Below are 72,089 nucleotides of genomic sequence, written 5' to 3'. Positions count from 1 at the left end.
TCCCACGCGAGGAAGAACACGATATGTCGACCCGCGATAAAAGGACTAGACTCTTCATCAAATTTGATCCACGCGTTGCCTGCGTCCGCGTCTGATCGGGAACTCGCGTATAATTTGAATAGGCGTGCAATATATGAAAGTTAAAGGTAATTTGGGAGGGCTTGGGCTTTTCTTGTTGCTTCAGTGGTGTTCCTTGTTCGATGCACTCCTGGCTGTCCCTGCCGGTGTTGACGTCCTTCTGGAGGTGGAGGCAGAGGCGTGTGGCTGAGTTCCAACCCGCGGCTATCAGGCGGAAGCTCCAACCGAACGCGGCGTACAGCTCGACGCCATTCAGTACCATTTTGATCGTTAAATTTATTGTGCGAAACAGGATGTATACTCCGAGAATGCCCGTGGATATTGATCCGAATTGCAGGAAACCGCTCCACAAGCGTTTACTGGTGGAAAGTGCGATTTTCTCGAGCGTTTGCTCGTCTAAGAGATTACTAATTTGGACTGTATCGCGAATGAATGAGCGGCCTGAGGCTCCTTGAGCCAAGGAATCGATAATTGAGGACCTTTCTATTGGGAACATGATGTGTTCTTTTAACTGATTTAAATCCTCCTGGGAATATATTCTCTCGTTCGCGAGGTTTGAAGGGCTCACGTACTTCCATGTGACTTGTGTAATGGGTTTTAGTGGTGGAATGCTGCGGACTTCTGTGGGTCGTGGGTTTATTTGGTACCATGACCCTTGCAGCTTGAAGAGTGCAGGGATGAGTTCACTACAGTCTCTTTGGGTACTGGTTTTAATTAAGACGTGCGTGCGTGGAGATAAGAAGTAAGATTGATTATTGTATGTTACGGGGAGGTCGTTAAAGCAATCCTCCGTCTTGCGGATGCACTTCACGATGTGAATGGCTTCTCCGGCCTGGGTGGCGATATAGCCGGCCTCTTGCGTGATCGCGTAAGCCACATCGGCTGGCGCAACTCGCGCGAGCGTTAGTGCGTTCCGAAGAACCTGTTGGTCGAGCCTGCAGCGTTGTGTAACGATATTTCGATAGAGTGATACTATCTGTGACTTTAGGTGTTTCTCTACGTACACGAACTTTGCGTTAACGTAGGTAAAAATGTCTAAGTTGCTGGTGGGAGTGGGAGATTTTGATTTGAATTTTCCTTCCTTATTTGTATCCAAAATGAACAATTTCGGGTGTTCCGTACGGATAAGTGTATACCCGCAAATATTTGTTTTGGCCGTGCTAGTGAGTGCAAACGCTATGTCTTGCGTGGCAACGGTGTACATGACGGGGGAGGAACCTGGGTTAAAGGTTCGGGTGGCTTTTCCTTCGTAAAGTACATCGTATTGATTTACTCCGCACTGATCCGAGGGAAGGCTTCGCCAGTACGTGTGGCCGTCCTCTGTACCTAAACAAAACTCTTTGTTTAAAGGACACCTTTGGCCAGATGGAAGGAGGATTTCCTGAGTGTTAATTTTGACAGGTGCACTAAAGGTTTTCAGTGTGATCTTAGCTATTGCTTGCACTACCACCTGAGACCAGGTGCCGAAAGGGTCGCTATACGTGGAACCCTGGCACGAACCATCAGGCCCCACGGTGCCAGCGAGGGTCAGGCTGCGGGTTGAGGTGGAATTTGGATGAAGGCCGGAAATTTGAATCGTAGGTGGAATTGACATAATTCCGGTGGTGAGAAGAACTTCGCACGCATTGCGGAATATATATTCCAAATATTGTTGGCGACCGTTCTTAACTATTGATACGTGTGAACTCATGCCGCAGTAAAACACTGTTCGATCAATCTCGATCCGGCACTGAACGACGGGCGCCGCGTAAAAGTCCGCTAGCTGCAGAAGCTGGATATGTGCCTCCTCGTTGGACGGGTTGACGCTCTCCATAGCACAGGCTGGTGGGTCGACGGTGGAAAATGTGGTTACATTGGCACAGCTGCCCCCGCAATCGTAGCCGATAATGGCGGACGCAACACGTATAACCGCGACTAACGCGAAAGCTTGCGCAGCGTACATTTCTCTGGGGTTGTCTGAGCTTGACTGATCTCTAGCCTCGGCTACGGATATAAATCTCTTTGGCGGGGAGGGTCGATTGGAGGGGATTGCGGATGTGAGCGCGATATGAGCTGACGGTGGTGCGTGTTTTAATTTGTTGATATGGACGGTTTTTAACCTACCCTTTATCTTAAGTTGAACTTTGGTTTCTGATAACACCCCGACCACCTCGTATGGACCATGGTATTCGGAGTCGAATTTCCCTTTCCGGGGCTCCTTGAGAATGGATACTCGATCCCCGGTGGCGAATGTCTGCGCGTTTATCTTACGGTCGTAATACTTCTTAGAACGCGCCTTCGCTCCGTCGAGATTCTGGCGCGCCTGATAAATTGTACTCGATAACTTTTCCTGGAGGTTCTGCAGATAGTCGGAATATGATTCGTCGGAAGTCATGAAACGCGAATCGGCCGAGGGGAGCCTGGCTAATTTACCGAAAACCAGCTCGTGGGGTGTAAATAACGTGCCCTCGTGAACGCTCGTGTTATAGCTGAGCATGGCGCAAGCGAGCCACTCATCCCAATTATTTTTGCTGATGAATTGCTTTAGATACTCGGTTAACACGTGATGCGATCTCTCCAAGGAGCCGTTACTCTGCGGTCGGAACGCATTCGTGTGAAATTTTGATATTTTAAATCTTTTGGCAATTGCTTTCATTAGCTTACTCATGAAGTTAGAGCCTTGGTCGGTGAGAATGGCCTTAGGGGCCCCGAAACGGTAAATAAGATGTTCTATAAGAGCATTGGTTGTATCGATTGCTGTGGCGTTTTTTAGTGGGACGGCGATGGAATATTTTGTTAAGAGGTCCTGTCCCGTAAGGATATATGTATGACCGGAGGGTGTGGTAGGAAGAGGACCGACGATGTCGAGGGACACTTTATCGAAAGCCTGTCCAGGTGTGTCTGTCAGCGTCATTGGCTGTCTAGTTTTTACGCGTATTAGTTTCTTAGTTTGGCATTCCAGACAATTCCTTACGTATTCTTCGACTTCGCGTTTCAAGGTAGGCCAAAAATATTTTTCCCTAATTCGGCGATATGTTTTGGTGACTCCTTTGTGTCCGGCAAAAGCCGACCTGTGATTTTCTATTATTAAGTCCTGTCGCGAAGCGTTGTCTGGTGTTATAATTTCGTTTGAACAAATGAAGATTTGAGTTTGCGTTTGACTGAATAATTCTAGAATGGTCCTTTGTATCGCGCTCCACTGAACGTGGTCAAGATCTGTCTTGGAAATGCTGAATGTGTCGAGTTGGAGTTCTGTCGTTATGTCGAGTAATGAACGTAGACATTCTATTAGATCGTCGCTGGTTGTCGCGTGGTTAAGAGTTGGTTTGAGAGGGAGTAGAATTAGTCGTTTCTGACCCAGATATGAAATTCGTTCGCGTCCTATTGTTCCGTCGTTTATTGTCGGTAGTTTGTCGGCCGCTTTTAATTCTGCGGTTCCTATGTCGAGTGGCTGTCCGTCGAGCGTAACGAAACCAACTAAATTGTCGTTTCGCATCGTTAGTCGATCTCGAGTATGTATAAGTGTCCGACGTTGCGATGAAAAGGGTGTGTTCGGATTTTCGACGATCTCCTCTTCGTCGGACGAGGTAGTTTCGGGAGGATGGGTGGTTTCCAAAGGTAACCGTGCGTCTTCGTCGGAGAAGGATATGTGTTGGTTGGGCGAAAGTGGCGATGGTATCGAAGGGGGGAGGGAGGAGGTGGATGGTTGCGTACTGTGATTTTTGATTTGGTTGGTGTCTGTTCCGTCAGTCAGGGGTTTTCGGCGTACGGCGTCGAATAGAGTGGAATCCGATGAATCGGAAGAGAGGGGATGGAGCGGGACGGGGTTGCGTGAAAGAGCGTCTGCGTTCGAATTCGATTTTCCCGTCTTGTAGATGATTTGATACTCGTACTCCGCGAGCTTGAGTCGCCACCGCGGGAGTCTGGAGGTAGGGTCTTTTACTGAATTGACCCAGACGAGAGGACGGTGGTCTGTAATTAGTTTGAAACGCCGGCCGTAGATGTAAGGACGGAAATGCTGAACACAGTAGACAATAGCCAAACACTGTTTCTCAATTGTTGAATAATTAAGCTCTGCTCCTTGAAGCAGACGCGACGCGTACGCGATCGGTTTGTCTTTACCGGGCTCACCCTGGCTCAAAACGCCCCCAATCGCGAATCCGGAAGCGTCCGTTGTGACATTGAATTCCCGGTCGAAATCCGGGTATTGTAGAAGGGGTTCGGTTGTCAAAATCTCCTTTAGGGTCGTGAATGCGAGATCTTGTGACGCGCCCAATTCGAATCTAGAGTCTCTTTTTAGCAGTGAGGTTAGCGGTTTGGAGATTTTTTAAAACTTGTCTATGAATCGTCGGTAATAGCCCGCGAGACCGAGGAATTCACGGACGTTCTTCGCGGTTTTAGAACGTGGAAAATCCGCTACCGCCCGGGTTTTGTCCGGAGATGGTTTTACACCATCCTTGGTTATTACGTGGCCAAGGTAGGCCACTTCTTTGTGTAGGAATCCGCTTTTTTCGGGTTGTAATTTTAGATTCGCGGCCCGTAATCGCTCAGCTAGTTTCCGGAATGTCGCCCGGTGTTCAGAGAGGCTTCTAGAATATATTACGATATCGTCAAGATAAACGAAGAGCTCGGAGCCCTGCAGACCCGAGAGGATCGAGTCCATTAACCGTTGGAAGGTGGCCGGTGCATTTCGGAGCCCAAACGGCATTCGATTGAACTGATAGTGTCCGTAAGGCGTCGAGAACGCGGTTTTTGCTGCATCGGCTGGGTTCATGGCGATTTGGTGAAACAGGCAGGATCGCCAAATTATGTCACGGGACGCGACACGTAAAAATAAGCTAACGCGGAACTCTAAGCTTTCACTGACTGCTTATTACTATACTGAAGAGTACACGATCGCGTGATATTCTGATAATTAGTCCTTGCGCCGAACTTTAAGTAAAGTATGCATACGCTACGGAAAGGTTTCGGGAGAATGAAGTTGGCACGATATCTGCTTATCTCGGCGCGGATGTTGGTCTGGCGTCGCGTTGAGTTTCGCCTCGGTTATCGGTTATCGGAGAACCGAACCTCGCAGATGTTATGTTTCTCATATCTTACTTTATCGAGCTCTAATTCTTTGAAGACGCTTATCGCCTCGTCATACACACGGTGAAGAGGTTTATCTCTAAGGGGCCTGAGCTGCGACCGGATTGTGGGAACGGACCCTCGGATGAGGCAGTCCCTTGTGAAATCGTCTATTTTGAGTATATCGGTGCGGCTTCTATTGCAATCGATTATTGCATCGCGCAAGTCTTTGACGCGGAGGCACGTGCGAGTGAATTGAAGGATCGGCGGTTGAGATCCGTCGAACGTGGGTATGGATTCGGCCGCGGCTTTCAAGGTTAAGCCGGAATTTTCTGATTCGAGCATATTGCCGGTATTCTGATTTGTTATTTCTGCGGTGCCCGAAGAAAGGGGGTTTGGTACACGCGTTGCTTCGATCTTTAGAATTTCGAGCTGTTCGCGTAGTTGGGCGTTCTCGTTGTGGATAGCTTCGCGGTCTAAATCTATTTCCGATTGAGCCCGGGATACCTGAGACTGAAAATTTTCCTTTTCCCTCTCTAAGCTATTGGCTTGTTCTAGATGGCGGGATTCCTTATTAGCAAGGTTCTTCTGGATCGATTAATTCGTCTTGTATTAACTGTTTGGATTTGAGGTCGAATGTTTGCGAGCGCGTAGTAACCGCCGGAGGATTCGCGGGCATCATGAGCGGTTTAGCGATCCTACCGCTGCAACCAAATTGTTACGTCCCGCGACGCTGTTTCCCGAAAAATATATACAGGGTGTTCCACAATTACTTTAACAGCCGAAAATGAGGGGTAGCTTAGGTCATTTCAAGTAACTTTTTCCTTTGCGAAAATTCAATCCGCGGCTGTGTTTACGAGTTATTAACGAAAAACAGAGGCCAATGAGAGGTGACGGTGCGAGGGTGAGAGTCCGCGAGAGAGTACGCAGCACGAGGCTTTGACAGATGGTCGGGACGGACTCGAGCCGCGTTCGAAGTATTGAACAAATCACGAAGCGAGAACTTTCCGGATTTTTTTTTACTACGTAACAGTGATATTTAAAAAAAAAACGCTGTTCACCTTTACTTTAGAACGTCTGAAGAATATTTACTAATTTTTCGGACCCGAAATAATAAGTAATTTAACCGTGACGGCCGTTTTAATTTTCTAGTGTGAATGACACCTCGTTAATGATATTTTATTTAAATAATTCCGTGTCCGAACACAGTTCAAAAAATGATTCGCAAAGCTAATTTAACAAATAATAATCGTGTTCTATCGATTTCTATCTTACACTGGAATGCTGGGACGACTTTGAATTCAACTAGTTGGAGTAGTCAGCTTTGAATGAGCGTATTCACATTTTGGTGTATCTATAGTCGAAATTGTGGTCGTGTTTAACGTAGGGCTATTGCAATCGTACCCTATTAGCGCGTTAGTTGATTGGAAAAGAGAAAATATTGCGAATACTGTCGCGGTCTTCATTGTGGCTGTGTTGGTCGTCGACTGGTGGTTGCTGCGAAGCTCTCCGGCGGTTTTATACACGGGAGTTTGTTTGTCATTTCTCGCGATAAGGGTTGGTGGGGGTGTACGAGTCACTGTGTTTACACATTGACGTGGAGCGTGTTTGAGCTTATCTGTATGTACGATATTTGTGCCTTTCTTTGTTCTTATTTTAACGTTCTTATCCCCCATGCATTCGATTACAGTAAATTGTTACGTCGGTCGACTCCCGACGTATTGCGTAGGCTAAGTACTATAATCGCGTAGAATAAGGAAACACCATATCTATAACCCATTCACACACTTAAATCCATACACACTTGCTTAACTCAACTACACTATACATGTTACCGACAGCCGCATTATCGCCGATATGTTACTGACAGCCGCATTATCGCCGATATGTTACTGACAGCCGCATTATCGCCGATATGTTACCGACAGCCGGCAGGAACTGTGCTCTCGATTGTACCAAACCCCCTTTCTTCGGGCACCGCAGAAATAACAAATCAGAATACCGGCAATATGCTCGAATCAGAAAACTCCGGCTTAACCTTGAAAGCCGCGGCCGAATCCATACCCACGTTCGACGGATCTCAACCGCCGATCCTTCAATTCACTCGCACGTGCCTCCGGGCCCGAACCTTGATTCCTCCACACGCAGAAGGTACTCTCGCGAAGCTAGTAGTCAGCAAATTACACGGACGCGCATATATTGCAATAGAAGATTGGCCTATAGGAACAGTTTCGGGAGTTTGCGACAGATTAAAAAACATTTTCGGATCATGCCACACTGTCGACCACTATCGTGGAGAATTGAATATCATCATGCGTCCGAACGAACATATATTAGACTACATTAGCCGTGTCAAAGACTTGCGCGATGCAATAATCGATTGCAATAGAAGCCGCACCGATATACTCAAAATAGACGATTTCACAAGGGACTGCCTCATCCGAGGGTCCGTTCCCACAATCCGGTCGCAGCTCAGGCCCCTTAGAGATAAACCTCTTCACCGTGTGTATGACGAGGCGATAAGCGTCTTCAAAGAATTAGAGCTCGATAAAGTAAGATATGAGAAACATAACATCTGCGAGGTTCGGTTCTCCGATAACCGATAACCGAGGCGAAACTCAACGCGACGCCAGACCAACATCCGCGCCGAGATAAGCAGATATCGTGCCAACTTCATTCTCCCGAAACCTTTCCGTAGCGTATGCATACTTTACTTAAAGTTCGGCGCAAGGACTAATTATCAGAATATCACGCGATCGTGTACTCTTCAGTATAGTAATAAGCAGTCAGTGAAAGCTTAGAGTTCCGCGTTAGCTTATTTTTACGTGTCGCGTCCCGTGACATAATTTGGCGATCCTGCCTGTTTCACCAAATCGCCATGAACCCAGCCGATGCAGCAAAAACCGCGTTCTCGACGCCTTACGGACACTATCAGTTCAATCGAATGCCGTTTGGGCTCCGAAATGCACCGGCCACCTTCCAACGGTTAATGGACTCGATCCTCTCGGGTCTGCAGGGCTCCGAGCTCTTCGTTTATCTTGACGATATCGTAATATATTCTAGAAGCCTCTCTGAACACCGGGCGACATTCCGGAAACTAGCTGAGCGATTACGGGCCGCGAATCTAAAATTACAACCCGAAAAAAGCGGATTCCTACACAAAGAAGTGGCCTACCTTGGCCACGTAATAACCAAGGATGGTGTAAAACCATCTCCGGACAAAACCCGGGCGGTAGCGGATTTTCCACGTTCTAAAACCGCGAAGAACGTCCGTGAATTCCTCGGTCTCGCGGGCTATTACCGACGATTCATAGACAAGTTTTAAAAAATCTCCAAACCGCTAACCTCACTGCTAAAAAGAGACTCTAGATTCGAATTGGGCGCGTCACAAGATCTCGCATTCACGACCCTAAAGGAGATTTTGACAACCGAACCCCTTCTACAATACCCGGATTTCGACCGGGAATTCAATGTCACAACGGACGCTTCCGGATTCGCGATTGGGGGCGTTTTGAGCCAGGGTGAGCCCGGTAAAGACAAACCGATCGCGTACGCGTCGCGTCTGCTTCAAGGAGCAGAGCTTAATTATTCAACAATTGAGAAACAGTGTTTGGCTATTGTCTACTGTGTTCAGCATTTCCGTCCTTACATCTACGGCCGGCGTTTCAAACTAATTACAGACCACCGTCCTCTCGTCTGGGTCAATTCAGTAAAAGACCCTACCTCCAGACTCCCGCGGTGGCGACTCAAGCTCGCGGAGTACGAGTATCAAATCATCTACAAGACGGGAAAATCGAATTCGAACGCAGACGCTCTTTCACGCAACCCCGTCCCGCTCCATCCCCTCTCTTCCGATTCATCGGATTCCACTCTATTCGACGCCGTACGCCGAAAACCCCTGACTGACGGAACAGACACCAACCAAATCAAAAATCACAGTACGCAACCATCCACCTCCTCCCTCCCCCCTTCGATACCATCGCCACTTTCGCCCAACCAACACATATCCTTCTCCGACGAAGACGCACGGTTACCTTTGGAAACCACCCATCCTCCCGAAACTACCTCGTCCGACGAAGAGGAGATCGTCGAAAATCCGAACACACCCTTTTCATCGCAACGTCGGACACTTATACATACTCGAGATCGACTAACGATGCGAAACGACAATTTAGTTGGTTTCGTTACGCTCGACGGACAGCCACTCGACATAGGAACCGCAGAATTAAAAGCGGCCGACAAACTACCGACAATAAACGACGGAACAATAGGACGCGAACGAATTTCATATCTGGGTCAGAAACGACTAATTCTACTCCCTCTCAAACCAACTCTTAACCACGCGACAACCAGCGACGATCTAATAGAATGTCTACGTTCATTACTCGACATAACGACAGAACTCCAACTCGACACATTCAGCATTTCCAAGACAGATCTTGACCACGTTCAGTGGAGCGCGATACAAAGGACCATTCTAGAATTATTCAGTCAAACGCAAACTCAAATCTTCATTTGTTCAAACGAAATTATAACACCAGACAACGCTTCGCGACAGGACTTAATAATAGAAAATCACAGGTCGGCTTTTGCCGGACACAAAGGAGTCACCAAAACATATCGCCGAATTAGGGAAAAATATTTTTGGCCTACCTTGAAACGCGAAGTCGAAGAATACGTAAGGAATTGTCTGGAATGCCAAACTAAGAAACTAATACGCGTAAAAACTAGACAGCCAATGACGCTGACAGACACACCTGGACAGGCTTTCGATAAAGTGTCCCTCGACATCGTCGGTCCTCTTCCTACCACACCCTCCGGTCATACATATATCCTTACGGGACAGGACCTCTTAACAAAATATTCCATCGCCGTCCCACTAAAAAACGCCACAGAAATCGATACAACCAATGCTCTTATAGAACATCTTATTTACCGTTTCGGGGCCCCTAAGGCCATTCTCACCGACCAAGGCTCTAACTTCATGAGTAAGCTAATGAAAGCAATTGCCAAAAGATTTAAAATATCAAAATTTCACACGAATGCGTTCCGACCGCAGAGTAACGGCTCCTTGGAGAGATCGCATCACGTGTTAACCGAGTATCTAAAGCAATTCATCAGCAAAAATAATTGGGATGAGTGGCTCGCTTGCGCCATGCTCAGCTATAACACGAGCGTTCACGAGGGCACGTTATTTACACCCCACGAGCTGGTTTTCGGTAAATTAGCCAGGCTCCCCTCGGCCGATTCGCGTTTCATGACTTCCGACGAATCATATTCCGACTATCTGCAGAACCTCCAGGAAAAGTTATCGAGTACAATTTATCAGGCGCGCCAGAATCTCGACGGAGCGAAGGCGCGTTCTAAGAAGTATTACGACCGTAAGATAAACGCGCAGACATTCGCCACCGGGGATCGAGTATCCATTCTCAAGGAGCCCCGGAAAGGGAAATTCGACTCCGAATACCATGGTCCATACGAGGTGGTCGGGGTGTTATCAGAAACCAAAGTTCAACTTAAGATAAAGGGTAGGTTAAAAACCGTCCATATCAACAAATTAAAACACGCACCACCGTCAGCTCATATCGCGCTCACATCCGCAATCCCCTCCAATCGACCCTCCCCGCCAAAGAGATTTATATCCGTAGCCGAGGCTAGAGATCAGTCAAGCTCAGACAACCCCAGAGAAATGTACGCTGCGCAAGCTTTCGCGTTAGTCGCGGTTATACGTGTTGCGTCCGCCATTATCGGCTACGATTGCGGGGGCAGCTGTGCCAATGTAACCACATTTTCCACCGTCGACCCACCAGCCTGTGCTATGGAGAGCGTCAACCCGTCCAACGAGGAGGCACATATCCAGCTTCTGCAGCTAGCGGACTTTTACGCGGCGCCCGTCGTTCAGTGCCGGATCGAGATTGATCGAACAGTGTTTTACTGCGGCATGAGTTCACACGTATCAATAGTTAAGAACGGTCGCCAACAATATTTGGAATATATATTCCGCAATGCGTGCGAAGTTCTTCTCACCACCGGAATTATGTCAATTCCACCTACGATTCAAATTTCCGGCCTTCATCCAAATTCCACCTCAACCCGCAGCCTGACCCTCGCTGGCACCGTGGGGCCTGATGGTTCGTGCCAGGGTTCCACGTATAGCGACCCTTTCGGCACCTGGTCTCAGGTGGTAGTGCAAGCAATAGCTAAGATCACACTGAAAACCTTTAGTGCACCTGTCAAAATTAACACTCAGGAAATCCTCCTTCCATCTGGCCAAAGGTGTCCTTTAAACAAAGAGTTTTGTTTAGGTACAGAGGACGGCCACACGTACTGGCGAAGCCTTCCCTCGGATCAGTGCGGAGTAAATCAATACGATGTACTTTACGAAGGAAAAGCCACCCGAACCTTTAACCCAGGTTCCTCCCCCGTCATGTACACCGTTGCCACGCAAGACATAGCGTTTGCACTCACTAGCACGGCCAAAACAAATATTTGCGGGTATACACTTATCCGTACGGAACACCCGAAATTGTTCATTTTGGATACAAATAAGGAAGGAAAATTCAAATCAAAATCTCCCACTCCCACCAGCAACTTAGACATTTTTACCTACGTTAACGCAAAGTTCGTGTACGTAGAGAAACACCTAAAGTCACAGATAGTATCACTCTATCGAAATATCGTTACACAACGCTGCAGGCTCGACCAACAGGTTCTTCGGAACGCACTAACGCTCGCGCGAGTTGCGCCAGCCGATGTGGTTTACGCGATCACGCAAGAGGCCGGCTATATCGCCACCCAGGCCGGAGAAGCCATTCACATCGTGAAGTGCATCCGCAAGACGGAGGATTGCTTTAACGACCTCCCCGTAACATACAATAATCAATCTTACTTCTTATCTCCACGCACGCACGTCTTAATTAAAACCAGTACCCAAAGAGACTGTAGTGAACTCATCCCTGCACTCTTCAAGCTGCAAGGGTCATGGTACCAAATAAACCCACGACCCACAGAAGTCCGCAGCATTCCACCACTAAAACCCATTACACAAGTCACATGGAAGTACGTGAGCCCTTCAAACCTCGCGAACGAGAGAATATATTCCCAGGAGGATTTAAATCAGTTAAAAGAACACATCATGTTCCCAATAGAAAGGTCCTCAATTATCGATTCCTTGGCTCAAGGAGCCTCAGGCCGCTCATTCATTCGCGATACAGTCCAAATTAGTAATCTCTTAGACGAGCAAACGCTCGAGAAAATCGCACTTTCCACCAGTAAACGCTTGTGGAGCGGTTTCCTGCAATTCGGATCAATATCCACGGGCATTCTCGGAGTATACATCCTGTTTCGCACAATAAATTTAACGATCAAAATGGTACTGAATGGCGTCGAGCTGTACGCCGCGTTCGGTTGGAGCTTCCGCCTGATAGCCGCGGGTTGGAACTCAGCCACACGCCTCTGCCTCCACCTCCAGAAGGACGTCAACACCGGCAGGGACAGCCAGGAGTGCATCGAACAAGGAACACCACTGAAGCAACAAGAAAAGCCCAAGCCCTCCCAAATTACCTTTAACTTTCATATATTGCACGCCTATTCAAATTGTACGCGAGTTCCCGATCAGACGCGGACGCAGGCAACGCGTGGATCAAATTTGATGAAGAGTCTAGTCCTTTTATCGCGGGTCGACATATCGTGTTCTTCCTCGCGTGGGACGTGACAAAATGGTCCGACGTTTGGTCATTGGGGGTGTTCGGATAAATAATTGTTGCGTGCGGTGTAACTACTAACTTCATTAGACAAATCGCGCAGAGTCACTTCGGGCAGCGTATCGTCGTAGTAAGAGTAACGGCGTTGCGTGTACCACAAGCTTACAAGTTTTTTTCCGTCCGAGATATATCAGGGCGAGCGTCTAACTACCGCTCTTTTTATACTAGTATGTTTGCCCCAGGCAAGGGCTCTGGACACCTCCTGATTGGTTGACCCGCGAATGGGTTTTCCCAACCAGCGTTGTCCATTTCCTTCTCACCGCCTTGTCCCTTACGCCCTGAACGCGTCTTGTTTTGGGACCGCGTGGTGATCGGAGTGGGTGCGTTTTTTGTGATATAACGGCCGGGGTTTTCCTCAGGGCTGTTGCGCTCGGACGTCCGGCGTTCGGGTCCGTTTTGCGTGCCCTTCGGAATTTCCGGTTATTTATGACGGTCTCGTTGACTATCGAGAATTAGGTAAAAAACTCTACTGACTTATTGCCATCTGGACAGAAAACAGCTCACTCAAAAATAGCCTTTTCGAAGGAGAGTTATAAATACGCTAGTCGTTTGCACGAGAAATAAATCTTTTTTATGTGCGCCGACTGGTCGCTACAATTATAATGAAGATAGTTTGTTATATCTAAGTCTAAAATATACGTCAACATAGAGTTTAAAGTTTAATGAGTTAAATCGATATCATAAAAGGTTGATAAGATAATACTATAAATTAACCCATGCGATATGATGTATTGAGACTGTAAAACCAAAAAATATTTATATAACTATCCCTATAAATATAGTTTATGTAATCAATTTCGAATTCTAAAAATTTTACTCAAAAAAAAATGTTCCATTTTTAAAAAATATTAAACACTCATAGGTCAATTAAAAATTGTATTATAAGGAGGAATGTTGATTAAAATATGGCACTAAACGTGTCTTTATTACGAAGATGGACTCTGCATATAATACTCAATATACAAGCTCCTATACCTCTTTGGATTTTTTAAAAATTGCTTGATAAAATAAATTACACACGAATTACACAGTCTCTATTTATAAAATCAACATAGTATCTCAATGGAATTTTTATTTTTTAAAAAAGAAGATGATATTGTATTGAGTTATTTAACTTGAAAATAAAAACAATTTTATTTTAAAATACAGCGGTATAAAATTGAGGCTCTGAATGATGGCCAAATTGAGGAAAGCAAAAAAATAAAGAATTCTTATAAAGTTTCTCATTAGAAAGATTATAAACTGTCACAAGACGCATACAATTGAAAGTAAGATCCTGTACAAGATGTTAATGTTGAAAAAGCCAATTATAATAAATCTGCATCTATTTAAAGATCTTTGAGCCTTTAATCAGAGTACTAAATTTGTAAATCATTTTTATCTATACTGAAAAAAACGTATCTTAACCTGTCTGTTTTTATGTTTTATCATGGCATTAAACTGTTAAACAATCTGTTTTGAAATATATCGACTAAAGTATTCAAAATTTTAACAATAAATTTTTTTTACATGAAAAAGTATACATGTAAGACGATGCTTTTTTTCCGAATTGTAGATATAATTCTAATCCAAATAATTTTTTAAAAATTGCTTCTATATTATATCACACTATAAATATTAAAAAATGAAGCACTTAATTTATTTTTCTTGGATTGTTTTTGCTTTAAGATTACTTCTATGAACTTTTGTTTCCATTAATTAAAAGAGAATGTATATGTCGAGTTGGATATTGATTTTAACGATATAAAACATATTCATGTTAGATGCTACTCATTTTTTTATGTTTTAAATAATTCATACAATATTAAATGCTATTTTGTTTAAAATTGTAAATAAAAGTCTCTAAAAGCGCAGTATAATTAATTATACAGTGGTTTTTAAAGCTTATAAACCATATATAATCATGGTTTATTTATATTTCATATATAAATCCTCATTAAACTACTCAACTGCTAAATATTGTTTAAATAAAGAGTACTTCATTAATAATAAATAATTATTTATTATTATTGATTATAATTGCACTTGAGTACAAGAGTTAAGGTAGTATTGAGACAAAAAGATGATATTTTTCCTCCCTTTTTACTACTAAAATAATCTCTTATAATTCTTTGTAACAAATAAATCAAATTTTTTTCTATTATATAAATTAATATAGTATATTCATAAAACAGCACATTCTCTGATATTTAATTTTTTTAAATTTATGCCAAATATTTTGTAATAAAATTTTATAAACAAAAACAATCAAAATATTTCAAAACTATCAATACATTCATTATTTTCTACTTATTTCATCAAAATTCAAGATCAAACCATCTATCAAGTAATATATTTCTTATAAACAATTCTCTGCGACGATTATAAATCCTTCTTTTCTTAACATCATTTCTACCCATTTTTTTTTTTATCGTGGGGGAAATCTGCTGGCCAGACACCCCCGCCCCGCCCGGGGGGGGGGGGGTAGTGCGAGGTTTGACCCGCTAAAACCCCCACGGCGGCCTAGGGCGCTGGCGATTACTGGGGGAGCCACGGGAACTCTTAACGAACACAACCGCGGCTCCCCCTCGCCTGGCCGGCCACCAGGATGGAATGGCGGTGACCGGCCGCGTCCCGGGGGGAGATGTATCCTCCCCCATGAATAATCTTGGTTCGGTGGTGCGGGGGACCGCTCCCCGCACCGCCTCATCACGACGGCCGCTTTTCAATGAGGGTGCCCAGGGCCCCCGCCCTGGGCACGGCGGCCGTCGAGGGCGACGATGTTCGTCGCCCCACTCCCGGAATAGGGAGGACATCTTCGGTTGGCGGGCGGCGGGCAATTAAACCAGCATAATCTGGTACACCCGCCGCCCGCCTATTCTCAGCTGCTCGGGGGGGGGGGGCTCTAGGCGTGGGCGCACACGCCGCACCCCCCGCTCACGACGACCCCGCACGACAGCCTCCTTCTGCAACATTACCTGTTCGCAGAAGGCAACGGCTGCCGCCCATTTTCTCGGGCTCTCCAGCATGGCCCCAACTAAGCTGGAGAGAGCGAGGTTGCGACCAACTTCCCTTCTTAGGACTCGGCGCAACACTGAAAAGGCGGGACATACCTCCAGTGTATGCTGCGCCGAGTCCTCCTCCGCGCCACAGTGTTGGCACACCGTCGTCGCTTCCCGACCGATGCGACACAGGTAGACACCGAAGCAGCCATGCCCGGTGAATACCTTCGTCGCACGGTAGGAGAGCCTGCCAAACCGCCTCTCCCGCCACGAGGTGAAGTGTGGCAGGAGAGCCCCAGGGACGCGCTCGCTGGCATGGGAGCGAAGCTCCACATGCCATCTGGCGAGCGCAAGTCCCCGGGCCTGGAGCTCGAAGCACTGGACCGCCTCCCGCTCCGGCGGATCCCCGCGAGCCCGGCCAGCGATACATGTGCGCCTATAAATATAGGCGCGCATCGCCGCCTGCAGCTCGAAGGGAATTTCTCCCGCCAGAGCAAGCGCCGCCACGGTAGACGTGGTGCGGTAACCTCTTATGAGGCGAAGGGCCATCTGCCTCTGAAGCCGGCGCAATAACAGTGTGTTGCGCCGGTTTGCCCTCACGGACGGCGCCCAAATCGGGGCGCCGTATAAGGTCATGGACCGCACCACGCCCGGGTATAGGCGGCGCACCATATCGCCCAGCCCCCCGAGATTGGGCAACAGGCGGCCTAGCGCAGCCGCCGCCCTCTCAAATCGGGGGACGAGGCGGCCGAAATGCGCTCCGAACCTCCAGTGGCTGTCGAGGATCAGTCCGAGATACTTGATCTCAGACTTCACCTCGACGCAGGCTTCTCCAACCCGGATCCACGATCCGGACGGTGGCCGCGACCGAGGCCGTCCAAACCAGACGGCCTCGGCCTTCTCCGGGGCCATCTTCAGCTCCAGATCGTGAATCCTCGCGACGACTGCTGCCACCGCAACCTCCGCTCGTCGGATGGTCCTCTCGAAGGTGTCCCCGACGGTGACCACCAACGTGTCGTCTGCATAGCAGACAAGGGTGGCACCGTCGGGCAGGGAGGCCTTCTCCAGGACCGCGTTATACCCCAGGTCCCACAGGAGTGATCCTAGCACGGACCCCTGTGGGACCCCGCAGTCCACCTCCCTCCGAATCATCCCGTACCGGCCGGGGTATTCTACCCACCTGTCCCGCAGGTAGGCCCCGATCACCCGCCTCAGATAGTTAGTGTCGTCGTTGTGAGTCTTAAGATGGGCTATGCCTGGGTCCTATGTGGACTATACTAGCCGCTCTCTCGACGCGTGCCGATGGTCTGGCTCTACCCTCGTTCGTTGTCGTGACAGGGGAAGACAACGTGCTACTCCCGCTGCCACCTCGAGTCCAACCCAATCCAGGCGCTCTTGACGGAGTAGTGTTAAAGTCAATTTATCTCCGCAAGAGGGGCTTCAGCCTGGCCCGAGGGGACGAACCCCGAGGGGTCCGCCCAGCATGCCGTTCGAATGGCGGAGTGGACAAGTCCACGTCTGCCCGTCACTCAAGTCGGACACGGGACGACTCCAAAGCTAGCGCCGCCTGATAGGAAGCGCAAGCTGGGTCCCGCGACTTGTGTGCACTAGCCCACCCTCTGTCCTTGCAATTAGAGCAGACCGGAGGTTCACTCTTCTTGCTACAGAGCGTGAAGGTATGCCCCTTTTGGGAGCAGTGACCGCACACGTCCTCCTTGAATTTACAACGCTTCGAGGTATGCCCGAAGCGTTGGCAACGGTAGCACCGAAGCACCTGGACGAAATCCCGTACACGACAGGAGTTTCATCCAAGGTAAACTCGGCTACTCCTCTGCTTCAGCCGCTGAAGATTCTGCGGACTGACGGCAACGACCCAGTTGGCTGTCTCCGGGGTCTTGCCAGCCATGCGGCTGACCCGAATTCCCGAAGGCACATCCTTCTGGTTCGCATCGCAGAGATTTTGCCTCCAAATACTGGAGGCAATTTCGTCCTTACCCATCCGACGCGGGACGTCGTAAACTAAAACCTCGGGGTCCCGCTTGGTAGGTAAGGAGACGGACAGACCCGCGCTCCGGAGCTTCTTATTGCCAACGAAGGCTTGCAGGTCCTCCTTTCGGTCGGTCTCGACGACGATGCCACCGGAGTGGATGCGTCGGACCGACTTTACTCGGATCGCCTCCTTCGCTGGATAATGAGGGACAGAAGAGTAACCTTCGTAACTTCGCTGCTCTGTCCTTTTTCCTTCGGCGGGAAGATTTTTACCACATGCTGCGATTGTGGCCGTCTCCCCGCTTCCGGAGAAGCTCCTTTGCAGTCGACTTTGTTCACATGGGCGTAAGCCGGCTGCGCGGCATTGCAGGCCGTCTTCGGGAGAGTTCCCTTGGACGGCCCAGGTCGCATCGCACTTATTACGGCAGGACGCGCTTTTAGGTCCGCCCTGACCGCGGCGAGTTGCCCTTCGACGAAGCTATTTCGTTGAATAAGCTCCTGAACCAATTCGTTGAGTGCCTCAACCTCGGCGAGTATCTTTGACCCGGACTCCTTATTGACTTTCGACTCAGGTCGAAAGCAAAAGGTCCGTATTTCGGACACTCGCCTAAAGGCTTCGTCTCTTACGAGATCGAGAAGCCGTACCTTCTGCCCGGAGAACGTCCCCTTCGGTCTCCTGGCCCGGTTTACTGCGGCCTTGCCGGTGGGTGCGCCCGGCTTGGCTCGCTTCGACTTTTTGGTGACGGTTTGCCAACCGTCTCCAGTAGGGTCCTCGACACGCTCGGGTGCCGACTGCACCTTCACGAGTGACATGTCTCCGACTCGTTCGATTACTTCCACGTTACCGGTGTCCGGCGTACCTTCTACCGTGGGCTCGGTTTTCACCGAGACCGCTCGCGTGGGAGTCACACATCTTTGCAAGATCACACGAGGATTGGCGATATTAATCACCTTCCCGGATCTTGTCTTTCTCACAGACGCGGGGGGACTGACAGCTGCATTTGCAGTTCCCGCGTCTGCGGCGACGGCTTCACTCCGAGTAGGAGCTGGACCCGTCGTCTTTTGACGCTTAGTTTTGTTTGTTTTTCATTTTTCAGACCCATAATGTGTCTTGGTCTTTCATCCAGTGCGCTCCCCGGCCACCACCGACCCGCACAATTTGGAACCCGCCAAAGGCTGAGTTAGGGCTGCGCACCGAATATAGTCTGCTGGCTGGGTCGGTTTCCTTACCCAGCCCGCGTCCTCGCCCAGCAGAACCCACTTGCCCGAAGCGTGTGGTCGTTCCAAGCTGATTGACTGGACCAGGGCTGCTTTTCTCGTCCAGCCGCCCATCTAGCCGAAGCAGAGGCCAAAGGTACGTGTTGGGGACGTCTCACCCGCAGGAGAGGGCCCCCTCAGATCCCAGGATCCTCTTTTCCGACGACAAGGGTCGCCACGCACGGCAAACACGTGGGAGACAGCAGTCGGAGAGGCTGCCTCTTCCTCTCCACCACACTTCGTTCAGTTCGCTGCGTATTTAAGAACACGAGCTATCCAGCGGTACCTTTTTCGTGGAGGCTCAAGTGTGGCTAGGGCACGTTTGCCCCTTGCGGCCTGGGTTGCCCAGGGGATTGATTGCATCCCATGTATTCCTGAGCCCAGCGGAGTGTTGTCTAGTGGCGTGTTCCGCCCACGAAAAACGGTCTGAAAAACCGTTTAACGTAAACTGGGGAACTGATGCCACGAGTGACAACAGTTCCCCAGCCGGAAGTCATACAGCACATACAGTGCTGTACAAAGAACACGCCACAGCCCGTATGCTAAATCAGGGCCTCGCCATTATGCGAAGTACTACATGTACGACGCACTGACGGTCTAAAATGCCTTCATCGCCGATACACCCATCGACTCGGCCGATCAACCCTCCTACGCGAGGGCTAGTTCGGGGGTTATCTCCCGCCCTGGGTGGTCACAGACCGCCACCGCCCCCCGCCTCAGATAGGGAGGCACCTGGTGTTCGATGAGGGCTCCCTAATGGCGGACCAGGGCAGGGTGTTAAACGCGTTGACGATGTCAATGGACACCGCCAAGCATACCCCGCCCCTTGCCACGGCATTGTCCGAGAGGGACTTAAGACGGTCGATAGCCGACACGCCCGGTTGCCATACAGCTTGCCCGCGCCCGATCAAAACGGGCAATTGGGCGTGGCCGTACAGCCCGCCACCTTATGGTCCCGACTGCCGCATCCATAGCAGCAGTCGGACCTGTCCTCGGCAGCAGTGGCACCAAGGCAGCGGTAGCACTGCAGAGGCCGGGAATTCAGGACCTCTACTGCCGCCTGCGCCCAACCGACAGTTATCCGGCCCGCGACCGCAACCCTGCGAGCGACCGCGGCAGGATACCGGACCGAGAGGGTACCCAGTCCCGAGGGGGAAGACCGTATGTGGCCGGTAAGAACGTCCCCCTCGCTGCACCCGTCCACGTGGGCAACAGCCGCAGCGACCTCTGCCGGCGTGGTCGAATCGACCAAGCCACGCACCCTTAGGATGGCCTTTCGACCGGGCGCGCGACCTTTACGCCGGTTTCCGTCAGCACTTCCGACACTTTTGTTGCGAGGGCGGTAGCCTTGGCGGCCCCGTCAGTGCCAGGGAACTCCTACATTATCCCCCCGGTCACCGCCCTTCGCGGCCTCAGCGAGGCGATGCCAATTTCGGTCAGGTCCACGTTGGACCTGGCAGTGGCTATCGCGTGCGTGTACGTCATGTCCACGCCAGCCGGAACCGTAATGGTAACCGCGGCTGTGCGTGGAGGACGTGGAGGCAGAGGAGCCATCTTGGGGGCCGCCGGGGACACTCGTCTCTTTTTATTCCCGGCCGGAGTGGCCTTGGCAGCCGCCACCGGTTTGACAGTGACAGCCGCCCTTTTGGCGAAGTCCGAAGACTGAGCGGGAACAGACGGCCCAGCTGCCAACGATCGCGAGGCCGAATGCATCTGCGGCGCAAACTCCCTTCTGAATGATGCCAATTTAGCATCAATTAGGGAGCCTATTTACGTCAGCAGATCTGGCGGCGCAGCCGCATGTGGGAGCGAGGACCTTTCTCATCCGGGGTGATGGCGCTCCCGGGCGCCGAAGATCGGCGCCTGAATTGAGCAATTCTCCGGCCCCGGCGGTGGAGGCATTGCAACAACAGCCGGTCTCGCCTCCACTACCTGACGGAGCTAGGCAACCTCCGCCCGCAGCTCCGTCATTTCCCCCCCCCCCCCGAGGAGGGCATTTTCGGCCTCCAAGACCCGGGTGGCGTCGGTAGCTGACCTCACTGCCAGCTCCGACACTCCCACCCTGCCGTTTAAGGCGGCCACCCTCAGGGCGCGGGCCAAGTTGCCCTTTAGCCCCTTCGACATGCCGGAGATCCTGACCACCTCAGACAGGCTCTGCAATATGGCGGCCACGACATCCCGAGTTGGACGGTTGCGGAAATCTTCAGCAATTTTGGTTTCGTCCGGGAGTGGGATGCTCGACCGCGATGGTCTCGGCACGGGGGCAGATTGCCGCAGCCTCTCTCGCCTCAGCCTCCAGTTGGGAGGCTTCGGCCAACCTAAGTTTGGCCTCAGCGAGGCCAACATAGTCGCCGGTCGTCGGCGACCGGCCCCACTTTTTTGCGCCGCTGGTGCCCGGGGCGCTCTGCGACGAGAGGTTGGAGGAAATCGAGGAATCCGACTCCTCCCCATCGCCGCAGTCGCCCAGGCCTGCCGCGGGCCTTTTTATGCCGCGTATTGCGGAACGCGTCCGCAACACCGGCACGGCAACCCGCTCGAGGCGAACACACAACTCGCGGATGCCTCGCTCCTCATGTTGACGTCCTACGTCAACGTTAACAAGTCTCCCTATAATAGTATTCATCGGGGGAGATAGGGATTCTACCCCACCCGAAGGGCAGGCGTCGGATAACCCTCGCCCGGGGCCTGCTCGCCCACACCCGGACACGACGGGCTCTGGAGGCTCCGAAGCCCCCTGAGCAGTAAACTCCATACTATTTTCGAACATACTCCATGAAAATCTTCCTTGAACGCTCTTAGTTTTCACCGCTCAGACTGGACCTTACCGGCATGGGAGGCCCTGCCAGGAACCGAAGTTCCTGCCGGCATCGCTCCAGTCTTCATCGCGGGTACTTAAGCCCCTATACTACCACAAGGTGGCGACCGCATAGGAGTGGCTTCTATTCCTGCCGAAACATACCACTAAGCTTCAAATTTAGCAGATACATCTGATTTAGCTTTAGATTCTGACGGTATATATGATATAGCTTGAAATTCAGCCGAAACATATGAATCAGCTTCTAATTTGGATTAAACTTACGATCGGCTTCAAATTCTGCAAAAACATATGGTTTAGCTACAAATTTAGACTAAACGTACGATTTGGCTTCAATTTCTGCCAAAACAAACGATAGCAGACACATCTGATTCTGCTTCGGATACACCCGATACTTATGACGTAGCTTCAAATTCAGCAGAAGCATTTAATTCAGCTTTAAATTCGGCCTAAACATACATTTTGGCTTCGAATTCTTCCGAAACATGCGATTAAGCTTCGAATTTAGCTGATACAGCTGATTTAGCTTCAGATACTGCCGATACTTGTCATATAGTCTCAAGGTCACCCGAAACATGTGATTTATTTTCGAATTTAGACTAAACGTACGATTTGGCTTCTATTCCTGCCGAAACATACGATTAAGCTTCAAATTTAACAGATACATCTGATTTAGTTTCAGATTCTCCCGATTCTTTTGATATAGCTTCAAATTCAGCCGAAATATATGATATGGCTTCAAGTGCTGCCAAAACATACGATTTATCTTTAAATTTAGCAGATACACCCGACATAGTTATTGATTCTGGCGATACTTCTGATTTAGTTTCAAAATCAGCCGAAATATATGATATAGCATCAAAATCGGTCCAGACGTACGATTTGGCTTCAAATTCTGCCGAAACATGCGTTTTATCTTCAAATTTACACTAGTCGTACGATTTGGATTCAAATTCTGCAAAAACATATGGTTGTACTACAAATTTAGACTAAATGTACGATTTGGCTTCAATTTCTGTCGAAATATACTATTTAACTTCAAATTTAGCATATACACCTTGTTTTTCACGTTTTCCCGGTGAGATTGAACAGTGAAACTGTTAGATCTACGGAAGTCGTAGGTCTCCAATTCAATCGTGTATGACACCGAGTCTGCGCGATTCCCTATGACTCTTTCGAGTGATACGGATAATAGGTTGATAAAGAATGGTTTTAACACTGGCTGATATCAATAACACTATTCTTTATTATAACATAACAACTTTCAATACTAGGGTGACTAACTGTACTTGGCTTAGAATGACTTGAGTTGATGGTGAGACTATCGACGAAGTCTTGACCGATCGTCTTTACGCGTTCGTGTCTGGTTAGTATCTGTCTGTTCGTTGTCTGTTTTGCCTTTTGAGAAGATTCGTTAGGGGTGTGAAGTTTTTACTGAGACACTCGGATTGGATGTTTTTCAAGTTTTCCTGATTTAGAAAGGGAAGCGGTCGTTTTGAGTGATTAGTCAGAAAATTGTGAGCAAGGAGAAAGGTGACCGCCCCGAACTAACAGTCACTTGCACGTATGAATTGTACCTGCGAGTGAATCTCGCGAAGAATCCGCGTGTCTCAAAGGTTGACCGTTGCAGGTAATAAGAGTGGGGAAAAAGATAAATTTGAAGCCAAATCTTACGTTTAGTATAAATTTGTATTATAACTATATGTTTTTGCAGAATTTGAATCCAAGTCGTAGGATTAGTCTAAATTTGAAGATAAATTGTATGTTTCCGCAGAATTTGAAGCCAGATCGTAAGATTACGCCGATTTTGATGCTATATCATACGTTTCGGCTGATTTTGAAGTTACATCATAAGTATTGGCAGAATCTGTAGCTGTATCGGGTGTATCTGCTAAATTTAAAGATAAATCGTATGTTTTGGCAGCATTTGTATCCAAATCATATGTTTCAGCTGAATTCGAAGCTGAATTATATGATTCTGCTGAATTTGAATATATATACCTTCTGTCTAGAATCTATTCTCTTCTGTAGAATCTATATAGCTGCTATATATAGCAAGACGATTAAAGATCTACTAGAAGAGAGAACACTATACGAGACAAAAGTCTTCTATGAGACAAATAATATCTATAAAGAGAAAATGGCTCAGATGGGGATGGTTAGTATCGAAGAGGTGGAGAGAACAAGAAAGATCCCATCAATGAATGTGGATATGATGCGTCTTGAGGCAATAATCAAAGCAGTAGCTTGCCATGTTAGAAAAACCCCGCTCCAAAATATTACGGATATAGCGCGAATACTTCAATCGGCCCAAGCCTGCTGTCAAGAGATTACGAAAAAGGAACCAAAGGTGTCAAAAGGGAAGGAAAATATAAATATGAAAATCGATGCACTTAAAGATAAGATAGCTCTCTTAAAGAAGGTCAGGATGTTTGGAGTGCTGAAAGACAAGGAGAAAACTACTGTAAAAAAAATAATGAGAGAACAAAACCTCAAGGCATGTTTAGGTCGGAACTTGACTGAAGCCATAGCAAAATTTGGAGAAAAAGCTGCTATATATCAGAAAAAGCTAGAGGTATCTGAACAAACAAGAGAATATAGACGACAAAACCAGAGCTTATAACTGTATAGAAGTAATTTCTAAAGAAACCTTGAGGAATCGGAAGTCGTAGAGCATCAAGTGAAAAATGAAGAAATAAAGAATTTTTGGTCAAAGATGTGGGAAGAAGATAATGAAGAGATGAACGAAACAGATCTCAAAGAATACTTATTTGAGTTTATACCTGCAGAAAATGAAGTAAATATATTTCTATCATACAATGAGTTTACTGAGATAATCAAATATCTTCCGAACTGGAAGGCGGCTGGCTGCGATGGAATATATAACTTCTTCATAAAAAAATGTGAGGCATTGCATCCATTCCTTTATGATATAATGAAAGAAATGTGCATAGAAGGCAGAATTAGAGAACCATGGCTTTACAACGGAATAACATACCTAATACCTAAAGGAACCCTTACAAAAGGTGGGGACTTTAGACCAATCACCTGTATGTCAAACCTTTATAAGTTGATGACGAAATATGTCACTAAAATACTTCAAGTAATCGTGGATAATCGTGGAATGCTCGCAGAGAACCAACTAGGAACACTTAGAAAAGTCCAAGGAGCAAAAGAACAAGCACCTTTGAATAAGGCCATCAATATTGAACATAAAAATAAACTATCTATCATGTGAATTGATGTTAAGAAAGCATACGACTCAGTAAAGCATAAATGCCTTACAGCTTGTTTAGAAAGGCTTAATCTGCCAAAGTGGATAGTAAATTTCCTTAAAGGAATAATAAATAAATGGACTATTAAAGTGAAATCAGGATGCGAAACGATAGTGGAAAAAAGGGTTAAGAGAGGAATACTTCAAGGTGATAACCTCTCCCCGTTGTTATTTGTACTTTGTATTGATCCCTTCAGCAGAAAGCTCAATTCAAAGTTTCCTAAGGTTGGAATAAAGACTAGGGAAGAATTCTTTAATACGAACCATCTTCTGTTTATAGATGATCTAAAACTTATTTGTGAAAAAGAGGAAACATTATTAGTATTGAATGAGGAGACGAAGAAGTTCTTTAAAACGATAGGATTGGTGGTAAATCGAGAGAAATCTGCAACCAACAGTGAAAGGTGTGAACAAGATGCAGTCAAATCAGAAGGGACACAGGGGTAGAAATACCTAGGAATAACGGAGGATGCAACAAGTGCAGTAAAAAAGGAAACGTTTGAAAAAGTAAAAGCCGAAGTTTTAAAAAGAACTGAGACAATATGCAAGACAAAGCTAAATGGAAAAAACATGATTAAAGCGATAAATGAATATGCGATCTCAGTAATAAATTACCATATTGGCGTAATTCAATTAGAACCAAGCGATTTCCAAGCTCTAGACTTTCAAATTCGCCAGGTGTTAATCAAACACCATATCCACCTACAGTCAACCTGTAAAGAAACGCTATACCTTCCAAGAACAGAAATGGGTAGGGGTCTCATTAATGTAGAGCATAGAAGCGAATACATGCTGTTTAATATCAACCAAAACTTTAATGAAACAAGAAACAATAACCTAAGATGCTCGGCAATACTTAAAGTGGAAGAAGAAAATGAGACACACCTTGCTGCAGTAGACAAATACCTAAATATTAAGTACGGTAAACAAATGTTGTCAGTACGAGATATCTTAGAAGTTCAAAAAGAAACATTATATAACAAAATTAAAAATAAAAACAACCATAAAAAGTTGTATAATGTAAGGGATAATGAGCTAGTGAGCATTAAAGGCTCGCCGACTTGGCTGGCTAAAGGGAATAATCAGGCTAGATCTGTGAGGCAACATACTGCTCCCTTCAAGACAGAAATATCTTTTGCGGTCAGGAGACTATATGCCCCCACTGCAAAAAACAAAGGAAAACAGTAGATCGTCTGGCAACTAAATATAAATGTATGCTTGGGTTTGACTATACAAGAAGACATAATGAGGTTGTTAGATGTATCCACTTACTTCTTTGCAAAAAAAGTACGGATTTAAAAAGTCCAATAAGATTAGATCACATTCCGTACAGGAGATCCTTAAGAACGAGAATGCAGAAATAAGGGCAGATACACGGATATCTACAGATATTAAAGTTACTCACAACAAGCCTGATATCTTGGTAATTGATAAGAAAAAAATTTAAATAATTATTATAGAGGTAGGAATAACAAATCAAGATCTGCTTAAAGTTAAGAAAATACGACTTACTAGCTAATGAACTTGGGATTATTCACAAGTCTAGAACCAAGATTGTTCCTTATGTATTGACTTGGGATGGGGTGATAACTAAGTTCCACAAAAAATATTTGCATGAACTGGGGATACAGGACTCCCTTGAAGCATATATTCAATCCGTGGTGCTGAAGAAGACCCTTGAGTCTATCTCAATTGAGCGAAGACGAGGGCTGTATCAGGATAGCTTTGGCGAAGAGGAGATTGAAAGAGCTGTGGAAGGACTGGTGCAAGCTCCAGGTGGTAAGGAGTTAAAACACAATGATCAACATGTCATTTAAACTAACCTATTAAATCTTTGTTATTGTATTTGGCTACCGACAAACTGAAAGTATAAATTTTCAATATGATAGAATCATTTATATGTTAGATATAAATGAAGTATTTAGAGAAAAATGTTTTATTTTATACGCTTCCACCAATTTATACTACTGTATGCGGACAAATATAAAACATAATATGCTTTGCTTATTCTTAAAAATTGTTTTATAAATTTATGTCTGAGTACAGGCATATTCTGGTACGTATTTGAAATTATAGTGTTATTTTAATATTTTAAAAGATACCTATTGTAAAAATAATGAAATAATTTATATTTGTATTAGTAAAAATTTTCTTTTTATAAAAATAATGAGATATAAGATTTATAATAACGTTTTTTTTTTATTTATTTAATTAGGGTTGAAATATATCATATATGCCTTTTATTTGTTAAAAATACATTTTTTATAAATCATCAAATCTGATTTTCAAAGAATCTAAAACAATGTCTTCAATTAAATTTCAAGAGAATTATTTACTTATTTTGAATTTATTATGCTTTTTATATATATATTTGATCAAATAATTGCCGAATTTGCATGATCTATGTTTTATTTATTAACCCAGTATTTCAATTCAACAATAACTTATACCTGAATTTCAACAGGAGAAGATTTATTAAATAAAAGTAAAAAATTGTCAAACTAAATACATGTTTTCTATTTATTTAACATTAAATTTATTCACATTTTTATTGACAGAGTTTTTCATTTTCATATATACAAGATTTCATTTTCTTATGTACAGGATTTCATTTTTTATGTATATCAAATTAAAAAAATGTAACCCTTAAAATGGAAAGAAAAGCTGAAAAAACAATTACGAAAGAAACAAGAGAATTGGTGATATCCATTTCAGAGTCAGCTGAATACAGTATTAGACAAATATCGTCAATGTTAAATATTCATAGACATACTGTTTATTTATTTATGTAAGTGTAAGGGATAAATTTACAAAATAATTTATATTCTCAATACATACTGTTAGAAAAATACTACATGACTATGAATCAGGAGTTATTTTTACAACGGCGGGCGATAAACGAAGGAATACATGCAAGGAAAGGAATGCTATACACTCATAAGTCGAAACGATTTATAGTAGTGTTTTACGTAATAATTCTTTGATTCAGAGTGAAATAAATGATATTGTTTTAGAAAAAACAATGTTAATGAATCAATTCCAACTATATGCAGAAAATTGAAAATGATTGGGATAACAAGGAAAAGGCTACCTCTTGTGCCCATAGAAAGAAATACAGTTGAAAAAATTAATGACAGGAGGGTTTTTGCTACGGAAATTTCAAGGATATCGGATGAAAACTTAGTATTTATTGATGAAACTGGATTCAATGAGCACACAGCAATATCATACGGTTACTCACCTGTAAATACCAAAGCATATATTAACATACCAGCTGGAAACGGGATTAATAGAAGCTTAATATGTACTATTAATGTAAAAGGAATAATAGGATACGAGAATATATTAAGGGGTCTTATAACCCTGATCTCTTTATTTCTTTTATTAAACGGGTTTCAGTTACATATTTAAATAATAATACCATTAGCGTTTTGATTATGGATAACGCTCGAATTCATAAAACAAATGCTGTATTAAGGTGCTTACAAACAAATGGTATAGTTTATAAATTTAATGTCGCTTATTCGCCTCAACTAAATCCCATTGAAGAATTATTTTCTATGATCAAATCATTATATTATTCTAAGAGGCAATCCAATCCTGGTTTAAGTGTAGAGAATGCTATTGATGAGGTTTGTTCCGATGATAACGATTATTCAAATCAATGTAACAGGTTTTTTAGGATCATGAGAAATTGGCTTGAGAAGGCAAAAAGGGGAGAAGTATTTAAATAATAAATAACTTGGTCTGTTTTTTATTTTTTTATTATATATTTCATTTATATTTTTTAATTATATCTAGCAAATATGCTTAGCTTGTTATACACTCGAAAGTTATGAGTTTTAACATTTTCATTTTAAGAAATATTTTTTTAATTTAATATGCATATAAAAACGAAACCTCGTATATATAAAAATGAAAAACTCTGTATTTAATTAAACATAAAAAAGTAAAAATAAAGACTATTTTACTTTTCTATTACAACTTTAATTCTTTGTTTGATGTTTAAAAAATACTTCTATACGTTAAATTGATATAAACATGAATTTTGTCTTATTCATTTAAAATCAATTCAAGCACACTATCCTCAAATGTACGATAGTGTGCTCAAATGTATGATATTATGTCTTTAATTGAATTAAATGATCTATTAACTAATACAAAAATCTTCATTTGTTTTATTTGAATTTAAACATAAGCTTTTTAATATAAAAACAGAAATTCTAACAAACTTAAATTTGTGAAACGTAATATTTTTTATTAGTGATTTATTTTCTAAAAAACTTTTATTAAATTAAAATATTATTCAAACTCAATACATATTCTCCCCAGATAAAATATACTCCAATCTTCAAATAAAAAATCATTGTACTAGAAACAGTTTGGGATAAGATTTCTTTTACACAATAAATTTACAACATTAAATTTATGAAATCTTATTTTTTATTTAATTTTGATATTTCTGTTGATTTAAAATTAAGAATAATAAACGTTCAATTTATAGATTATTAAAAAAGGCTATTTAAGTGAAATATTAAAAATACATAAATTCAATAAAGATTTAAACGATTAAATTTTATAAAAAAAGAATTAAAAATGATTGTTTGATAGAATTATACTATTCTATTGTGTAAAAAACCTCTAATGATCAAACTGATAAAATTATAACGAGATATGAATCGAATTATTTATATATATATATTTATGAAATTCTGTAAATAAAATCTATAAAAATTTAGGCTTAAATTTTTTAAATAACGTGTATTTTAATACCGAAAGATTTCTTTCGTTATTAGAAAAGATGAGCTCATTTCTTACTTATAATTCTTTTAACAAATATAAAATTTAATATTAAATAGAATAAAAAACTGTATTGTTTAGTCTTTTTAAATTCATTGTGAAAATATTATATTAATTTAACCCGATTCTGGAATAATAAACTCAAAAAGACCAGTTTAACACATATTTTAATTTTATATATGTACTTTTTGAAATGCTACTTTCTAATTGATACATATTTTTGTGCAAAAATTTATTTAGTATTAAAACCTAAAATACTTGTAAACCTTGCAAACTCGTTTCTTTTATATTATACAACAAGAATTGGAAATAGAGTATATTTTATTTTTTTTCTTAATGTTTTTGCGAGAATAAATAAATTTTGGTCAGACACCCCCGCCCCGCCCGAAGGGCGGGGCGGGGGTAGTGCGGGGTTCGACCCGCTAAAACCCCCACGGCGGCCTAGGGCGCTGGCGAGTAGCGGCGGAGCCACGGGAACTCTCAAAGAACACAACCGCGGCTCCCACTCGCCTGGCCGGCCACCAGGATGGAACGGCGGTGGCCGGCCGCGTCCCGGGGGGAGATTAATCCTCCCCCCATAAATCATCTTGATTCGGCGGTGCGGGGGACCGCACCCCACACCGCCTCGTCACGACGGCCGCACCGGCGGCCGTCGGGGGCGACGACAAGTTGTCGTCGCCCCCACTCCTGATAGGACATCCTCGGTTGGCGGGCGGCGGGTAATTAAACCAGCATGATCTGGTACACCCGCCGCCCGCCTATTATCAGTTGCTCGGGGGGGGGGCTCTAGGCGTGGGCGCACACGCCGCACCCCCCGCTCGCGGCGACCCCGCTCGGCAGCCTCCTTCTGCAACATTACCTGTTCGCAGAAGGCTATGGCTGCCGCCCATTTTGTCGGGCTCTCCAGCATGGCCCCAACTAAGCTGGAGAGAGCGAGGTCGCGACCAACTTCCCTACTTAGGACTCGGCGCAGCACTGAAAAGGCGGGGCACACCTCCAGTGTATGCTGCGCCGAGTCCTCCTCCGCGCCACAGTGGTGGCACACCGTCGTCGCTTCCCGACCGATGCGACACAGGTAGACACCGAAGCTGCCATGCCCGGTGAATAGCTGCGTCGCACGGTAGGAGAGCCTGCCAAACCGCCTCTCCCGCCACGAGGTGAAGTGCGGCAGGAGAGCCCCGGGGACGCGCTCGGCGGCATGGGAGCAAAGTTCCGCATGCCATCTGGCGAGCGCTAGTCCCCGGGCCTTGAGCCCGAAGCCCTCGATCGCCTCCCGCTCCGGCGGGTCCCCCCGAGCCCGGCCAGCGACGCATATGCGCCTATAGACATAGGCGCGCATCGCCGCCTGCAGCTCGAAGGGAATTTCTCCCACCAGAGCAAGCGCCGCCACGTGGTGCGGTAACCTCTTACGAGGCGGAGGGCCATTTGCCTCTGAATTCGGCGCAACAACAATGTGTTGCGCCGGTTTGCCCTCACGGACGGCGCCCAAATCAGGGCGCCGTATAATGCCATGGACCGCACCACGCCTAGGTATAGGCGACGCACCATATCGCCCGGTCCCCCGATATTGGGCAACAGGCGGCCTAACGAGGCCGCCGCCCTCTCAACTCGGGGGACGAGACGGCCGAAATGTGCTCCGAACCTCCAGTGGCTGTCGAGGATCAGTCCGAGATACTTGATCTCGGACTTCACCTCGACGCAGGCTTCTCCAACCCAGATCCACGATCTGGCCCGTGGCCGAGACCAAGGCCGTCCAAACCAGACGGCCTCGGCCTTCTCCGGGGCCACCTTCAGCCCCAAATCGTAGATCCTCGCGACGACGGCTGCCACCGCAACCTCCGCTCGTCGGATGGTCCTCTCGAAGGTGTCCCCGACGGCGACCACTAATGTGTCGTCTGCATAGCAGACGAGAGTGGCACCGTCGGGCAGGGGGGCCCTCAGGACCGCGTTATATCCCAGGTCCCACAGGAGTGGTCCTAACACGGACCCCTGTGGGACCCCGCAGTCCACTTCCCTCCGTATCGTCCCATACCGGTCCGGGTATTCCACCCACCTGCCCCGCAGGTAGGCCCCGATCACCCGCCTCAGATAGGGAGGCACCTGGTGTTCAACCAGGGCCTCCCTAATGGCGGACCAGGGCAGGGTGTTAAATGCATTGACGATGTCGATCGACACCGCCACGCACACCCCGCCCCGTGCCACGGCATTGTCCGAGAGGGACTTAAGACGATCGATTGCGTCGACCGTCGATCGCCCCTCCCGGAAGCCGAACTGGCAGTCCGCCAGATCGGGGCCAACGCGGGACAGGTGCCTGGCGAGGCGGGCAGCAATGATCTTTTCAAAGATCTTGCCCACCTCGTCCAGGAGGCAAATGGGCCGGTACGCGGAGGGAGAATCCGCAGGCCTCCCATCCTTCCTTAAGAGGACCATCCGACTTCCCCTCCAGAGGTCCGGGAACACCCCGGACCTCAGGAGCCCGGAGTAGAGGCCTCTCAGCCTCTCGCCCAGGACGCCCATGGCAAGCAGCCAGACCCGGCCGGGGATACCGTCCGGCCCCGGGGCAGTATTCTTGCCCCGAAGCCATTTGACTACCCCGGCCATTTCCTCCGGCGCGACCTCCAGATCCGGGGACCACTCATGTCCCTCTAGCTGAGGGACGGGCCGGGACGCCTCCCCGTTGACGGGGAATAGCGCGTCCACGACCCGTCCGAGCATCCCCGGATCCAGGCTCTCCGTCACAGGGGGCGCCCAGGGACGCAATCGTCCCATCGCCATTTTGTATGGGCGCCCCCGTGGGTCTCGGTTAATAGTGCCGAGAAGGTCGCGCCAGGCCTGGCTCTTTGCCTGCCTGATGGCCAGCTGCAGGGCGACCACCTTCTCTCTGTATCGCCCATACAGCTGGATAGCCAGCTCCACGTCGGAACGTCGTCGTCGACGGGCGCGGGCGCACTGGCGCTGCGCGCGAACGCACTCTGTGCGCAAATCCGCTATCGCGCGCGACCACCAGTGCACCGCCTTCCTCGGGAAAACCCTGGCCCGGGGCATGGCGACGTCGCAAATGGACGTCATTGCGCCCCGGAACCAATGGGCCTCCCTTGTCCCGTCGACAGGCCCGGCCGGTGTTGCCGGCCAGGCCACGACGTGGGCTGCCGCCATCAGAGCGTCCTGGTCGAGGCGCTTTAGCGCCCACCGCGGCTGAGGCGATCCCTCATCAGCGGGGCGACGTCGGGGTGTCGATGGGGCGGCGGAAAGGCCGAGAACAATGTACCTGTGGTCTGATAGTGTCTCGACCTCCTCCGCCACCCTCCACCCCGTAATACGGCGCGCGGCGGGGGGCGTTGCCCATGAAAGGTCAACGATGGACCCCCCATTGTGCCGCACGCACATATGGACCGAGCCCGTGTTTAAAAGACGGAGCTCGAGTCCCGCCGCCCAATCAAGCACCTCCCGGCCCCTCGGGTTTGTCCCGGGGGAACCCCAAGCCGGCGACTTGTCGTTGAAGTCCCCCAGGACCAGCACCGGACGGGGCTGGCAGCGGGAGTCGCATCTCCCCACCCCGTCCAGATATTGCTCGAACTCCCCGAGGGGCCACCTTGGAGGTGCGCAGATCGCCACAACCGCGGTGCCGCCCCAGTCAACGGCCAGGTATCCCCGGCCGCGCTCGATAACGGAGCACGCCGGGGACCCCGGCCGGCCTGCCCATATTATAACGGCGGAGCCGCTCAGGTCCCCCATCCAATGTGGATGGTCGGGAATCCTGTACGGCTCCGCCGCTACGGCCAACCCGGCACCCCGCTCGGCCAGGAATTGCACCAGAAGGTCCTGTGCCCTGGCCGAGCGGTTCAGGTTGGCCTGTATTATAGAGCCCTTGGGCCCCATTATGGGCAGGCCTCTACATCCATCGCCGCCGCGGGAGCGGTGGCGTCTGGGGCCTCTTTGGCCCTATCCGCCCCCGCGGGCGCGATGGTGACACCTTTTGGTGCCACCTTCGGCTTAGTTGCCACGGTGGCCGCCGCCTTGGCCACCGCGGTTTTCCTCCCCTTGCTTCCCCTGCCGCGTTTCGCGCTGGCAGGGCACGCCCGGCTACCGAGGCGGTGGCCGGCCGGCTTGCCTGCTCCCGCACAGAGCGGGCAGTTAGGCTTCGCCGTGCAGCCAGCCACCTTGTGGTCCAGACTGCCGCATCCGAAGCAGCATTCGGACCGGTCCTCGGCCGCAGTGCATCGCTGCCTAGTGTGGCCTAGGCCAAGGCAGCGATAGCACTGCAGGGGCCGGGCGCTGAGTGCCTCGACCGTCGCCTGGGTCCAGCCCACAGTAAGCCTTCCCGCAACCGCAACTTTGCGTGCAGCCGCAGTAGGGCACTGGACCCAAAGGGTGCCAAGTCCCGAGGGGGAAGACCGGATTTCGCCGGTCCTCACCTCCCCCTCGTCGCACCCTCCCACACGGGCAACTGCCGCGGCAACCTCAGCCGGCGTGGTCGAATCGACCAGGCCGCGCACCCTAAGGTCGGTCTTCTTTACCGGGCGCGCGACCTTCACGCCGGTGCCTGCCAGCGCTTCGGCCACTTTCGTGGCAAGGGCGGTGGCTTTGGCAGCCCCGTCGGCGCCGGGGATCTCCAAAATTAGAGCCCCCGTCACCGCCCTCCTCGGCTTCATCGAGACAATGCCAATCTCTGCCAGGTCAACTTTTGACCTGGCAGTGGCCATTGCCTCGGCATACGTCATAGCCCCGCCGGCCGGTACCGTTATCGTGACGGCAGCCGTGCGGGGCGGACGCGGCGGCAGGGGAGCCCTCTTGGGGGCAGCCGGTGCCACCCGTTTCGCCGCCCTCCCGGTCGAAGAGGCCTTGGCAGCCGCCGCAGGTTTAACTGCGGCAGCCGCCTTTTTGGCCTTTCGGCCAACAACCCTCGGTACCACACCTCAGTTGGAGGTGCGGTGGAGGGCGGCGCAACAGCAGAGGCAGCCCTCTGCTGTGGGGGCTGCATCTGTGCCGCCTTAGCGGCCGCAGCCCCTCCTCTATTGCCACCCTTTTTCCCCCCTTTCCTGTCTATCGACAGGCTGGGGGTGGATGGCACGGGTGGCACCGACCGCGGATCCTGCACCCGCGGGATCAGCTCCCTCCTGAACGATGCCAGCTTGGCATCGATCAGGGAGCCGATCTGTGCCAGCAAATTTGCTGGCAGCGCTGCGGACGCCGGCAAGGGCTTCCCTCGCCCAGGGCGTTGGGGCCCTCGGGCGCCGGCGCTCAGCAGCGGCCCTGTGCCCCCCTCAGGGGGCGGCGGCGGAGGCATCTCGACTGCTGCCGGCCTCGTTTCCACCGCCTGACGGAGTCGGGCCACCTCGGTCCGCAACTCCGCCATCTGCTCCCTAAGGAGAGCGTTTTCCGCTTCTAACAGCCGGGTGGCGTCGGACGCTGACCTCATTGTCAGCTCCGCAACGCCCGCCCGGCTGTTCAGGGCCGCCGCTTGCAGGATCCGCACCGTGACTGGCCGCAACTCCCTTGTCACATTAGAGATCTTGGCCACTTCGGCCAGGCTCTCCATTATCGACGCCGCTATCTCCCGCGTCGGACGGCTGCGAAGATTCGCAGCGATTTCCACCTCGTCCGGAAGCGGGTCGACCGATCTCCCGGGCTGCGGCCCCGGGGCCACCGGGTCAAAAATTGCCGCGATGAGGCCCCTGTTGGCCTCCGTCAGCTTACGTTTCGCCTCATAGAGGCCAACGTACTGACCAGTAGTCGGCGGTCTTCCCCTCTTCCTCCCTGTTGAGGAGCCAGGGGCGCTCTGCGAAGAGCGGTGAGAGGAGACCGAGTGGTCGGACTCCTCTCCCCCATCGCACTCGCCAAGGTCCACAGCGGATCTCTCTCTGCCGCGTGTTGCGGGAAGTTCCCGCAACACCGACCCATCCATGCGCTCGAGGCGCACGCTAGCCACGCGCGCCTCCTTCTCCCTCTCGTTTCCCCCCACCCCGGTTTTTTTAATTCGTGAACAATCCATAGTTGATCCCACGAGAATGGTCGGAAAAGAGGTCACCCCGGGTAGAGCCGCCATACCCGGGGAAGGCTAATACGCCCGGGGGGTCGCCAGGTACCCCGGGGTTGTCCGCTAACGATTGGTGCACCCACCAACCATACCTGGCGCTTACTCCAGCTACGCCCTCATCACCGCGCAACACTGCTTGGGGCTATGGATTTTTTAGAGAGGTTGTCATCCTCGCGGCCCGGCCGGCTAAGGCAAGACCCCCGTTCCTGTAAAACATGACCACAGGTTTACGGTATGTGTCCGACTTTTAGTAGGCCCCTCACCTCAAGCCACTCCAGCTAGGTAGAACCTGCCAGGGAATAAATTCCCCGCTGGCACAGCCTTGAGGATCATTAGGGCACGAAGCCCCCCCACCACGACAAGGTAGCGGACACGGGGGGGGGAATTTAAATATTCGATATAATACTATGATAATTATTGTAAGCTAAAATATATCAAACACAGTTTCATTTAATTTCAAAACGAAATTTTTTTTCATATTTGTTTTTTAAGTCTATTAAATTATTAATATTCTGAACTGAATTAACATAATTATAGTTTAAAAAATATATATAAAGAAACAGAAAAGTTTTAAAACAACCATTAACCTATGATTTTTTAATAATGTATTTATAATATTGTTCATATTTTATTTTAGCATATGATAGAATTAAATTTCTAAAAATGTCATACATATCAATCTAATTAAAAAATAAAACAAAATTTTTTTATATATTTTTAATTCAATTTGATACTTTACTCTTTTGTTTCTATTCTAGAGACTCTCTTAAATAAATAAAATAAACCGATTAAAATATGCCATGTTATTCATGTGATTCATATGTAAAACATAACATTCAAGTGTAAATATATTTTGTATTACCATTTCTATTGGTGTGTGACATTAATTCAATAAAATAAACAAAAATTTTTTAATGAAATTTCAAAGCAGAAAAACTTAATTTTATTTATATAAATTTAATAAAACGAAAAATAACATGAGTAAATAAATATTATATAATAATAGATCAAAAGGCAACAACGAAGTAAAGGCAGAAACACTGTTCTGTTTTTTATAAGATATAAATTTTTTTTTCTGAAACTATCAAGAATTTACATTGCAAAAATTATAAAAAGACTATGAACCATTAGACAACAAGATGCAAAAGAGTATTGAATTTTGAATGTACAAGACAGCATAATAAACTTATTCGCGATACATTAATCACTAGATATACTTCTGGTATATAACCCATATTCTCAAAAAAATACAAAACTACTCAGTTTAGGAAATAATTGCAATAAAAAAGTAGATCTTTGAGTTATATATCGTTGTACAAACCACATATTGTTTAAAAATTTATCTTCTTTAAGAAAATTCTAGAATTTAGAATTTTCTAGAAAGAATCAAAGATAACAATAAAAATATTTCCTAACCGATATCAAAGAACAAGAAAAGATGAATACAAACTATCTAAATAAAAGTGATTGTTTTTAAAACGTGTTTTATAAACAAAGGAAAGTCGACCAAATCTAGAGCGTAGTTGAAAAGTTCCTACGTTCAGATCGCATACCTGCTAATTATGTCATATACAAATTAACAATAACGTTACGAACCATTATAAAAACTCTAAAATATTTATATTTTTGATAAAATAAAAAATATAACCACGTTTATAGATGTCGGAATAACTTGTCAGGACAGTTAGTAAACGGTCAAAACTGAGAGTTGAGGAAATATGACATTTTTACAAATGAAATATAGCTAATGTACAAATTGAAGACGAAAATAGTACTATATATCTTATGTATATTAGGATAATTTGATGCAAAAAAACGACAAAAGCAACATCAAGAATCTCAAATTTCAATATCAACTAAGGTTTTTTAGTAAAGAGTTCCTACGAAGATTTTTGAGAGTATTTTTATACTAGACGTGGCCAACATTTTTTACAACTAAACCGTATAATCTTATTCATGCATTTTAATGCTTATAGTGTTAGAATTTGGTAATAAAATTTAAAAAATGTATGCGGAACGAATTAGGACACTTCAAATATTTTTTTGTCATGTTTAGGTCTAGTATTGTTTTGAATAATTACGTACATCACTATCTTAGATTTTGTTCGTTGTATCGCGCTGTGATGCCGTTCTAATTTCGGCGTCGATGAAGGGCGTAAATCTTCAACTCAGGATTTCCTGACAACGCGTATCAAAACGAATTCCCTACAACCTGGTCGGGTTCTAAGGATATTAAATTAGATAAATGAACACGATGTTTGTAACACTTGTAACTTTATTTTACTTTCTACACGGTTAAACTGTGGACGGTAGAACGAAGAGCTAAGCGGTTGAATTGGCTGTGTAGTTCGACTGATCAAGAATGACGACGTGAGTGCTGGATGTTGTGTGTTTTATAATGTCGGTGTGGGCGTGTGCTGTCTCAAAAGTGTGCTGATTCGTTGATGCTATTTTCGATGTGATTGTCTAGTTGGTTCGAAGTCCGCCCCCGTGCACCCCGTTGCAGGAAGGTAACATTGTGGGGGGATGGTTGATCCTCGCGTTGCCTTGTGTCTGCGAGTTTCGCGGGTTCGACCCTGACAGGTAATAATCCCAAGAAGTTCCGTAACTCTGAGCAATGGTAAACGGAAACTAAAGAACTTAATGTTGGAATTTGGCATGCTAGGCGAAAGTGGCAATATCCATAAAGGTATTGTCTTCGGATTTCTTGGGTTTAGTACTTGTCATATAATCGGAAGGAGAGATATTTTACGACACGGATTGCTAGAGACGTGGCTATCGTACATAACTCGCACAAATGATGGACAAGAAAAGAATAAAGAAATAAAACTATTTGGCCGGTTCGGGCCGGCTGAACATCCTACCCCCGTTGAGAGAGAGTATCGATCAATACTGCACTATATGTTTAAATCTAAATTGCAACCCAATGAACTGATTATGGTGTAGAGGTAGCAACAATGCTAGTGATGGGATTCTGATGTTTGTTTCTTGGTAGGACCAATAAGATTAGGTATGTCCTTCATCTCGGCAGTCTCGGATCCGGAGTCGTCTGTTTGATTAAGTAGTGGTACTAGACGTTTGATGCTGCGATCTAGTATCTTAGTAGCTGTTTTCACCGTGGCCGCCCGAATGATGCCATTCGAACCTGGATGGATCTTGACGATTTTTCCTAATGGCCACTGTAATGAAGGTGTATTATCTTCCCTGAGAAGAACAATGGTACCCTCCTTGATTGGATGACTGCCTGTGGCCCACTTATGACGGCAGGTCAACTCGTTAAGGTACTCTCGTCTCCACCTGTTCCAAAAGTGTTGCTTTATCTTTTGTATTTGTTGCCAGCTAGATAGCCTATTTGACGGAGTGACCCTGAAATCCCTCTCGCGGAGGCTTGTTAATGAGTCGCCGATGAGGAAATGACCAGGGATCAAAGCAAGCAGATCATTGGCATCAGAGGATATGGGAGAGAGTGGGCGGGAATTCAGGATTGCTTCTATTTCTGTGATGAGAGTGTTGAAATTTTCAAATGTAAATAGCTCATTACCGGCGACGCGTTTTAAATGGTACTTGAATGATTTCACGGCTGCTTCCCAGAGTCCTCCGAAATGTGGTGCCTGTGAGGGAATGAAATTCCATTCAATGGATCGTTCGGATAGGAAGGTGCTTAATTTGTTCTGGTGGTCGACGGATGTCAGAAGCTCCCGAAGCTCGCGCAACTCGTTGTTGGCTCCTACGAAATTCGAGCCGTTATCTGAATATAAGTGAGTGCAGTAGCCTCGCCTGGCTATAAACCGTCTGAGTGCAGCGATGAATGCTACACTTGTTAAGTCGCTTGCGAGCTCTAGATGTGTAGTCTTCACTGCAAGACAAACGAAGACTGCTACATACACCTTAATTTTGCCTCGGTTTCGACGTTTTCTCTCCTTGATATAGAATGGCCCACAATAATCAACGCCTACGTTGGAGAAGGGTCTAGATTCCGTTACTCGGGATGGAGGTAGATTCCCCATTATGTAGTTCGTAGGCGGTGGTTGGGCTCGACAGCAAGTCACGCATCCTTTTATGGCCTTCCAGATCTGACTGCGTCCGTCGATTGGCCAATATCGGCGCCTTATGGCATACAGAGTCGTTTGGACACCTGCATGTAGTTGAGCGCGGTGTTCGCTTTCAATGATCACGGACGTAATCCGTGCCTTTGGGAGAATTAGGGGGTGTTTCTGGTTGAAGGGCATTGGTGAATGCTTTAAGCGTCCATCGACTCGCAACATCCTGTCATCATCTAGGAAGGGGTTCAATTGTTGCAATTTACCCTTCACTGTCTGATTCTTGGTGAGACATCGAATTTCTTCTGCGAAGTAGACCCTCTGGAGTAATTGAATAATGGTGTCACACGAGAGTTTTTCAGTTTCAGGGCAGAGAGGGCACCCTTCTCTTTGTTGGATGATTTCCACCGAAGACAATATGCAATGACTCGCTGCATCTTTGTCCATGATGAGTATCTCTCCAGAAAGGATATGTCTGATAGCGTTGTCGCTAGACAGATTGCGGTTTTCTGCTCTGGAACTATCGACGACGTTTGTAGCCAGTGGAGAACTATTGTAGAGTCGGTCCAAAAGGTGGTATGTTTGATTGGTAGCTGCAGGGCCTCTCGTACTGTCTGGTATAGACAGAGTTCGAGGCAAGAAATTGACTGAGTCTTCAGAGGTGCGACCTTGGATTTCGCGACTAAAATGGTGACATGGACATGGTCATGTTCGTCAATTGAACGCGTGTATATGCAAGCGCCAAAGGCGCGTTCACTGGCGTCACAAAAACCGTGCAATTCGACTACTTTTGCTCCGGTAGCGATGGTTTTCCTTTGGAACACGACGTCGTTCAGGAGTGGTAGTCTGTGATAATATTGTATCCATTCGGTACGGATCTCCATCGGTAGTGACTCGTCCCAGTCTACCTTTATGGTACAGAGCTTCTGGAGCAGAATCTTCGCTACAATGATTACCGGGCTCAGAAGCCCTAATGGGTCGTAGATCTTCGCGATTTCGGAACTTATTGACCTTTTGGTGATGGTTCCGATGGATTTGAATGTGGTGACCGCGTAAGAAATGGAGTCGTCCGATGAATTCCACACAACACCGAGCGTTTTTATTGTGGATGACTCTCCGAGCTGAAGCCTTCTATTCAGGTTTTCCTCCGCCAAACCTTGCAATAGGGCTGGATGGTTAGATGCCCATTGTCGGATGTTTAACCCTGCTGCGTTTAGCAGGTTTGTTAAGTCTTCCTGTAATTAGAGAGCTTCATCAAGTGTCGATGCCCCCGTAATCGCGTCGTCGATATAGAAATCCCGGGTCAATGCCTGTGCCGCTTCGAGAAACTGATGTCCCTCGTCTTGCGCAAGCTGTGTGAGGCATCGAATCGCAAGATATGGTGCTGCGGAGAGTCCAAATGTGACGGTGTTTAATTCGAATGTTTTCACGATTCCGGTACTGTCGCGCCAAAGGATACGTTGGTATTTCCGATCTTCTGGACGGACGAGAAATTGACGGTACATCTTTTCGATGTCACCTGTCAATACGTATTGGTGATTGCGAAATCTAAGTAAAATATACAGAAGATCGTCTTGGATTTTTGGCCCAGTAAGCAGTGTGTCGTTGAGGGCAGTTCCTGACGTCGTAGCTGCTGACCCATCGAATACTACTCGCAACTTGGTGGTTAGGCTCGTAGTTTTCATCACTGCGTGATGTGGTAAATAATACCCGTCGTTTAGGATGTGCGACTCGGCTGTTTCGGTCATGTGACTTAGATTAAGGTAGTCCTAAAGAACCATATTGTATTCCTGATGTAGGCTTGGGTCACGCTGTAGTTTGCGTTCCAGCGAGGTGAGTCGTTTGAGGGCCATTGTTTTAGAGGTACCGAGTTGTGAGAGATTGTTATTGAAGGGCAGTGCGACGACATATCTACCGCTCTTGGTTCCGGAAACGTGTCTTTTGAAATGGTCTTCGCATGCCTTCTCGGATTCAGGGAGATGCTGAACTCGAGGGCCCTCTTCGAGTTCCCAGAATCGAGTGATATCGATTTGCCAGGCCGAAGTAGAATGAAATGCTTTTGGGTGACTGGGGTGAGTAGCAGGAGCACTCCCCCCGATTACCCATCCTAGTCGAGTTTTTTGCATGTACAGATCTGGACCATTGAGAGGTGAAAGGTTGATCTGTCCAACGCTGAAGATAGAGAGAGCTGCCTCAGCGCCCAAGAGAAGATCGACTGGAGCGGGGAGATGGAAACTTGGGTCGGCCAAAAGAAGATTTTTTGGCACGCTTATGCGAGACCGGTCAATCGCTTGACCGGGAATGCATGATGAAATGATCGGGATAACGAGGAATGTTAGCGTCCGTTGATAGTTGCTAATTCGAGATTTAATGGTAGCCGTAACCGCGTGTTTCGCGTAGGTCGTCATGGTATTGGGAGCTCCAATGGGAAATAAATATTTATTTTGTGGAAGTCCGAGTCTTTTTGCGAGAGATTCAGTCATGAAATTAGTGGTTGTGCATGTGTCTTTTATATATATAAAAGAGAAACAAGTCGTTGGATTTGCGTATATATTTTTTGTTATGAAAAGAATCTGTTTATATATCTTACAATTTGCTAAAAAGTTTCACAATACATTTATTTGTGTTCCTATGAAGCACACTGTATACATGTTTAACATATGAAAAGATCATAATTTTTTGTATATAGATTATTGTATGATGGTAACTATAAAGGATAAAGATACTTGATTAGTAGTTTAAATATGTGTTTTATGAATTTATTTTTTAAATCTTAATTTGAGTAAAAAATAAATCTAAAAATGTTAACATATAAAAAGGTAAGCTCTTGAAAGATGTAGATTGTAATTATGTTTAAAATATAAAATTCGTGTCTGTAAATTAAATAATTAAATAAACTTATTTTAATATTAATTAAAAAATGTTTTTTTTTTCTTAGACCCACACAAATATTGTTTAGAAAATTTAACATATATTCATTTTTAAAATCATGTTTCTAAACTTTTTATTGATTAACTAATTTATATTTTATTTAAGATTTATTATATTTTTTTAATTTAAATTAATATATATATATATTAATTTAATGATTTTACCGCGGCAGCCGCCTTTTTGGCCTTCCGGTCAACCACCTTGGACCACACCTCAGGCACTGGAGGCGTGGTGGAAGGCGTCGCATCAGCAGGGGCGGCCCGAGGTTGAGTGGGCTGTGCCTGGGCCGCTCTAGTGTCCACAGCCCCTCCCTTATTGCCACCCTTTTTCCCCGCTCTTCTGTCCATCAGCAGTGGGGGGGGGGCGGATGGCACAGGTGCCACCGATCGCGGGTCCCGCACCCGCGGAATCAGCTCCCACCTGAGCGATGCCAGCTTGGCATCGATCAAGGAGCCGATCTGCGCCAGCAAGTCTGCTGGCACAGCCGCGGGTGGGGGCGAGGACCCTCCTCGCCCAGGGGGCAGCGGCGGAGGCATCCTGGCAACAGCCGGCCCCACCTCCACCGCTTGACGGAGTCGGGCGACCTCGGCCTGCAGCTTCGCCATCTGCTCCCTCAGCAGAGCATTTTCGGCCTCCAACAGCCGAGTAGCGTTGGGAGCTGACCTGATCGCCAGCTCCGCAACGCCCACCCGGCTGCTCAGTGCCGCCGCCCGTAGGGATCGGACCGCGCTGGCCTTTAACCCCATCGTCGCGGCAGAAATCCTGGCGACGTCGCCCAGGCTCTCCATCACCGCCGCCGCTATGTCTCGCATCGGGCGGTTGCGGAAATCCGCAGCGACCTCCACTTCGTCTGGAAGCGGGTCGCCCGATCTCGCGGGCTTCGGCCCCGGAGCAACCGGGTCAAAGATGCCCGCGATGAGGCTTTTGTCGCTCTCAGCCTGCTTGCGTTTGACCTCATGGAGGCCAACGCATGCCCTGGTCGCTGGTGGTCGGCCTCGTTTCCTCGTAGAGGTGCCCTGGACGCTCTGCGTTGAGTGGTGGGAGGAGACAGAGAAGTCCGACTCCTCGCCCCCATCGCAATCGCCAAGGCCCGCCGCAGGCCTCTTTGTGCCGCGTGTGGCAGAATGCCCCCGCGACACCGGCTCCACATATCTCTCGAGGCGCACGATAGCCTCGCACGCCTCCCCCTCACGCTCGTTACCCCCCTCCCCAGTTTTGTTTGTAAATGAATCCATAATCGATCCCACGAGTGTAGTCGGAAAGGAGGTCACCCCGGGTAGAACCGCCACACCTGGGGAGGCTAATACGCCCGGGGGGTCGCCAGGTACCCCGGGGTTGTCCGCTAACGATTGGTGCACCCACCAACCATAGCTGGCGCTTACTCCAGCTAGGCCCTCTTCACCGCGCAACACTGCTTAGGGCTAGGGATTTTTTAGAGAGGTTGTCATCCTCGCGGCCCGGCCGGCTAAGGCAAGACCCCCGTTCCTGTAAAACATGACCACAGGTTTACGGTATGTGTCCGACTTTAGTAGGCCCCTCACCTCAAGCCACTCCAGCTAGGTAGAACCTGCCAGGGAATAAATACCCCGCTGGCACAGCCTTGAGGATCATTAGGGCACGAAGCCCCCCCCCCCACCACGACAAGGTAGCGGACACGGGGGGGGGAACTAATAAATTCACTGTCATCAGTATTTTGAACTAGCCAAGAAAGCAGATTGTTTTTTTACTCATCATCGATTATATTGTTTAAAAAAACTACATCTGTATCAGAAATAGGAATAATTTCATCGCATTCTATGTTACTTTCAGATCTAATAGGTTTGTTGTTATCGAACATACTTACGCAATTGTCATTATAGAAACTATTTTCTTCAAAGTACATATCGTTGCTAAAATTCAAATCTAAAAAGGTATCTTGAATATGATTAACTTCATTTACACTCTCATCGTTTAAAAATTCAAAAGAATGAGTAATATCTGGTATCATAGAGTTCGGACTACTAAAAATACCATCAACAAGTGTTATATCATATTTGTTCATACAAAAAGAGGACAGATTTGTTCTTGATAATTTATAAAAAAGATCCTTTTCAAGATTATATAATTCAATGTGATGCAAAGAAAAATCTTCATCTATTATACTAGGACCATAATGATGAATCAAATCATTCAAATGGTGATGTCATCAAGATCAAGGAAAATAGCACTTTCAGTCAAAGCTTTCTTATGCACAGTTCCGTGATTAAAGCTTTTAATCATATTTTTCAATGTAATATCGTTTTTTAAAAACAAAAAACTAAAAAATCGAGAGAGTGAAAGTTCTTTCCAAGTTTTGTTGTAAATAGACTTATATGCATACGAATAGAGCATGATCAACTTGTCAAGAGGCCTTGGCGTGATTAGATTATCAGGAGGAGACACGTCTTTTATTCTGTTACATAGTATTTTTTTTATTTCGTCTATTCTAACGAGTTTTGTTTCGCTTATACTACTATATTCAATTGTTAAAAGTCTCAGTTTAGACTTGATGCATCTTATATCAAAGAAGATATTAATTCCTATAGCAATGAAGATATTTTTCATATCATTATATTCTATGATGTATTTACGAGTGCAAAGTTTGAATCATTTTAAAAATATAGTCTTCTTATATTCTTTGAGCCCTTTTTTCTTGAATAATAACGTTTATAAATCATAAAAAAGTAAAATTCCATCTTTTACAATAAATGCATTATCTGTTGCATTAAAATCATTGATATTGCTTTCATTGGGCGATGTGTTGTTAAAAAATTCAATAATATTTTCTATTATAAATTTTAAGCACTCTTCCTTTGAATACATATTATATAATTCAATACCAACATTTACTAGATTAAATAACTTATTCAACCTATATGTATTGACCACTTATAATATACTTGAAGCTTAGTCTCAACTCTTAGTCTCAACTCCAGTAGTGCCACCCATCAAAAAACGACAATCAGTATTCGCCAGGGGCAAGCCTGGCGATAGATACGACAGAATTATAAGGAAAATTCAATTCCAAACCGGCTATAGTCAACATACTGATTACAGAGAGCTCCTGAAACAACAGGAACTCCACTATAGCACCGAGTCGCCTGCTGCTGACGATCTCATGAATGTCAGCACCGACGACTCAAATTCATCATAGCAAACGGTGAGCCCATATCCCGATGCAATCGTCGACCGAAAACCGGGCGACAATCATAAAAACCCTCAATCCAAAGCACTCAGCATGTCGGAACTTGAATCGGCCTCACAAGCGCCGTCGTGCTGAAACAAATTCAGTGCTCTCTCACCCTCAAATTCAGAGTCAGTTACCGTCAGATCGGTCGAGAATTTCGCTAAAAAACCTCATACTATCAAATCCAAAAATTCCAAAAATTTCACATCCAAAACCAGTTCGAAACCTAAATCACTACTATATAGCTCAGCTAACACCTTGAGCGAATTTAATATTAATTTTCCAGCCCTTCCAAACATTCCTTGTCACAATCATTTCGCGTTCTTCACCGCGATCGACTAATCAAACAAAAACCCTAATAATGATAGCTCCTCAAATGACAAACCGGACGTCACAAACCTACCACTACCATTACCAAACCATGATATAATAATAATGTATCGACGACGCCTAGCAACAACTCAAATGACCGCAACAAGAACCCGTATCCGAGTTGGAGGTTACTTCTGAAAAACTACCTACATATACATATCTACATATACAACTTCAAATATCCAGTCACCAAATTTGAAAAGTAATTGACGACCTCGTACGGTAGCAACTACACCCTTAAATTTAATAGAAGCAATGTTCGTATTCAATTCACATCCATCAAAGACTTCAAAGAACTAAAACTAGGTCTCCAAGAAAAAAAATTCTCTTTTATAATTTCACGATCAAAAACGAAAAGCCTTGCCAATGGTCCTCAAAGCATTATCTAACTATACCCGAGAGGAAATTATCCAACAAATCTCTACCCAAGGCTTAACCCCAACGGCCTGCTATCTCATTAAAGACTAATGCCTACCGAGTCAATTTCCCAATGGACACCACAGTTCAAGACGTCAAAAAAGTCAAGTTCATATTCAGGGCTAGAGTTCACTGGGACAAGTATATGTCTCGTACCAAGCACACACAATGGTATAGATGCCAAGCTTTCGGTCATTGCTCCTCCAACTATAATCTGCCCCCGGCATGCGTCAAATGCGCAGGGAGCAGATTAAAGTTGGAGGAGGAATGGCCATACGAAATCACTCCAAAGTACTTCAACTGCAAAGGTCCTCATACGGCCAATTGTCCTGCTCTGGTCAAGCATTTAGAAAACAAAATAACACCTAATTAGCGTATAGGCCCAAAAAATCCACCCTACGTTCCCAGAACGATAAAATCGGGTTCTCTGGTTGCAACACCAGAGAACAAAGTAGGCGACGTTCTCGGTACGGCACACATCGGGGGCCCCCACTCGCACCATGTCCCTCTGGCCAAACTACTCTCTCGTCCGGGTCGCTGCGTCCCCGGATAATTCCATCAACTTGCGCAACATGCCCAACCTTTCTATTATGCCCAGATAGCCTCTTCCACCTCCCGACAAGCACCTCTGCCGTCCAATAATCCTCCCGGACAGAACGACTTCTCCAACTTAGCCTCTGCAGTCCAAGAATCAAAACAGCTTTCTAACATGCAGCTTATGTTGTCCACCATGTCAACTATGACAAATCCCACTCTAGGGATGATGGGATCTTGATAGCTATTCGCAAAAACCTTGTTTTTACAAAAGTAACTATAACACTGTCCGACAAATCAAACTTTTTTCCTGGGTTTCTATAGCCACTATGAAATTCTTGTAGAGCTTCACTTCCTGAACAAGAATCCGAAAACCGAATTGCTCCATCACCCTCAGTTTTTTAAATAAACGAACTTTTGTACAAACCCAAAATTTTCGAAAAAAATGAGGTATTGCATGAAAAGTATAAACGTTAGAAGGTTATATTACATAATTTATAGTGTCAGTGTGTAGTGTAAATTGTTTATTAATTAATTTATAGTGTCAATAGTGTTCGTGTACAGTGTAAAAACATGGTAGAAGTCAAAATTATACTAGTGCTCGAATACTTTCGTTACCCACTGCAAATACTCTGGTGTGATTTTTTTCGCAGAAGGTTCTTCACAGTTTGGTGATTATTATTCACAGAAATATGTAAAAAAAAACAGAACATTGAAATACTAAAAAAAATTAAAATATAATTTACAAAAACTGGGTACCCCATGGGATCCCTCCATCGGTGTTGATTACGCATAGCTTCGGCCCTGCCGGACAGAGAGAAGCGAGCAGCGAAGGACATGGCGGCAAAACGTCGTGCACATGTTACCGACGAACATTTTGTCGATCCACTCGAAATGTACATCGTTCCGACACTTTTACCGAGCCGTTCCTTCTTCAGAAATGTCTACAGAATTCGATCCTGGGTAGAGTTTTCGTGCTGAACAAAAAACTTTTCGTACAAATACAAAAATATTGTGCAGAAACTGCTCACGTCGACACTTTTTTAAACTTTGACATTAATTTATTGCTATTTAGGATCAAAAACAATTAATAAATTGCACGCCACTATATTCGGGAAACTCTCCTCTATCTTTTAACACCAATTAGAACCTTCTAACGTTTATACTTTTCATGCAATACCTCATTTTTGTCGAAAATTTTGGGTTTGTACAAAAGTTCGTTTATTTAAAAAACTGGAGGTGATGGAGCAATTCGGTTTTCGGATTCTTGTTCAGGAAGTGAAGCTCTACAAGAATTTCATAGTGTCTATAGAAACCCAAAAATCGTGTCGGACAGTGTAATCAAGACTCCTGATGAGTCTGTTGAGATTATTCGTGTCCATAATCTTAAGGTTTCATTCGATCTACAGTGGCCCACAAAAGTGTTCATACACCTTTTAAAACTCGATAATATTTTTCAAAATGGACTAAATGATTTGATTTTTTTTTATGATAGCGGTATTAGTTTACTAGACGATGACCAAACTCTCGTAGATTTCGGTGACTTATATGCATGCTGAATTCCCTGTGACATACCGAAGGCGACAAAGTTAAAAACCTCGTATAAAAAGTGGTAAAACGCACTCAATTTAGAGGATTAATGCAGTACAAGGAAATGTGTGTAATCATGTATGCCATTAAATCGTTTAAAAAAAAGATAGAAGAAGCATTAATTTTCAAACTAATCCTACATACGTTTGGAATAAATGTAAGATTTTTAAAAACGCCTGCGTCAAAATGTCATCTCAACATTCGACTGGAAATGTGCAGTATCATATGAAAACGAAGTTTACTCTAGATGAAATATGCCCTCCGTGGACCATGACAGGCCTAAATGGGCTTTCTCAGTTTATACGGGGTGTTCCACAGACGGACTCGAGCCGCGTTCGAAGTATTGAACAAGTCACAAGGCGAGAACTTTCCGGATTTTTTTTACTACATAACAGTGATATTTTTAAGAAAAACGCTGTTCACCTTTACTTTAGAACGTCTGAAGAATATTCACTAATTTTTCGGACTCGAAATAATATGTAGTTTAACCGTAACAGCCGATTTAATTTTCTGGTGTGCATGACACCTTGTGTGTACCATATGAAATTTTTATGCGAGGTGTACAGTGAAGATTGACGAATGATTTGCAAAGCTGATTTAATAATAAATAAGGGACGTAAAGGATTTGTTTATTAGAGAGATATGAAAAATATTATCAGTAAGAAGACGTTCTAAAATATCACTGTTATGTAGTAAAAAAAATCCGGAGAGTTCTCGCTTCGTGACTTGTTCAATACTTCGAACGCGGCTCGAGTCCGTCCCGACCTTCTGTCAAAGCCTCGTGCTGCGAACTCTCTCGCGGACCCTCTCTCTCGCACCGTCACCTCTCATTGGCCAGTGTTTTTCGTTAATAACTCGTAAACAATGCCGCGGATTGCATTTTCGCAAAGGAAAAAGTTACTTCAAATGACCTCAGCTACCCTCATTTTCGACTATTAAAATAATTGTGGAACACCCTGTATAGAATCCTCATTTTGACTCATAGTTTAGTTATTCTAAACATAATATTAAACAAAAAAGTTAAATACTTGGTACTACATCTGGATTCAAAACTAATATGGAAACAACATATTACTGCTAAAATTGCACAAATTCGCTTAAAAAGACAACAGATGTCTTTGCTTATAGGTAAAAAAACAAAACTGAACGTAAACAACAAACTATAAATTTATAAATCAATAATTAAATCCATATGGATATACGGGGACTCCACTATGGGGTATAGCGGCAAATGAGTCACATAACAAAAATTGAAGCTGAACATTCAAGAACCCTACGGACAATATTAAACGCTCCTGGTTCATCAAGAATGAAGATATAAGGAAGGACTTCAATATCGCTACAGTATTAGAAGAAATAATCAAGCATCCAAAAAATATAAAAGCAAAATTGAAGCCCACAACAACCCACTAGCGAACACCAACTATAACCAGCACATCAAAAGAAGACTACGAAGAATTCATCCAGCAGACCTGATACACCCTTAGAGCCCAAAACACAGACACTTTCTTGGTGGAGAAATTTGTCTACGCGATATAGAATCCAACACTAATATAAGGATTTACCAAATGTCCAATGGACAAATTGTAAAGTATTTAAGGGTTAAAAAAATTAGTGTATACATACTTTTGTGTCGCTGCCCCATTTCGCTCAGCACACGGCACACGCACTCGCAATACGTATATACCTCGCTCTCCACACACATTCTTAACACGCACTTATATAATCACAGTGATAATGCAATGCAATGAATTTCACAACAAATATTAAACAAATCAATGTAATCGAAATTATATCGTGTTTGATTTTATTTTAATCAAAAATATTTGTCCAAACTATATCATGTTTAGTCTCATTTTAATCAGAAAACTATCAAAAATATGTTTTAAAAAATCAATTTTAAAATGTTATGTCGACTGAATCCGTCGAACCTTAGCATCGACGTAACAATAAATCACAGGGCCGTTGCAATAGCACATGTACAGATCCTAGTATACAAAAATTGGTAAATCCCGATGCTCGAAACTCGAGGCAGGCATATCAATCGCCGCCAGCATTATGCTGTGCCCTGCAATTGTTTTTCCTCAAGCTGTTAAGAATTTTGGAAAATCGTTTCGTCGACAATCGACGACGAACTCCTGCACTAGTAGTTCACACAAGCTTTTCGATCCGAACCTTCGCGGTCGAGCGAAGCGATTCTAGCGACCAAAATAAATAATATACAATAACGGACTCGAGCAAGTTTTATTCTCTCGTACACTCACATAATTGGTGACCACGACGTGATCTGTCGCGCAAGGACAAGTCTTTTTTTTGAGTTATAACGATCACGCGAAAAAGTTCCTCATGGTGATTCATCGGCGATGTTGAGTCTTTCTCCACCGAATGACGCGGTTCCAGTTCGTACTGGCTGGAATCACGAAGGATTCCACCAAATATCACTACGTCAATGTGCATTTAAAAAATCAGTGTGACGACGTGGTGAGCGACATTATTAACAACCCTCCAGCGCAGAATATGTACGAGACACTGAAGGCGGTGTTGATTCAGCGTCTCTCAGATACTCAGGAGCACGCTCCTGGAACATGAGAAAATCGGCGACTTGAAACCGTCGATTTTCCTGCACCGATTGGAAAACCTCGCGAATGAAACTGGAAGACGGAATCGGAACGACAGCAGAGACAATTATCGCCGTTCGCGCTCGCCGTTGCGGAATTTTGAAATCGCGCGACCGGAATGCGGCAATCAGCGCATCTGCGGCAAGATGCCACCAGTCATGCAATTTCGTGGCGGAAAACAGACGGGCCGATCGCTGATGATGGCAAGCAATAGCGAGTTGAAAATGAGTCGCTTTTTAGTGATGGACCGGAACAATTTTTATGGTAAATACCGATTCGGATTTGTGTGTTTCCGTGATCGCGTGTGAACAGTCCGCGAAAAAAGACGGCCTATGAGCTGTACGTGACGGACGCTTTATTTAAATTTCGGGGGATTTTTCGTAGCGATTCGTCGTCGCCGACGTTACAATGATAGGTGATGATTTTTTCGCCGAAAAAATCTCACCTATTTTGGATAATAGGCCGCATGTTAGAGAATTTGAGTGAGTAACTGCATATCTCTCCATTTATCATGAAAATACCGTAAAACAGCTAACTTCGCTTCAGAATTTATGAAATTTCTATTGGCTGCATTATGTTCGACTGCTTTGTCAAACCTAAACTTAAATTCATCATCATCTTCTATCTCCAGGTCTTGTTTAGAAGGAGTAATTTCTGTAACTGTTTTTATAAACATATCACGTAATTGTTGCCGTTTTGTTTCATTTATTACTATTGAAATGTCTATATAGTTTTAAGTATTTGTTAAATGCATGCTTAGATTCTAGTTTTATTATATCTTGCGGTATGACCCTTGGAGGGGGTCGTACACTTATAGGTCGGCTCACCGATGCAACGTTCGAGCCAGAGACGACGCTGCCAGGGCAATACATGCACAGGGTAAGGATAATCACTTGCATGTGTTTATCCTGTGCCCCTGGCAACTTTAGAAAGAAAAACTACGCTGCCTAGTCAGTCGAACGATAGCCTTTGCAAGAGTAATTGCATTTACTCGGATGTCTCCTTATCCTATTCTTTCACATCTTCTACTCACCTTGTTTCTGTTAACTAAATAAAATACTATTTTGCTCTAAAAGAACAGTTTGAGTTCCTTACTTATGCATAAGCACCGATACCCAACAATTACATTTAAACATCTTGCTGTAAAGCGTAAATGAGAAAATGTAGCAATGACGTCATTAAATAACACACGTTCAGAAGTAAGTAAATACGCAAAGCATCTTTCTAAATTTAATATTGTAGTTTCGGAAAACGACTAACAACATCTCCAGTTGCGTGATATATATAATATATATTTCCACCCGTTAATGGGGAGTACCTGAGATGTGTTCCACAATTATGTATTCTACAATTATTTTAACAGCCGAAAATGAGGCGTAGCTGAGGTCATTTGAAGCAACTTTTTCCTTTGCGAAAATGCAATCCGCAGATTTATTTACGAGTTATTAACGAAAAAAACTGACCAATCGAGAGAAACGTGCTTCGGCCGTGGAGCGCGATAGATGATGAGGGCTCCGTGCTGCGTTCGAATCAATGAACAAGTCACGGTGCGTGAAGTTCCGAATTTTATTTTACTACATTACAGTGATAATTTTAAGAAAAACGCTATCTATCCTTATTTCAGAATGTCTGAAGAATATTTACCAATTTTTCGTCGAATCCGAAATAATAAGAAATTTAACCGTGACGGCCGTTTTAATTTTCTAGTGTGCATGACATCTCGTGTGTAACATATGAAATTTTTAAGCAAGGTGTACAGTGAAGGTTAACAAAGTACGTGAATGATATTTTAGTTTAAATAATTCCGTGTCCAAACAGAATTCAACGAACGATTTGCAAAGCTGATTTAATAATAAATAATCGCGTTAAAGGACGTAAAGTATTTGTTTATTAGAGAAATATGAAAAATATTATCAATAATAAAATCACCCATTTAGTTGAGGATGCATTTGCTGGCTGGAATTGTGGCTCACGATATCGAAGGGCACTGACCTCGTACAACGTACAACTACATTTTTTTCACTACACTGTCACCAAGCACTGATCACTTAATTAATCACTGATAATCCGAAACGGAAAAAAAACGGAAAAGTTCGCGGAAAATAGTTTATACGACGCGTTCGCGGATAATCCTTTATTCGATGCGTTCGTTCGGAAGTCGACGTTTCACTGCCAAAAAATCCAGGCCTCGACCCTTGTCGGCCCTTGTCGTTCGTCGTTCGGCCATCTGAGAAAATGACACCCGATACCATTTTCCTCGAACGGCCGTTAAAGACGTTCTAAGAGCGCAGGGTACCGCCATATGAAATAGACAAGATATGCAGAGACGTAAACTGTCACCGACGGTAGCCTGGGATCAGCTGTACGTTGTACGACGTCAGTGCGTACGAGTCAGCAAATGCATCCTCAACTAAATGGGTGAATTTCTTATTAATAATATTTTTCATATTTCTCTAATAAACAAATCCTTTACATTCGTTAACGTGATCATTTATTATTAAATCAGCTTTGCGAATCATTCGTTGAATTCTGTTCGGACACGGAATTATTTAAATTAAAATATCATTTACGAACTTTGCTAATCCTCACTGTACACCTTGCATAAAAATTTCATATGGTACACATGACAATTAAAACGGCTGTCACGATTAAACTAGATATTATTTCGGGTCCGAAAAATTAGTAAATATTGTTTAGACGTTCTAAAGTAAAGGTGACAGCGTTTTTCTTAAAAATATAACTTTTACGTAGTAAAAAGAATCCGGAACGTTCATACTTCGTGACTTGTTCAATACTTCGAACGCGGCTCGAGTCCGTCTCGACCTTCTGTCAAAGCCTTGTGCGGCGGGCTCTCGAACTTCGCGCCCTCAACTCTCATCGGTCAGTGTTTGTAAACAAAGCCGCAGTTACATTTTCGCAAAGAAAAAGTTACTTAGAATGACCTCAGCTACTCCACATTTCCGTATTGCGAGACATTTTTGGGACGCCCAGTATAAGGAAACAGGAGGAGCATCAAGAACCATAAAAAGAACAGGATCAAGAATCGGGGATTTTCGTATCACTCTCACGATGGACCCAATTAGCAGAGAGTGACAACTGAGAGCTGATCCGCGTTGTTTCGAATGACAATTATTCGGACATCTTTGATTGGAGGAGGTACAATCTGATAATTCTATGTATTTCCAATATTAACGCTAAGATCGCTTTAAAAATGTGCTTTTATACAATTAATTTTAAAGACCAACAAAGTGCAATAAGAAATTGGACGAACCGAAAATAATATGTTTAAACTTTTAAACAAAATCTCTATCGATTGAGGGAAAGGCAATTCACATATAGATCAATTTTGAAGATACACAACTGAAAATAGAGGACTCGCAAGAATATATGTATACAGGGATGTCCACGGATAATTTTACACGTTCGATTGTATTTCGTTTGGAAGTGAAGGGTAATTGGAAATGCAAATTCCAGAAAAGATTGAACGATGTATTGTTGGATAATATTATTTTCGTTTTAGCTGCACAAGCGCCTATTATTACCGATACCAATTTGAAGAAAGACGAAATAATCATTGACCTTAAAACACGAGGTAACAAGAGAGTAGATTTTCACTGTTTTGCGGGTGGTATGCCGGAATCAATCAGTTGGTTTAAAGTAATCGATTAGCAGTTAATATTGCGATATTATGCCTATTCGCTTAATTGTCCCGAGTGCTTACAATTGTTGGAGCGAACCCCATGTTGGCCGTCGAATTCCAGTTGAGCTCCGTCTTCGCTGCGACCCCATCGCTGATTTTATTCTGATCTATCAGCTCCAAATTATTCGGTCGGGTATAGTTAGTGTAATCCCGATCTGGATGCACCACATGGTTCTTCACCGTTCCTATGTTTTTGGCAAATTTCATCCTCCGTTCATGAACATTGATAGGTTTCAAATAGTGATCTTCCTCCTCATTGTTCAGCATAGGCGATGTTTCCACAGCGTCCTTGGCATTCATACACAAGTAGTCAGAGTTCATCATGGTTCGAGATTCAGAGGAATTCTCGCAATTGTGAGTTGTTGAAGAATGCATGATGTGGTCGGGAGCAGAGATCATCATTAGATAATCGTTCATTGCGCCCTCAAGCAGAGTTTTGTTCATGTTCAGATATGAGGCGTTTAATTCAATGTAGTGCTCAAATTACCAATTTTGCTTACAATTGAGTCGCTTAGTGTTAATTAGATAAATACAAATATCTTTCAAAATTATCATGCTCGAATATATGCATGCTACATGAGCATGACCTCCAATTATCCAATAAAATGTGGATTATGCGAAAACGTGTTCCGATATGGCAATCTTTCCGAAATGATGTCATTGATATGAATATGTCGTCCTGTATAAAGTGATATGAAAATCACGTTGAGGAACTTACCGCTCTAACATTGTCCTCCAACAATTTTCCTACATTGTCGACAAGCTCCGTGAAACTCGGACGTAGAGAAGGCTTAGCCTTCCAACACTGACACATTATGTCATACCTAGAAATGAAAAGCAAAGGATGTGTTATCGATTACAAATTACACTGTACGTACGATCGACTCGTAAGTCGTAAATTACGATTACTCGTAATCGTAATTAACCATGCTATAGTATATACATATACTAATATATTATACATATTTTATATATTATATTATAATATATTATATATTATTTTATATATTTTTATATTATATTATATATCTTGTCAAACGAATGTCAAATCGATCCAAAATTTCCAGAAATGTCTCAGGAAGTAATAAGTGACTTTTTGCATGCAAACTTTGAAAACTCGGTAAGCCAACTTGTTTTCGAATATAATTGAAAAAAAGTTGTTCCGATTCCTTTCCAAATCAAATATCTTGAGCCAACCTACACTTCAAACCCTCGATCAGCTTCTGATACACAGTTTCCGCTTCCATTCCCGGATACGGAGTCTCAGCTAGCGTGAAAAACTCACACAGAACTATGCCAAACGTCCAAATGTCCGACTGCGTGGAGAAAATTCGATCTTTCATCGTTTCGATGGCCAACCACTTAATAGGTAATGGACAATCACTATTCTTTTTATACATTTCTTCTTTGTACAAACTTTCGGCCAGACTGAAGTCAGATATCTTCACCACATTGTCATCGGCCAGAAGGATATTTCTAGCGGCCAGGTCACCGTGCAGTATCTGCACATTCATTTTTCGGAAACGGTATATGCGATTAGACATTTGTTCAGCAACTTATTTCCAATTCAAATGAAATTTTGCAAAAATTATAGTTCGTTGTTCAATTATTATACATGAATGGACTATGGATTTTATGCTAATTTGAGTTAAGTACATATATAAAATTGTGAAACATAAGAAAATGTGAATAGTTTAAAAAATAATTGATATTTTCATCTTCTTTTGATTAGAAGAAATGATTCGATTGGAAATAGAAACTTTTTAAGTAATTTTGCTCTGATAGAATTATCTGCGGGAAGAAGTCGCAGGAACTCACTCTTCTCTGGCCGAGATATTCCATTCCATGAGCCACTTGGAATGCCCAGAACAACAGATCCTGCGTGCAAATTGTTTTGAAATTAGAGTCCTTGCAGTCTCCCCGACAGATTGACCGTCTAGGTTGAGTAGAACCGCTATTAAGTACGGGATCATCTGCCGCCATATCGATGTCCTGGGGATCTATAACTGTGGTGTGATACTGCACTGAATCGGATTCCGAATCCATAGATTTTACCCTACCACGCAGACAGATGAGAACACAAAAGCGTCAACATCACAATCCCTTTCATCGCAGTAATCGCGAAAAGCAAATAGTTACATTTCGTTGCATGAAACGACACTGCCACGCCCCTGTTAATTTAGTTAAGTGCATTTAATGTGATTTCAAATAACTAATTATAATTTTAAATTGGCTGAACTGTGCAACAATTCGTTCTTTAAAGAAATTAAAGCACATTAGCTAATCTGCATAACATTTTGAAATTCAACAATGACACTGTTATTTGCTAAATATCGGATGTTCATTTACAACCACGTGAGATGGATTCTTCGTCATAGAGTTGTTAATAAATAAAAGGAAGCATATAAGAAAAATAATATTAATGAACCTGTTAATGCTGCGAAGATAGGCAAGTCTAGTCGATAGATCGAGATCGATACTGAGGTCTAATTTGCCAGTAGCTGGATCGATCTGATTGATAAAGCTGTTTCTATGCCTCAATAAGTAATTATGCAAATTTCCAAATCAGCAGAATTCTACGATTACTAACAATTCACCTGGAGAATCAACAGAAATCACTTAAATACACATGAAATATACTTAAATGGTAATCAAACTAACTAACAATATCATAATTGATCTTGATTGTTGTAAAAAAAATTCAGTGAATAAAATTGAACAAAAGTAATTTTCAATTCGCAAGAAATTTACAACTCCTCTAACAGCATCAATCAACAAACTTTGAGAAGCCAAATAAAATAGTTATAGTAAATAAATAATTAAAGAAGTGTCTTTAAGTAATCATTAATAAGCATCACATGAATATATGTTTTTTTTTTTTATTAACGTGGGGGGAATCTGCTGGTCAGACACCCCCGTCGCGCCCGGGGGGGGCGGGACGGGGGTAGTGCGGGGTTTGACCCGCTAAAACCCCCACGACGGCCTAGGGTGCTGGCTATTACTGGGGGAGCCACGGGAACTCTTAACGAACACAACCGCGGCTCCCCCTCGCCTGGCCGGCCACCAGGATGGAATGGCGGTGGCCGGCCGCGTCCCGGGGGGAGATTTATCCCCTCCCATGAATAATCTTGGTTCGGTGGTGCGGGGGACCGCTCCCCGCACCGCCTCGTCACGACGGCCGCTTTTCAATGAGGGTGCCCAGGGCCCCCGCCCTGCGCTCGGCGACCGTCGGGGGCGACGATGTTCGTCGCCCCACTCCCAGTATAGGGAGGACATCTTCGGTTGGCGGGCGGCGGGCAATTAAACCAGCATAATCTCGTACACCCGCCGCCCGCCTATGCTCAGCTGCTCGGAGGGGGGGGGGGCTCTAGGCGTGGACGCACACGCCGCACCCCCCGCTCACGGCGACCCCGCTCGGCAGCCTCCTTCTGCAACATTACCTGTTCGCAGAAGGCGATGGCTGCCGCCCATTTTCTCGGGCTCTCCAGCCTCTCTCGGCCCCAACTAAGCTGGAGAGAGCGAGGTCGCGACCAACTTCCCTTCTTAGGACTCGGCGAAGCACTGAAAATGCGGGGCATACCTCCAGTGTATGCTGCGCCGAGTCCTCCTCCGCGCCACAGTGGTGGCACACCGTCGTCGCTTCCCGACCGATGCGATACAGGTAGACACCGAAGCAGCCATGCCCGGTGAATACCTGCGCCGCACGGTAGGAGAGCCTGCCAAACCGCCTCTCCCGCCACGAGGTGAAGTGCGGCAGGAGAGCCCCAAGGACGCGCTCGCCGGCATGGGAACAAAGCTCCGCATGCCATCTGGCGAGCGCAAGTCCCCGGGCCTGGAGTTCGAAGCACTGGACCGCCTCCTGCTCCGGCGGGTCCCCCCGAGCCCGGCCAGCGATGCATATGCGCCTATAAACATAGGCGCGCATCGCCGCCTGCAGCTCGAAGGGAATTTCTCGCGCCAGAGCAAGCGCCGCCACGGTAGACGCGGTGCGGTAACCTCTTATGAGGCGAAGGGCCATCTGCCTCTGAAGCCGGCGCAATAACAGTGTGTTGCGCCGGTTTGCCCTCACGGACGGCGCCCAAATCGGGGTGCCGTATAAGGTTATGGACCGCACCACGCCCAGGTATAGGCGGCGCACCATATCGCCCGGCCCCCCGAGATTGGGCAACAGGCGGCCTAGCGCAGCCGCCGCCCTCTCAACTCGGGGGACGAGGCGGCCGAAATGCGCTCCGAACCTCCAGTGGCTGTCGAGGATCAGTCCGAGATACTTGATCTCAGACTTCACCTCGACGCAGGCTTCTCCAACCCGGATCCACGATCCGGTCGGTGGCCGCGACCGAGTCCGTCCAAACCAGACGGCCTCGGCCTTCTCCGGGGCCATCTTCAGCCCCAGATCGTGGATCCTCGCGACGACGGCTGCCACCGCAACCTCCGCTCGTCGGATGGTCCTCTCGAAGGTGTCCCCGACGGTGACCACCAACGTGTCGTCTGCATAGCAGACCAGGGTGGCACCGTCGGGCAGGGAGGCCTTCTCCAGGACCGCGTTATACCCCAGGTCCCACAGGAGTGGTCCTAGCACGGACCCCTGTGGGACCCCGCAGTCCACCTCACTCCGAATCATCCCGTACCGGCCCGGGTATTCTACCCACCTGTCCCGCAGATAGGCCCCGATCACCCGCCTCAGATAGGGAGGCACCTGGTGCTCAACCAGGGCCTCTCTAATGGCGGACCAGGGCAGGGTGTTGAAGGCATTGACGATGTCAATGGACACCGCCAATCACACCCCGCCCCGTGCCACGGCATTGTCCGAGAGGGACTTAAGACGATCGATTGCATCGATCGTCGACCGTCCCTCCCGGAAGCCGAACTGGCAGTCCGCCAGATCGGGGCCATCGCGGGACAGGTGCCTGGCGAGGCGGGCTGCAATGATCTTCTCAAAGATCTTGCCCACCTCGCCCAGGAGACAAATGGGCCGGTACGCGGTGGGAGAATCCGCAGGCCTCCCATCCTTCCTTAAGAGGACCATCCGACTTCTCCTCCAGAGGTCCGGGAACACCCCGGACCTCAGGAGCCCGGAGTAGAGGCTTCTCAGCCTCTCGCCCAGGACGCTCATGGCAAGCAACCAGACCCGGCCGGGGATACCGTCCGGCCCCGGGGCAGTATTCTTGCCCCGGAGCCATTTGACCACCCCGGCCATTTCCTCCGGCGCGACCTCCAGATCCGGGGACCACTCCTCTTCCCCTGGCTCAGGATCGGGCCGGGACGCCTCCCCGCTAACGGGAAATAAGGCGCCCACGACCCGTCCGAGCATCCCTGGATCCAGGCTCTACGTCAGAGGGGGCGCCCAGGAACGTAACCGTCCCATCGTTATTTTGTATGGGCGCCCCCACGGATCTCGGTTTAGAGTACCTAGGAGGTCGCGCCAGGCCTGGTTTTTTGCCTGCCTGATGGCCAGCTGCAGGGCGACCACCTTCTCCCTCTATCGCCCATACAGCTGGATAGCCAGCTCCACATCGGAACCTCGTCGTCGACGGGCGCGGGCGTACTGGCGTCGCGCGCGGACGCACTCTGTGCGTACATCCGCTTTCGCGCGCAACCACCAGTACACCGCCTTCCTCGGGAAAACCCTGGCCCGGGGCATGGCGACGTCGCAAATCGACGTCATTGCGCCCCGGAACCAATGGGCCTCCCTTGTCCCGTCGACAGGCCCGGCCGGTGTTGCCGGCCAGGCCACGACGTGGGCTGCCGCCATCAGAGCGTCCCGGTCGAGGCGCTTGAGCGCCCACCGCCGCTGAGACGATCCCTCATCAGCGGGGTGACGTCGGGGCGTCGATGGGGCGGCGGAGAGGCCGAGAACAATGTACCTGTGGTCGGATAGCGTCTCGACGTCCTCCGCCACCCTCCATCCCGTAATACGGCGCGCGGCCGGGGGCGTTGCCCATGACAGGTCAACGATGGACCCCCCATTATACCGCACGCACGTATGGACCGTGCACGTGTTTAGAAGACGGAGCTCGAGTCCCGCCGCCCATTCAAGCACCTCCCGGCCCCTCGGGTCTGTCCTGGGGGAACCCCAAGCTGAAGACTTGGAGTTGAAGTCCTACAGGACCAGCACCGGACGTGGCTGGCAGCGGGAGACGCATCTCCCTACCACGTCCAGATACTGCGCAAATTCCTCGAGGAACCATCTCGGAGGTGCGTAGATCGCAACAACCGCGGTGCCGCCCCAGTCAACGGCCAGGTATCCCCGGCCGCGCTCGATAACGGAGCACGCCGGGGACCCCGGCCGGCCTGCCCATATTATAACGGCGGAGCCGCTCAGGTCCCCCATCCAATGTGGATGGTCGGGAATCCTGTACGGCTCCGCCGCTACGGCCAACCCGGCACCCCGCTCGGCCATGAATTGCACAAGTAGGTCCTGTGCCCTGGCCGAGCGGTTCAGGTTGGCCTGTATTATAGGGCCCTTGGGCCCCATTATGGGCAGGCCTCAACATCCATCGCCGCCGCCGGAGCGGTGACGTCTGGGGTCTCTTTGACCCCATCCGCCCTCGCGGGCGCAACAACGGCACCTTTTGGTGCCTCCTTCGGTTTGTTGGCCACGGTGGCCGCTGCCTTAGCCTCCGTGGTCTTTCTCCCCCTGCTCCCTCCGCCGCGTCTCGCGCTGGCAGGGCACGCCCGGTTACCGAGGCGGTGACGGTCTGGCTTGCCTACGCCCGCACAAAGCGGGCAATTTGGCTTTGCCATACAGCCGGTCACTTTGTGGTCCCGACTGCCGCACCCAAAGCAGCAGTCGGAACGATTCTCGGCCGCAGTGCACCGCTGCCTAGTGTTGCCCAGGCCAAGGCAGCGATAGCACTGCAAGGGCCGGGCGCTGAGGGCCTCCACCGTCGCCTGAGTCCAGCCCACCGTGATTTTGCCCGCGACCGCAACTTTCCGTGCGGCCGCAGCACGGCACTGGACCCAGAGGGTTCCCAAACCAGAGGGGGAAGACCGGATTTCGCCGGTCCTCACATCCCCCTGGTCGCATCCTCCCACACGGGCGACAGCTGTGGCAACTTCCGCCGGCGTGGTCGAGCCTTGAGGATCATTAGGGCACGAAGCCCCCCCCCCCCACGACAAGGTAGCGGACATGGGGGGGGGGGACAATTAAATACTAGTAATTTTCCAAATAAAATTTTGAGACGATATATTTCTATAGCATTTTTTATACAAAATCGAATTATGTACAAATTAATTTTCCAATTTTTATTTCTGTGTAAGAAAAAAATGTTCTTTTGTGAAAACAAGTTCAGTAAACACAGTTCTTGCACAATTTTCTTCAATACCACGTACATAAATCATAGTACGTGATCATAGTGTTGTAGGTCATTAATTCGTTTTAACATAAACTAGAATGCCGTATCGTAAACAATAGGTGATAATACGCAAGAAGTGACGATGACCATCAAAACTCGAAAAAAATGAACGACGAATCCATCAATCATAATATTTCTATCTTTGAACCAAATAAATTTGTTACGACACATTTTTTCATATAAACAAAATCAACGATGATATTTGAATGTGCAGGATAAAACAAACACCTACGCGTCAATACGCGTGATGCGTATTAGGTATGGAAATACTTTGTCGGATTTACTGCCTTTGACCTATACTCTATACTATGTAAACATAAGCGGAATGTATAAAACTGATTTCTGTTTGTGAAAGATCTTTGAAACCTTTCAGTGATCCAAGTGTACATCGGAAGAAACAACATGCTGCAACGGATAGCAATAATGAAATTTTCAAGTTGAAATTTGTTCTATGATTTGTGTACGCGATTGTGTATGGATTTTGCAATCCAATAATTTTTCACAAAAAGTTTTGTTTGTTACTCAAAGATAGAAATTGGAAAATTAATTTTTACACAATTCGATTTTGTATACAAGATACTATAGAAATATATTTTTTCAAATTTGGAGTATTACTAGTATTTGATTTTCAGCTGATTTTACGTTAATTTGAGTTAAGTACATATATAAAATCGTAAGGCTCGTAAAAACGTGAATAGTAACAAAAATGATTAATATTTTCATTTTCTTTTGATTATAAGAAATGATTCAGTTGGAAACAGAAACTATCCGTATAATTCTGCTCTGATAGAATTATCTACGATAAGAAGTCGTAGAAACTCACTCTTCTCTCTTGCTGAGATATTTCCTTTCACGCGCTACTTGGAACGCTCAGGACAATAGATCCTGCGTAGAAATTGCTTTTAAATTAGAGTCCTTGTAGTCTCACCGACAGTTGGACCATCCAGGTTGATTGGAACCGTTATTAAGTACGGGATCATCTGCCGACATACCGATGCTCTGAAAATCTGTAGCAGTGGCGTCACACTGCACTGAATCAGATTTCGAATTATGGTTAATAATGGCAAGATATGATAATTCCGCAGATTTTACACTATTGCACAGACAGAGAATAACAAGAAAGTAATTTCATCGCGTTAATCGCCGGAAGCAAGCAGTTGCATTAATTTAGTTGAGGTGATTTCGAATACCCAGTCATAATTTTAAATTGGCTAAACTGTGCAATAATTCGTTCGTTAGAGAATAAAAAGGACACTAGCGAACCTACTGTAGCGGCCCGGACGCTACCTGGTCCCGGGAAACTCTGACTTTCTTTAAAAGCCATAATTTTTACCAGGACTCTGTGCAAGCCTGCTTCTGATGGCTCTTTTTTAAACAGATCTGGCAACCAGACTCGTCCGGGTTAACACCGTCATCCCAGCGATGGTCTTTGACTCACGACAGGTCCGACTATCTCATTTACACGTACATACCTGATGGCCGACCTCGCACGATCAAGGGTTAGTCCAGTTTCAAAAAAGTTATTGCGTTTTAAAAGGTGTACGAACACTTTTGTGGGACACTGTACATACTTCGATACTGAGTGCTAATTTATGTGAAGAATTGTATATTTGTTCCTATCATACCCTAAATTAATTAATGGGTAAAAGATGTACGTTTCAAGATGCTTTTTGTACAAGCTCCAAGAAGGTTGGCAACATTCAGATCTTTGCCAAAATGTACCATTATCTTGAGTTCGCTGGCGAATGCACAGATATATGAGAGATTGGGACCACGGCGGACAATTTTTACCGCTACACTAGTAACCGTCTCGCATTCGCAAATACCTAGAACTTCCGCTTTCAAAACTACACTGAACGCGCTGCTTTCCAGGTGTTTTCCTATAAATCACATAATTATTACCGAAAATTATTAGCAAAACCTACACCGTTCAACTAACAATTTTATTAGTATTTCAACACACAGAAAATAGTTCTTATAGACCAAAATCGAACTTTGAGATGTACGACATGATTTCTGAGCCGACTGTAAAAACTACAAATTGTAGGAAATTAATAGGTGAAATATGATGAACTCCAGCTGCCGATTTTTTAAATATAACTGTGGCGGTGACAAGCCGGCGCCACGTCCCCGCCATGTGATTAGTTTTAAGGCGAAAGAATGTTTGGACGAATGGACCGGGCTGCATGCTGTGCGTTAGCGTCGAGCGAATGTATAGACGATTGGTTTGAGTGTCGCGTAGAATGAATGCGTCTAGTCAGGATAGAGTGAAAGCGAACCGTGAGAATGAGAAAGAATGATCTGGATGGGATGCATCGGTGAACGAATGGTTAGTTCAGTAAGAACCCTCGTCGGGAACGGTACGCGGGCGTCGCGAGTTTAGTTCCGATTGTAAATAAAGATAGTCTAATTGTAACCGGGTTCAATTCTCTCTTCCCGTCGCCGATCCCACCTCCTCATTGGTGACCCCGACGTGATCTAAAGGAAGCGAACGACACGAATTTTGCAGTCGCATTTCGTTCGTGGTTTCGTGGCAGTGGATCGGGAGTTTTCGGAAGAGAACACGGACATTCGCACGTTTATTTGGTACGATGGCATCCCCGCCCGTATCGACAGTCAGCCGCGTCGCGGTGAAAATACCGGAATTTTCGCCGACCGACCCCGAGCTGTGGTTCGCGATGGTCGAGGCGAGTTTCGAGACGAGCGGCGTTACGACCGAAAAGACGAAGTTCGGGTACGTCCTGGGCGCGCTCAAACCAGAATACGCGGCCGAGGTCCGCGAAATCATCTTGAATCCCCCGGCTGAGCCGTTCACTAGGCTCAAGACAGAGCTGATAAGGCGGATCGGGGCGTCGCAGGAGCAGAAGACTCGGCGTCTCCTCGAGCACGAGGAGATGGGCGACCGCAAACCGTCGCAGTTCTTACGCCACCTGCGGACCTTGGGAGGAACAGCCGTGTCGGAGGAGATACTGCGTACCTTGTGGTTGGGCCGGCTCCCCGCGAGCATGCAGGTCATCCTGGCGACGCAGCGAGACGTCGAGCTCGACCGAGTGGCCGACTTGGCCGACACCATCGCTGACACGATGGGCCCACGCACGCGGGTAGCCGAGGCCTCTGCGGGTCCCGTCGCACGGCCGTCGAGGGATATGTGCGAAGTTGAGGAACAACTGTGCTCGAAGATGGCACAGCTCACGGCGACGTTTCGACAGGAGCTCGCAGCAATTCGTCGCGAGATAAACCCCGGTCCGCGTTTTTCCCAACGGCGACCATCCACCCCGGGCCGAGCGCGATCGCTATCCCGAGAACGACGAACCGCGCTACGAGGCGGGAAGTGTTTTTACCACTACAAGTTCGGCGCGAACGCGTTCCGTTGCGAACACCCATGCAATTGGTCCGCGTCGGGAAACGAGATGGGCAGTCGTTAATGACGGCCAGCGACCACTGCCCACCATCGCGCCGTTTGTTCGTCACCGATCGAGTAACGAGAACGCAGTTTTTAATCCACACCGGTGCCGATCTCTGCGTTTTTCCTCGATCGAAAACTCGCGGGTTCCGCGAACGCGCATCTTACGTTTTATATGCGGCGAACGGGTCGGAAATTGCCACGTACGGGACGCCACGTGTGGCGTTTCGTGGTGGCCGACGTGTCAAAGCCGATTATAGGCGTAGATTTCCTCGCGCATTACGAACTATTGGTGGACGTCGGAAAGTGCAAACTTTTAGACCAGGTGACGTCGATGACGGTGCCAGTACGCTCAGTGCGCGAGTTCGGGCCATCGGCGCCCTCGGTGAAGACAATTTTCGGTGATTCGAAATTCCACGAATTGCTGCAACGTTTCCCGAACATTACGCGACCAGTGGGGACACCCGTGCAAGTGCAACATGAAACGGTGCACTACATCCGCACAACGCCGGGTCCGCCTGTGGCTTGTAGGCCCCGGCGTCTCACGCCGGATCGTTTGAGGCACGCGCGACAAGAATTCGAGACGATGATGCGTCTCGGCATCGCGCGACCGTCGGAAAGTGCGTGGTCATCGCCTCTCCATATGGTGCCCAAAAAAGAACAGGACGCTTGGCGACCGTGCGGGGATTACCGAGCTTTAAATGCGCGCACGGTGCCGGATAGGTACCCCGTGAAGCACATCGAGGACTTTTCTCACGCGCTTCACGGGAAGACGGTGTTCTCCACAATAGATCTGGCGCGCGCGTATAACCAGATTCCAGTGGCCACAGAGGACATCGCCAAAACCGCGATAACCACCCCTTTCGGACTATTCGAGTTCCCCTGTATGTCGTTCGGATTGCGAAACGCGGCACAAACGTTTCAACGTTTCATCGACGAGGTGCTGCGCGGCTTGGATTTTGTGTACGCGTACATCGACGACATACTGGTGGCATCGTCGACAGAAGAGGAGCACTTGCGCCACTTGGAGGAAGTTTTTTCACGCCTCGACAAGTACGGCGTGACCGTCAACTGGGCGAAATGCATTTTCGGCCAGGCGCAGGTTAAATTCCTGGGGTTCACCGTATCGTCCAAAGGCACCAGCCCGTTGGAATCAAAGGTGGAGGCGATCACCAACTACCCCCAACCGACCACCGCAAAACGGCTGAGGCAGTTCCTGGGTATGCTAAATTTCTATAGGCGTTTCATGCCCAGGGCTGCGCAGGTACAAGCGCCCCTCAATATCCTACTGCACGACGGCATCAAGGGTAACGCCAAGTTGGCGTGGACCGAGGAAGCTACCGCGGCTTTCGCCGAGGCGAAGGACAGTTTGAGGCAGGCGGCGTTATTGTCGCATCCGAGGGACGACGCGCCACTCGCCTTGTTCTGCGACGCGTCCGATTTTGCTGCAGGTGCGGCACTGCAGCAGCGGGTCGGAAAGGATTGGCAGCCGGTGGCTTTCTTGTCCAGGAAGCTCAGCGCTGCCGAGCGGAATTACGGCGCGTACGACCGGGAAATGTTGGCCATTTACTCGGCAATCAAGCATTTCCGACACATGGTGGAGGGGCGAACATTCACCATCTACACGGACCACAAACCGTTGACCTTCGCCTTCCAACAAAAGCCCGAGAAATGTTCTCCCAGGCAATTTAGATACCTGGATTTCATCGGGCAGTTCACCACCGACATCCGCCACATCGCCGGGAAGGACAACGTCGTCGCCGACGCGCTATCCAGGTTGGAAGAAGTGGTAGAGTCTTTCAGCTACACCGATTTGGCGGAGTCTCAGCAGCGCGACGCGGAACTTCAGGCGTACATGAGCGGGAAAATAAAAAACAATTTACGTCTAAAACGGATACGCCCGCCCGATTCGAACACTGAAGTGATCTGTGACGTGTCTACCGGGATTGCGCGACCTTTCGTCACGGGACAATTCAGGCGAGCCGCATTCGACTCGATGCACCGCTTGGCGCATCCAGGTGTTAAAGCAACGGTGAGACTCGTGACGGAACGATATGTGTGGCCGTCCTTTAAAGCCGATTGCCGGAGTTGGGCTCGCGGTTGCGTTCCGTGCCAGCGCGTCAAAATAAACAAGCACGTTTTCGCGCCGCCGGGAAGTTTCGACGCGCCGACCGGAAGATTCGAGCACGTGCACATAGACATTGTAGTTCTTCCGGTCTCAGAGGGGTTCAGGTACTGTTTAACCTGCGTCGACCGTTTTACGCGCTGGCCCGAGGCTTTCCCAATTCGGGATCAAGAAGCTTCGACCGTGGCACGCGCCTTTTACGAGGGTTGGATTTCACGGTTCGGAACCCCGTTGCGCGTGACGACCGACCAGGGTCGACAATTCGAGTCGCGCTTGTTTCAGGCATTGTCACAGCTAACAGGTGCAGCCCACTGGCGGACAACGGCCTACCACCCGGCGGCAAACGGAATGGTGGAGAGATTCCACCGCCAATTTAAGGCAGCAATCCGTTGCCAGCAAAACGTCAGCTGGACAAAGGTTCTTCCCACCATCTTGCTGGGCATCCGCGCAGCCTGGAGGGAGGACTTACAATCCACCGCAGCTGAGCTGGTCTACGGCGAGACACTGCGCCTACCAGGGGAATTCCTGGTCCCACAGAGAGCGGAGTCGCTGCCGCTGCCAAGGGATTTTGTCGCGGGATTACGAAAGCATTTCGCGACCCTCGCCCCAACGCCTGGCAGCAATCACTCGACGAAACGAGTTTTCGTTTTCAAGGACCTCGCCACGGCAGAGCATGTGTTCGTGCGGAACGACGCCGTGCGAGGAATCCTCCAGCCGCCATACGACGGCCCATACAGGGTCCTCGAGCGAGGGGACCGGACTTACTCCCTCAGTATCCGGGACAAGGCGGTTACAGTGACCATAGATCGCCTAAAGCCGGGGTACTTGCTGGCTACAGATCCAGCACCGCCGACGATACCAGGGGCAACACAGCCAGCGTTACCTGGAGAGTCCGAGGGACCACCAACACCACCATCACCACCCACTCCGAGCGAGTTTACGGGGCAGCCGCCCCAACCATCGCCACCATCTCGGGGTCCGGCGGTGCCGCCCCCCATAGTAGTACCACCAGGTGCGGGTTTACGCACCACACGGTCCGGAAGAAGAGTGCGTTTCCCGGACCGATTGCAAGTTTCGTGATCGAGTCAATCACTGGCGGGGGGGTGATGTGGCGGCGACAAGCCGGCGCCACGTCTCCGCCATGTGTTTAGCTTTAAGGCGTAAGAATGTTTGGACGAATGGGCCGGGCTGCATGCTGTGCGTTAGCGTCGAGCGAATGTCTAGACGATTGGTTTGAGTGTCGCGTAGAATGAATGCGTCTAACCAGGACAGAGTGAAAGCGAACCGTGAGAATGAGAAAGAATGATCTGGATGGGATGCATCGGTGAACGAATGGTTAGTTCAGTAAGAACCCTCGTCGGGAACGGTACGCGAGCGTCGCGAGTTTAGTTCCGATTGTAAATAAAGATAGTCTAATTGTAACCGGGTTCAATTCTCTCTTCCCGTCGCCGATCCCACCTCCTCAGTCCTTTCCTAATTCGATGGGATCTCGATGTTGCGGGCCATCCTTGTCCTGCTCGCTTCTAGCGTACACATGTTTGTATCTATTGTCTCGAGTCGTCTGTAAGTCATTCCTCTGACGGCTTGATTCTTCTCGTCGGAGACCCTAAACGAGAAAGCCACTTGAGGGTGTTATAAAATAGTATTCCCTGTAATTGCTGTCAAGGACGGAAGGAAGATTTTTGAAATGGAGTAGAATGTGGAACTATTGCATGCGTGTTATGTGTATAGTGTATTTATTATAATCCTATTCTACAGTTATTATTATTATCATTATGTATATGTATTTTTAAGACTATTATATTCTTACAATATGTGGTCTAATTTCCTTCGTATCGGTTGTGATCGCAGATCTCCGACTCCACCGCCAATCCAACCCTTTTTCTCGACACTGTTTCCTCTGATTTGGTTTGGATTTCTTGGTATTTGGTCTTTTCGACCCTGGTCTGGGTAGCTCTTCCCGTGCATGTTTTTCTTTATCCCGATTTGTAAATTTTAGAAAATACATCTTCCTGTCATGGTTATGTTAAATATGTTATGTTAAATTATGTTCAATTAAATAATCTTAGCAGATCCCCGTTTGCGTAGATGCCTCTGTGAACATTCTGGTAATAAATGTTGGTTGTTCAATCTACGTTCAATTGGCTCTAACTATTTATGACGATGATTTATGGATTATATGTGTTTTTCTTTTTATATATATGTGCGTGTGTTGCTGTTAACGGTCATGATGCTACCACTGAGTGACCACATCAATGGCCTTGCCATTTTTTAATTGCTGTAATGTCTCCAGTTACATTTCGACATATATATTCTTCGATGCATTCTCGGCATCGACTAGCGTTTGATGTTTCCAGGATTACAGAACCATATCCTTCGCAATGACAATCTGCCTCACTTCTGTGGTTTCCTGCGATGGTATGCCAGCAGCCTTCAGGAAATAATTCTCTTTCTTCTGCTGCCACCCGAGACCAACATTTTTCACACAATTTGTATTCTTCAGCATCAAACACGAGTTGGATTTTCCTTATACATTGACATATTAAGAGATCCTCGTGCACCTCTGGATAATCAGCGGGATTTACTTCATCCTGAAAGTGATTCCAATTTTTAATTTGTGTCGGACGAACTATCGAAGACGAAGGAGTGTTTTAATTTATCCTGATGTTTCGCGATTAGGTGTCCGGTCGCATCTGTTTTTAAAATTGCATTATTTATATTCGACATCTACTATCTCGTATGGTCCGATGTAACGTGGATCGAATTTACTTGTTTCAGGTTCTTTTTACACATGGACGTATTACTCCACCATAAGTTATGTCGGATTAGCTCACTTATCGTAATATAGCTTGTAAAGTAATCAAATAAGTTCCGAAAGTCGGCATATTCTTTTCTGAGGGGAACGCACTACTGGCTGTTTCGTGGTTTGCTGCACCGATGATATTCATGATTCTTGTGTTATTTTTCTTATATTTCCTTTATAAACTGATGGTGAAATTTCGCCATTGAGATTTGTTTTTTTTGTGGGGTGCTTAAATAGGCAGTATGCGTTCCACACGCAAATGTCGATCAAGTCGAAAAAGAGTATTTGCGATACCACTTTAAACTTTTGCGAGTTGCATCGATAGTAATTATCATCATATCTGATTTATCGATTGTACCCATTGAAGAGTTATAATCTATTACGCATTTGGGCTTTAGTATAATTTCATTTTTTCTTGACTTCTTAGGTACTTCTGCAATTTCTGCGGTATGGATAGTGAAAAACATATAAAATTTCTTTCTATCAAACCATTTCATTGCAAACAGATTTTCAGATGAGCGGAACCCTGCCTCTCCTTTTTCCAATTTATCAGTTATTTTAAGCATCTCTTCCCGTCTTCTTTGCACAGTACCACAAGCGTTCGTACTTTTTTCGTGGAGTAGGTTGAACAATATGGGACTGGAAAACCAGTTGTCCAAATAATTAGTATGACCTTTGTTTAGAAAAGGTTGCAAAAACGACATTACAATGTTCCCTGGCTTTCCAATATATTGATATTCGGTAGCTACAGTAGTACTAGCCCCACAATAAATTATTATATCTTGGATATAACCCGTCGTGCAGTCACAAAGTAGGAATGATTTTATACCAAACCTACTTCTTTTCGAGGGAATATATTGTTTAAACAAGAGACGGCCTTTGTAGAGGAGTAGACTTTCGTCTATACACATAACCGCTGGTATGGCTGAAATGCATTGATAAAAAGATGTTTGTAG

The 72,089-nt window shown here is 46.4% G+C and overlaps 3 protein-coding genes across 3 annotated transcripts; 1 reads left to right on the top strand and 2 right to left on the bottom strand.

Moving 5' to 3' along the window:
* Window positions 1-24,645: 24,645 nt before the first annotated feature.
* On the top strand, window positions 24,646-27,020 carry LOC143261734 (uncharacterized). Its single transcript, XM_076527962.1, has 6 exons — window positions 24,646-24,726; window positions 24,790-24,979; window positions 25,484-25,572; window positions 25,912-26,343; window positions 26,462-26,626; window positions 26,745-27,020. The coding sequence occupies exons 1-6, from the start codon at window positions 24,646-24,648 to the stop codon at window positions 27,018-27,020; spliced, it is 1,233 nt and encodes a 410-aa protein (XP_076384077.1).
* An 11,980-nt stretch (window positions 27,021-39,000) lies between these two features.
* On the bottom strand, window positions 39,001-41,989 carry LOC143261733 (uncharacterized). Its single transcript, XM_076527961.1, has 4 exons — window positions 41,948-41,989; window positions 41,610-41,849; window positions 40,838-41,315; window positions 39,001-40,694 (listed from the first exon to the last, which is right to left on the bottom strand). Exons 1-4 carry the CDS (start codon window positions 41,987-41,989, stop codon window positions 39,001-39,003), a joined length of 2,454 nt encoding a protein of 817 aa, XP_076384076.1.
* A 5,604-nt stretch (window positions 41,990-47,593) lies between these two features.
* LOC143261732 (vascular endothelial growth factor receptor 2-like) lies at window positions 47,594-64,813 on the bottom strand. Its single transcript, XM_076527959.1, is given in 11 exon segments — window positions 47,594-47,742; window positions 51,394-51,570; window positions 51,653-51,707; window positions 55,469-55,924; window positions 56,166-56,271; window positions 56,315-56,334; window positions 56,632-56,949; window positions 57,266-57,503; window positions 57,876-58,044; window positions 64,458-64,682; window positions 64,786-64,813. Coding segments are annotated over 11 exon segments (1,941 nt in total).
* Between the last annotated feature and the right edge of the window lie 7,276 nt (window positions 64,814-72,089).

Source organism: Megalopta genalis, unplaced genomic scaffold (assembly GCF_051020955.1).
Source record: "Megalopta genalis isolate 19385.01 unplaced genomic scaffold, iyMegGena1_principal scaffold0064, whole genome shotgun sequence".
In the NCBI taxonomy this organism is placed as follows: domain Eukaryota; kingdom Metazoa; phylum Arthropoda; class Insecta; order Hymenoptera; family Halictidae; genus Megalopta; species Megalopta genalis.
Note: the sequence above shows the minus strand (reverse complement) of the source record. Positions and strands in the feature narration are given on the sequence as shown.

Coding starts and splice junctions, on each gene's coding strand:
- LOC143261733 (XM_076527961.1), bottom strand. CDS start 41,989: ATGTCGTCGCACTGCCCTTCAATAACAATCTCTCACAACTCG. Junction 41,850..41,947: donor TAACAATCTCTCACAACTCG/GTACCTCTAAAA, acceptor ATGGTTCTTTAG/GACTACCTTAATCTAAGTCA. Junction 41,316..41,609: donor GATTTCGCAATCACCAATAC/GTATTGACAGGT, acceptor CTCTAATTACAG/GAAGACTTAACAAACCTGCT.
- LOC143261734 (XM_076527962.1), top strand. CDS start 24,646: ATGTGGGAAGAAGATAATGAAGAGATGAACGAAACAGATCTCAAAGAA. Junction 24,980..25,483: donor GGACTTTAGACCAATCACCT/GTATGTCAAACC, acceptor TTCTGTTTATAG/ATGATCTAAAACTTATTTGT. Junction 26,344..26,461: donor AGACAGAAATATCTTTTGCG/GTCAGGAGACTA, acceptor TGAGGTTGTTAG/ATGTATCCACTTACTTCTTT.